The sequence below is a fragment of the Amblyraja radiata genome, unplaced genomic scaffold, assembly GCF_010909765.2.
Source record: "Amblyraja radiata isolate CabotCenter1 unplaced genomic scaffold, sAmbRad1.1.pri scaffold_363_ctg1, whole genome shotgun sequence".
Taxonomy (NCBI): domain Eukaryota; kingdom Metazoa; phylum Chordata; class Chondrichthyes; order Rajiformes; family Rajidae; genus Amblyraja; species Amblyraja radiata.
The window spans coordinates 1-60,093 of NW_022630510.1; the positions used below are offsets into that span (position 1 = coordinate 1).

Here is a 60,093-nt window from a genome sequence, read left to right on the forward strand (position 1 = left end):
AGCAAATGGATCCTTCTCGAGTTGGCCACTGACATTAGTGGTGTCACAACAATCAGGGTTGGGGCACAAACGTCTTACAAGTAATGTCACCGACTCCTCTGAATATTTAATTACTGAACATTGATGATGCAAAGAGAAGTTGTAAGGTACATCGTGAAGGGGACTTAAGGATACAATGGAGTGTATCTAGGTTAGGTAAGTGGGCAGAGATCTGGCATATTTTATCCTCGATGCGTCAACATACCTATGGAGTAAAGTACACAGTTCCATGAAAGTTACATTGAGTAGATAGGCTGGTGAAGAAGGTCTGTGGCATGCTTCCCTTCCGAGGTTAGGGCAGGAATATCAGTAATGGTATGTTATATTGCAACTTCACTTAACACTGGTTCATCCACATCTGCAGTATTGTGTACCGTTCTAGTCACCACACTATGGGAAGAATGTGGTTGGGTTGGAGTGAGTGCAGAGGTGATTCACCAGCATCTTGCCTGGACTGGAGACATTCAGTTGTGAGAAAACATTACAGATTCTTGTTTTGTTTTCCCTGCAGCGAAGGAGATTGATTATTAACCAGATGAAACTATAGGGCTGTAATATCCACTGATATGTGAGATCATCAACATTTATTCCCCCTTCCATGTGTATTTAAAAACAAGAGAGCAGAGTTGTGTTTTGATGGTTGACACTTGAATCATGTTGCCAGAGGAGATGGTGGAATCAGGTGCCATCTCCGTGTTTGAGGCAATTAAACAGTTAAATAGGGAGGTCCTATAGGCCACAGTCCTAAAGAAGGCTGATGGGATTAATATAGATGAGGAAAAGAGATGGACATGGAGGGCAAAGTTCCCCTTTCTGGGCTGCAGCCTTCTGTCGCTCTGAATGTAGAAATGTCCTTGTTGGGAATAACAGAAGCACGTTATGTAAAATGCAAGACATGACAGAGTTCTGAGGTTTAGAAGCATCAGGCTCCTGGTCCCTGAAATACAATGGCTCATAGACTGGTACATAACCAACTAGGAAAGTGACCGGAATGTTAACTGATGAAGGATCTATGCCCTGAATCATTATCTGTTTTACCGTCCCCAGAGACTCTTGCCTTGAAACAACACAGGCTGAGGGATGACTACAGAGAGGTAGATCGGTGTTTGGGACGAGCTGCCAGATGTAGAGGCAAGTATAGTTCACATTTTAAAATCATATTTGGACAGCTAGATCATTAGCATATTGTTAAAGGGGCAATAGTACACAAATGCGACTCAATCAGCTAGTGCCTTGGTCAGCATGAACACTGGGAAGAAAGGCCTATTTCCACACTGACTAACAATGATTCCATAATATGCTGCCTGACCCACTGAACCTTCTCATCATTTTCTATTTTTAGTTCAGATTTCGGGATTTTGCATTTAGTTTTTTTAATTTTCAGAATGTTATATATTGGTCTGCGGAGAGGGAACAGGGAATATTATAGTAATCGAGTGATACAGTGTGGAAACAGGCCCTTTGGCCCAACTCACCCACACCGGCAAACAATGTCCCAGCTACACTAGACCCACTTGCCTGCGCTTGGTCCATATCCCTCCAAAGCTGTCCTATCCATGTACCTGTCTAACTGTTTTGTAAATGATGGGATAGTCCCAGCCTCAACAACCTCCTCTGGCAGCTTGCTCCATACACCCACCACCATCTGTGTGAAAAAAATGTAATTACCTCTTGGATTCCTATTAAATATCTTCCCCTTCACCTTGAACCTACGTCCTCTGGTCCTCGATTCCCCTACTCTGGGCAAAAGACTCTGTGCATCTATCCAATCTATCCCTCTCATGATTTTGTATAGCGCTATAGGATTTCCTCTCATCCTCCTGCGATCCATGGAATAGAGGCCCAGCCCACTCAACCTCTCCCTAAAGCTCACACCCTCTAGTCCGGGCAACATCCTCGTAAATCTTTTCTGAACCCTTTCAAGCTTGACAATATATTTCCAATAACATGGTGCCCAGAACTGAACACAATATTCTTATTGCAGTCTCACCAACGTCTTATACAACTGCAATATGACCTCCCAACTTCTATACTCCATACTTTGACTGATGAAGGCCAAAGTGCAAAAAGCCTTTTTGTCCACCCGATCTACCTGCCACTCGATCTTCAAGGAATCATGCACCTGTACTCCTAGAACCCTCTGCTCTACAACACCACCCATAGGCCTACCATTTAGTGTAGGTCCTGCCCTTGATCGACTTCCCAAAATGCAACACCTCACACTTCTCTGTATTAAATTTCATCCATCATTCCTGGCCAATCGATCCAGACCCTGTTGCAATCGTTCACAACCATCTTCACTATCTGCAAAACCACTAACCTTTGTATCATCAGCAAACTTGCTAATGTTGCCGTGTATGTTCTCATCCAAATCCTTGACATAGATGACAAACAACAACGGGCCCAGCACCGTATTCTGAGGCACGTCACTCGCCACAGGCAACCATTCTGAGAAGCAACCTTCCACTATTACCCTCTGCTTCCTTCCAATGAGCCAATTTGCTATCCATTCAGCTATCTCTCCTTGGATCACATGCGATCTAACCTTCTAGAGCAGCCTATCATATGGAACCTTGTCGAACGTCTTACTGACGTCCATGTACACAACATCTACTGCTCTGCCCTCATCAAACATTTTGGTCATGTCTTCAAAAATTTCAATCAGATTTGGGAGACATAACCTCCCAGGTACAAACCATGCCTACTATCCCTAATCAGCCCCTGCCCATTAAAATGCCTGTATATCCTATCCCTCAGAATACTCTCCAATAATTAAGCAACAACAGATGTTCAGCTCACCGGCCTATAGTTCCCAGCATTTTCCCTGCAGCCTTTTCTTGAAAAGAGGCACAACATTTTTCCACACTCCGGTCTTACGGCACCTGTCCTGTATTTAAGGACGACTCATAAATTTCAACCAGGGCTCCCGCAATTTCCTCTCTAGTTTCCCTCAATGTCCTTGGATATATCAGATCAGGCCCTGGAGATTTGTCTACCTTCAAACACGACAGTATCTTCGGTACTTCTTCGACAGTAACCCTGACTGCTCTAGACATTTCCAGTGCCTGCTCCAATTTCCTCCGTCCTACTGTCTTTCTCCTCGGTAAATACAGAGAATAATTTCTCTTTTAAGACCTTGCCCATTTCCTGTGGTTCCACACAGAGGTGACCACTTTTATTCCCGAGGTCTCACTCTCCCTCTAGTTACCCTTTTCCCCCTTATATATTTATAAAATATTAGACCAAGTGCAGACCCGTTGGGTCTGTTCCCCCAACGTGCGGTTGTGGGGGGGGGAGGCGGCATGCAGCGTCACAAACACTAACTATCCCCCCCCCCCCCCCCGCACTCACGCTAATTACCCCCCTTGATATTATATTGATATTATTAATTTGCTCCTTTTACCCCATAACCACCCTATCTACTGACGCATACCCCCCAACTTGCAGTCACATCTAGAGAGGGGGGGGGGCGGGGGTAGAGAGTGAGGGCAGATAGAGAAGGGGCAGAGACAGAGAAAGAAACACAGAGAGAGGGGCAAGAGGGAGAGGGGGGTGGAGAGGAGGAGAAGATGAAGGGTGGGTGAGGGGGGGAAAGGTGGGGGGGGGGAGGAGAGCGAGAGGGTGTGAAAGTGAGGGGGAGAGAGAGGGGGTGCTGAGAGGGTGAGGAGCAGGGAGGGAGGAGGGAGGGTGGCGGGAAGAGGGTAGGGGGTGTGGAGGGGAGGGGGTTTAGGGGAGGGAGGGTGGGGGAGGGGATGGAGGGGAGGAGGGGAGAGAGAGAGAGGGGGGGAGAGAGAGAGGGGGGGAGAGCGAGAGAGGGGGGGGGGAGAGAGGGGGGGAGAGGGAGGGGGGAGAGGGAGGGGGGAGAGGGAGGGGGGAGAGGGAGGGGGGAGAGGGAGGGGGGGAGAGGGAGGGGGGGGAGAGGGAGGGGGGGGGAGAGGGAGGAGGGGGAGAGGGAGGGGGGAGAGAGGGGGAGGGGGGGAGAGAGGGGGGGAGAGAGAGGGGGGAGAGAGGGGGAGGGAGGGGGGGGAGAGGGGGGGGGAGGGGGGGCGAGAGGGGGGGAGAGAGGGGGGGGGCGAGAGGGAAGAGGGTAGCGGGTGTGGAGGGGAGGGGATTTGGGGGATGGAGGGGAGAGAGAGAGAGGGGGAGGGGGGTGGAGTGAGGGGGGGAGAGAGGGGGGTGAGAGGGGGAGAGAGGGAGAGAGAGGGTGTGCTGAGAGGGGGGTGAGGTGAGGGGAGGGGGAGAGGTGGGGAGCAGGGAGGGTGGAGGGTGGAGGGAAGGGGGTAGGGGTGTGTGGAGGGGAGGGGGATTTAGGGGAGGGACGGTGGGGGAGGGGATGGAGGGGAGGTGGGGGAGAAAAAGAGGTGAGAGAGAGGAGGGGGAGAGGAGAGGGGGCGAGAGGAGAGGGGGGGAGAGGAGGGAGGGATGGGGAAGAGAGGAGGGGAGAGAGAGAGAAGAAAGGGAAAGCTAGGGGGAGAGGACGAGGGGGGAGAGGAGAGGGGGGGAGAGGGGGGGGAGAGGAGAGGAGAGGGGGGGAGAGGTGAGGAGAGGTGAGGAGAGGGGGGAGAGAGGTGAGGAGAGGAGAGGAGAGGGATGGGAGAGGAGAGGAGAGGGGGGGATGAGGAGAGGGGGGAGAGGAGGAGAGGGGGTGAGAGGAGAGGCGAGGGGGGTGAGAGGAGAGGAGAGGGGGGAGAGGAGAGGAGAGGGGGTGAGAGGAGAGGAGAGGGGGAGAGGAGAGAGGGGGGGAGAGGAGAGGAGGGGAGGAGAGGGGGGAGAGGGAGGGGGGGGAGAGGGAGGGGGGGAGGAGAGGGGGGGGAGGAGAGGGGGGGAGGAGAGGGGGGGAGGAGAGGGGGGGAGAGGAGAGGGGGGGGAGAGGAGGGGGGGAGAGGAGGGGGGCGGAGAGGAGAGGGGGGGAGGAGAGGGGGGGAGAGGAGGGGGGGGAGAGGAGGGTGGGAGAGGAGGGGGGAGAGGAGGGGGGGAGAGGAGGGGAGGGGAGAGGAGAGGGGGAGAGAGGAGAGGGGGGGAGAGGATGGAGGGGAGAGGGGGGGTGATGGGGAGAGAGGAGGGGAGAGAGAGAGAGAAAGGGAAAGAGACAGGGGGGGGGAGAGAGAAAGAGAAAGAGCGAGGGATAGGGAGCGAGAGGAACCCAAACCCCCCAAACAACCATTTGCAGGCAGTGCTTTTTTATTTCAAACTAACCATATTTTATTTTCAAACCACATTAAGGGTACTTACTCACAGGTGTGAAGAAATTTGTTCAGTGTCATTCAGAGCTCAGAGTGCCTTCCATGTTGCAGAGTGATTGAGGCACACCACTTGCAGAGACTGATTGAGGCACACCACTTCTTGGTTTTATAGTCCCTCCCCCTCCCTCCAGCAGGGGCAGCAGAGAGAATGGGGAATTGTGTAAAAACATTAATATCTCTGTCATTTTTCATCGACGGAAAAAATTCTCGGCACACATGCGGCAGAGGGGGGCTCTGAGCAAGGTGGCCAAAAATGACGGCCGCAGGTGGCGGCGTTCTCTCGGAAATCGCAGCACAGAAGGCCAAAAGCTGTCAAGAACAGAGATTTAGTAATATAGATTTTGGCATTGTCCTTAATGCTAACCACCTGGCCCCTGTTTGCATTTCTGATTTTTTTTTTTTTTTAAAGTTTACTCCTTAGTTCCCAAAACTCCTCCAGGGATCCACTTGATCCCAGCTGCCTATACCTGTCCCATGCATCCTTCTTGTTTTTGACTAACGTCTCAATTTCCCTCGTCAGCCAAGCTTCCTTACACTTGCCTGCTTTCCCCTTCACTCTAACGGGGACGTAAACATCCTGAGCTTTCTTCAGTACACTTTTAAAAACATCCCACTTGGCCGATGTTCCTTTCCCCTCTAACAACCTGCTCCAGTCAACTTGAGCGAGACCTTCTCTCATACCCTCAAAGTTGGCCTTACCCCAGTTGAGCATTTTAATACTTGGACCCTCTCCATCCCTATCCATAACTATCTTAAACCTAATCAAACTGTGGTCACTGGTCCCAACAGGCTACTTCACACACACTTCATTAACTTGCCCTTACTAGATCCAGCATTACCCTCCCACAATAGCCAATAGGTGCTGGAGTGGGCTATTCGGCCCTTCGAGCCAGCACATTCACTGGGATCATGGCTGATCATCCACAATCAGTACTCCTTTCCTGCCTTCTCCCCATATCCCTTGACTCAGCTATCTTTCACAGCTCCTTCTAACTCTCTCAAAGCATCCAGAGAATTGGCCTCCACTGCCTTCTGAGGTAGAGAATTCCACAGATTCACAACTTTCTGGCTGAAAAAGTTATTCCTCATCTCCGCTTTAAATGGCCCGCCACTTATTTTTAAACTGTGGCCCCTGATTCTGGACTCCCCCAACATCGGCAACATGTTTCCTGCCTCTAGCGTGTACAATCCCTTGATAATCTTGTAGGTTTCAATTATATCCTCTCTTATCCTTCTAAATTCCAGTGTATACAAACCCAGTCCTTCCATTCTTTCAACACATGACAGTCCCGCCATCCCGGGAATTAACCTCGTGAACCTACGCTGCACTCCCTCAATAGCAAGAATATCCTTCCTCAAATTTGGGGACCAAAACTGCACACGATACTCCAGGTGTGGTCTCACTAGGGCCCTGTACAACTGTAGAAGGACCTCTTTGCTCCTATACTCAACTCCTCTTGTTATGAAGGCCATTAGCCTTCTTCACTGCCTGCTGTACCTGCATGCTTACATTCAGTGACTGCTGAATAAGGACACTCAGATCTCGATGTACTTCCCCTTTTCCTAACTTGAGATCATTCAGATAATAATCTGCCTTCCTATTCTTGCCACCAAAGTGGATAACCTCACATATATCCACATTAAACTGCATCTGCCATGCATCCGCCCTCACCCAACCTGCATCCTCATAGCACCCTCCCCTCAGTTCACACTGCCACCCAGCTTTGTGTCATCTGCTAATTTGCTAATGTTACTTTTAATCCCTTCATCTACTAAATCATTAATGTATATTGTAAATAGCTGCGGTCCCAGCACCGAGCCTCGTAGTACCCCACTAGTCACTGCCTGCCATTCTGAAAAGGCCACTACATCCACCGTCTCTCCCTTGTCCATTTTCCAAGTTACAATCTCAAAAATGTCCAGAAGATTAGTCAAGCATGATATCCCCTTCGTAACTCCATGCTGATTCAGACCGATCCTGTTACTGCTCTCCAAAAGTGCCTCTATGTTGTGGCGGTCCCTGGGGGGTATGCCACTCCTTGGATCATCCCCCTCGCCAATTGAGGGGCAGGGGCGTTGGTCTGCCACGGGGTTTCCCGACGACGCTGTCAGGGGTTCTCTCGAGGGTGTTGTCGTGTGTACTCTGACAGTTGGAATAAAAAGCTTCTCTTGAATCCGCCTGGCGTCTGGCCTTTTCCTGACCTTGACCAGGCCACTACACTGGTGACCTCGCGTCGTTCATCACGCATTGTGATGGATAATAACGCTGTTGCGCTGAAACTCCGAACTCTGTGGACCGAAGAACCCGAAACCTGGTTCCAGCAGGCAGAGGCACAGTTTGCTGTGAGAGGTATCACACAGGATGAGACTAAGTACTATTACGTGGTTGGCTCGCTTGACCAACTAACTGCGAGGCGAGTTAAGCCTTTCCTCAGGGCCCCCCGGTAACAAATAAATATACTGGCCTTAAAGAATTTCTCAACAGGAGGTTTGGCCTGGGTGACGCTGAGCGGGCAGCTCGCATTTTCAGAATGGACGGCCTGGGCGACCTCCGGCCGTCTGCCCTCCTGGAAGACATGCTCACCCTAATGGGGGACCATGAGCCGTGCTTTCTGTTTAAATATGCCTACCTGCAGCAGCTGCCTCCCAACATTCGCCTGCAGCTCACCAGTGATCCATTTACCGACATGCAGGCGCTGGGTGAACATGCCGATGAGCTGTGGAATTCTCACCATCACAACCTGGAAACAGTGGATGTCCTTCCCGAGGCGTTTGGAGACTCAGAGCAGGTCGGGACCGTTATCCACCGCGTCTCCGCTGCTCCCGGTCGGCCCACGCGGCAAAATCCGGCGAACATTGCGCATTCCACAGCAGGCACGTCCTTCCAGCATGGCCAGCCTGCAGTTCGAACCAATGGCAGCAGAGGTCGCTGGCGCTCAAACCAGCCTAATTCGCCTGCAGTTCTTCCAGACGCCAGCAAAGTTGGTTGGTGCTATTACCATCGCCGCTGGGGAGCTGCAGCCAGGCTTTGTCGCCCACCCTGTTCGTTCTCGGGAAACTAAAGGGCCGGCCGGTGATTCCTTTGGCGGCCGGCACAATTCATCGCATTTTCGCTTGGGATCGCCACAGTGGGGGACGTTTCCTCGTCGACACTGGTGCGAAAGTGAGTGTTCTGCCTCCCTCCATTGCCGACATCCGTGCGGGCAAACAAGGCCCCCTCCTCACCGCGGCGAACCGGAGTGCTATTCGCACCTATGGGTTTCGCACCATCCCCCTCAACTCGTTTTCGTGGAGGTTCATCATTGCAGGCGTTTCCCAGCCGCTGCTGGGCGCCGACTTCCTTCGAGCCCATTCACTGCTCGTGGATGTCAAGCGGCGGCGCCTGATGCACTCTGTCACGCTGGAGCCAGTCTTCCTCTGTACTGGTAATCATGTAGCACGACCTGATGGCCCCCCGTCATCCGTGGATGTGACTTTCGCGCGCATCCTGGCAGATTTTCCCGGCATTCTCGAACCCCACTTCCGCTCCTCCACCCCCAAGCACGGGGTGGAGCACCATATCCCTACTACTGGTCCATCTGTGCACGCCCGGGCACGTCGTCTCGCCCCAGACAAGCTCTGTCCAGCTCGTGAGGAGTTTCGCCAGATGGAGGCGATGGGCATCGTGCGTCCCTCCGATAGCCCATGGGCCTCACTGCTCCACATGGTCTCTAAGAAAAACGGGGGCTGGCGCCCGTGTGGGGATTACCGTCGCTTGAATGATGCGACCGTCGACGACAGGTATCCGGTCCCGCACATTCAGGACTTCAATGCCCATCTGGCCGGAGCATCCGTATTCTCCAAGGTGGACCTCGTGCGAGGGTACAATCAAATTTCGGTCCGCTCCGACGATATCCCGAAGACGGCCATTATTACACCATTTGGTCTATTCGAATTTGTGCGGATGCCGTTTGGGTTGAAGAATGCCGCAAGGCCTTTCAGCGGCTTATGGACTGCGTGTGCCGCGGATTGGACTTTGTTTTTGTGTACCTGGACGACATTCTGGTGGCCACTCGCTCGCGACAGGAGCACTGCATCCACCTCCGTCAACTGTGTCAGCGCCTCAGCGATTTCGGTTTGGCTATCAACGCGCCCAAGTGCCATTTTGGGGTGACGGCTATCGACTTCCTCAGCCACCGCGTGACTGCACAAGGGGTGGTGCCTCTGCCGACCAGGGTGGACGCAATCCGCAGGTTCCCCCGTCCGACCACAGTTAGGGGCCTGCAGGAATTCGTGGGGATGGTCACCTTCTATCACCGCTTCCTGCCGTCAGTGGCTGCGATCATGCGACCGCTTTTCCACCTGATTGCTGGTCATCGCAGGGAGGTTGATTGGTCCGTGGAAGCAACAGCGGCATTCGAGAGGGCTAAGCAGGCACTGGCTGAGGCCACAATGCTCGTCCACCCACGAGAGGACGCCATGACCGCCTTGACGGTGGACGCTTCTGAGGTTGCGGTTGGGCAGTGTTAGAGCAGCTCGTTGAGGGTTGCTGGCGGCCACTTGCCTTCTTCAGCAGGCATCTCAGTGGTCCTCAGCGTCGTTACGGCGCCTTCGACCGTGAGCTCCTTGCCCTGTATCTCGCCGTATGTCATTTCCGCTATTTTCTGGAGGGGAGGCCATTTACTGCATTCACGGACCACAAGCCGCTAACCTTCGTCTTCGCCAAGGTCTGCCCGGCAGCAGAGGCAGTTGGCGTATGTGTCCGAGTACACCACCTCCATCCGGCTCGTTGAGGGCAAATTCAACAGGGTGGCCGATGCCTTATCAAGACCTGCAGTCCACACGGTTCTCCAAGTCAGTGAGGGGATCAATTATTCCACCCTGGCAGCCGCTCAGCTTGTCGACGAAGAGATGGCCGCCTATCGTACGGCGGTTTCGGGCCGGCAGTTGGGAGGACGTGGTCTGTGGTCCTGGGGGTACCACGCTGCTGGGCGATGTCTCCTCTGGAGTTCCGCGACCCATCGTCCCCATCGCCTGGCGGCGCAGGGTGTTTGAGGTGCTCCATGGACTTGCGCATCCCTCCGTCAGGGCGACAACGGCCCTGGTAGCCTCCCACTTTATGTGGCATGGGCTGCGGAAGGAGGTTGGACATTGGGCGCGCACTTGCATCCCGTGCCAGACCGCCAAGTAAGTAAGTAAGTAAGTAAGTTTTATTTATATAGCACGTTTTAAGTCAACTCGCATTGACACCAAAGTGCTTTACATAAATTAAATAATAATTTTCCATACAAACAATTGAAAAAGGTTAAAAAAAAAAAGAATAAAATGGACACATTATAGAGTTCAACACAAACGGCCCCCCACAGCAGAATCAAAAATTTCCACTGTGGGGAAAGGCACCAGAAAGTTAAGTCCTCTTCCTCTGTGAAACACCCGAGGTCGGGGCCCATTTGTGGCCTTGCAGCCAGTCCGATGATTTTCAGGGCCCTCTTGCCGTGAAGATGGAACTTCGGCGTCGAATGAAACATTCCTCAGCGGCTTGGAAAAGTCTGGAGCGGCTGCCTCCTCCCCGGAGACCGGGGCACTCGTAGCCCTCTGGACGCGCCGGTTGGAGCACCGACCCCGGCGAACTCGATCCCTGGCTCTGCAGCGCTCCAAATCCAGCGCCGCCCGCGGCCGGATGCCCGCAGCCCCAGCTCCGCGATGTTGGGATCGACGGCCACGGCGCTCCGGAGCTTACCGCACGGCGACCTGGTAAGGCATCACCTGCTCCCTGCTGGTATCCCAGCGCTGCACCGCCGCCGCCGAAGCTGTAGTCCCGGCCGGTCCCGACAGGAAACGCCGCTCCATTTTCGATGGTAGGCCGCGAGGACGGGGCGAAGCAGCAGCTTGGAGGGATGCTGCCTCTCCGACCAGGTAGGGGACTAAGAAATAAAGTTTCCCCCTTCCCCACCCCCATCCCCCACATAGAAGACCTCCACTAACATTTTTTAACAGGACAAAATAAAATATTTTTTTTAAAAAAAGGTGTAGAGACGGACGGCGGGCAGGCTGCCATACACAGATGGCGCCCACTCCCGCACATCCGCCATCTTGTGTGCAAGATGCAACCACACGTGCACGCGCCATTGCAGGAGTTCCCCATTCCTCAGAAACGTTTCGACCACATCCACGTGGATATCGTGGGGCCGCTGCCATCGTCCCAGGGCATGACGTATCTATTCGCCGTTGTGGAACGCTTCACGCGGTGGCCTGAAGCCATTCCGCTACAGAATTCTGCAACAACCACCTGTGCTCGAGCATTGTTGGCGCACACTGGATCGCCCGGTTCGGTGTTCCACTGCACATAACTTCCGACCGGGGTCCTCAGTTCACGTCAGAGCTGTGGTCGGCCATGGCACGCCTCCTGGGTGTTCGTCTGCACCACACAACGGCGTACCACCCGCAGTCGAACGGCCTAGTGGAGCGGTTTCACCGACAGCTTAAGGGTGCCCTGAGGGCGCGGCTCACTGACCCAGACTGGGTAGATGCTCTACCGTGGGTTTTGCTGGGGATACGCACCGCACCCAAGGAGGACTTGGCCTCCTCCTCCTCCGCCGTGTTGGTGTATGGGTCTCCGTTAACGGTGCCTGGGGAGTTCATCCCGCCGGCACGTGGCCAGGTGGAGCAACCTTCGGGACGCTCTGCAACGTCTTCGGCAGACGGTGGGCAAGCTGGCGCCGGTGCCCACGTCTCGTCATGGGTCCTTCCGTCCGCACGTTCCCTCTGCTCTGGAGGACTGCCAGTTTGTTTTTCTGTGCAGGGATGCACATCGGACACCTCTACAGCGGCCGTACGAAGGTCCCTTCCAGGTCTTGGAACATGGCTCGTCGACTTTCTTCCTGGACATGGGGGGTCGGCGTGAGACTGTTTCAGTTGCGCGGTTGAAGCCAGCACATATTGATATTGATCGGCCGGCGCCGGTAGCGCGGCCCCGTAAGCGAGGGCGGCCTATGTCTAGGGTACCTCCTCCTCTGGCTACTTCGTCCCCCGCACTTGTTGATCAGTCGCCTGTTCCGGGGCCGAGCATTGTGTGTACCCGGGCTGGCCGCGGTGTACGCCCTCCTGTCCGTTTCGTACCTCGGATACTTGGGGGCAGGTCCTGTGGCGGTCCCTGGGGGGTAGGCCACTCCTTGGATCATCCCCCTCGCCGATTGAGGGGCAGGGGCGTTGGTCTGCCACGGGGTTTCCCGACGACGCTGTCAGGGGTTCTCTCGAGGGTGTTGTCGTGTGTACTCTGACAGTTGGAATAAAAAGCTTCTCTTGAATCCGCCTGGCGTCTGGCCTTTTCCTGACCTTGACCAGGCCACTACAATGTCATAATTTATAATTGACTCCAGCTTCTTCCCCACCATCGATGTCAGGCTAACTGGTCTATAATTCCCTGTTTTCTCTCTCCCTCCTTTTGTCAAAAGTGGGATAACATTAGCTACCCTCCAATCCACAGGAACTGATCCTGAATCTATAGAACATTTGAAAATGATCACCAATGCGTCCACGGTTTCCAGAGCCACTTACTTAAGTACCATGGGATGCAGACCATCAGGCCCTGGGGATTTATCAGCCTTCAGTCCCATCAGTCTACCCAACAGCATTTCCTGCCCAATGTGAATGTTCTTAATTTCATCCATCACCCTACGTCCTCTGGCCACCAGTACATCTGGGAGATTGTTTGTGCCTTCCTTAGTGAAGACATAGCCAAAGTACTATGTTCAACTCGTCTGCCAATACCTTGTTCTCCAGTATAAATTCACCTGTTTCTGTCTTCAAGGGACCCACAGTTGTCTTAACTAATGTTTTCCTCCTCACATACCGAAAGAAGCTTTTACTATCCTCCTATATATTCCTGGCGAGCTTACCTTCGTACTTCATCTTTTCTCCCCGTATTGCCTTTTTAGTTATCTTCTGTTGCTCTTTAAACATTATCCTATACTCTTGCTTCCCGCTCATCTTTGCTACATTGTACTTCTTCTCTTTTATATTTATACTGTCCTTGACTTACTTTGTCAGCCACGGTCACCTCTTATTCCCCTCAGATTCTTTCTTCCTCTCTGGAATGCACTGATCCTTCTGAATTGTTCCCAGAAATACCTGCCATTGTTGTTCCACTGTCATCCCTGCTAGGGTCTCTTTCCAGTCTACTTTGGCCAGCTTGTCCCTCTTGCCTCCATGGCTCCCTTTGCTCAACTGTAATACTGACACTTCCGATTTTCCGTTCTCCCTCTCAAATTGTAGATTAAAACTTATCATATTACGGTCACTGTCTCCTAATGGCTCATTTACCTTGTGTTCCCCAATCAAATCCGGTTCATTACACAACACTAAATCCAGAATTGCCTTCTCCCAGGTAGGCTCTAGTACAAGCTGCTCTAAGAATCCGTCTCGGAGGTACTCCACAAAATCCCTTTCTTGGAGTTCAGTATGAACCCGATTTTCCCTGTCTACCTGCATGTTAAAATCACCCATGACTTTGGGTGAACTGGGGATGGGGACTGGACATTGCTTTTGTGTGTGTGTAAGTTAATATGTTAGTCTGTGTCCAAGATGGCTGGCGGAAGGGAGAGTGGACGCTGGCGTGCTTTAGCTGCCGCTGCTCTCTCTTCACATTGTGTTTTTTGATGTTTTTGTCTTTGGAGCGATTTCTGTCTTTAACTTGTGTATTGGTGATGTCCTTATTATTTATTTTACTCCGTCTATATCTTTTTTTCTCTACTGTTAATTTCTCTAAGGTGTCCTTGAGACTTTGAAAGGCACCCGAAAATAAAATGTATTATTATTATTATAACCACCGTAGCATTACCTTTGCTCCATGCCAATTTTAACACTTGATTCAACTTGCACCCTATATCCAGCTTACTGTTTGGGGGCCTGTAGATAACTCCCATCAGGGACATTTTACCCTTACAATTCCTCAGTTATATCCATACTGATTCTACATCTCCTGATTCTATGTCACCCCTCGCAAGCGACTGAATTTCATTCCTCACCAACAGAGTTCCCCACCCCCTCTGCCCACCTGTATGTCTTTTCGATAGGATGTATACCCCTGAATATTCAGTTCCCTGCTCTGTACCTCCTGCAGCTATGCCTCTGTAATTCCCACTTGCCAATTTCTAATTGAGCCTCAAAACTCGTCTTTCTTATACTTCACGCATTCATATTCAACAATTTAACTTTGGTATTCACCTCCCCTCTCACACCGGTCACTATTAGCCCTGACAATACTCTCTTAACCCTTCTCAAACTTTCCTTCCCATTAATTTGGGAGTCTTTTGTGACTTTTCCTGTACTCACTTCCCCTTGAACTCCATCCTTATACTCCAAATTTGTCTATAAATCTAAATTAAAGGATTCTTGCTCCCTCTACCAGCCCCCCAGCCACACATTCAGATCCCCTATCTCCCTGTTCCTGCCCTCACCAGCATGAGGTACAGGAAACAATCCAGTGATAACCACCCTAGAAGTCCTGCTTTTCAACCTTCTTCCTAACTCACTAAACTCATGTTGCAGAGCCTCCTTCCTCTTCCAGGCATCGTTTGTGCCCACATGCACAACTAAATCCGGCTGCTCACCTTCCCTCTCGAGGATGTTCTGAAGTCGGTCTGTGACATCTTGGACCCTTGCACCAGGGAAGCAACAGACCATCCTCTAGTCTCGCCTGCCACCACAGAATCTCCAGTCCACACCTCGAACAATGGGATCACCCACCACTATGGCTCTGCCCAACATCGCTCTCGCCAGTCAAGTCTCACCGCTGGGATTGGAGCCATCGACCTGTCCGCCGCTCGGTCTGGAAACGTCGTTTGCCCTAACATCTCCCAAGAGGGGCATCTCATTTTCCCGGATGGCCCCGAGGTCATCCAGCTGCTTCTGCAGTTCCCCAACACATTCAATTCAGGAGCTGCACCTGGACACAATTTCTGCAGGTGTAGTTTCCAGAAGCTCCAGCGGTGTCATTGCCTTCCCACATCCTGCAGGAAACACACTGCACCAACATGCCGGCCATTTCTTCAGTAGACAAAAATCACAAACTTCAATCGTGTAGCCTCCTTATCTCGCCTCCTCGCCAAAGACTCACACTTCACCTCCCAAGGAACGTCACCATGGCCGCTCCGCCCAGCTTGAACCTTGTGCCTTTGCCCCTCTTTTTAAACCTTCTTTCCCTTTGACTCACTTACTTCCAGCCAATATTAGCACTCGCTGCTTCTCTCCTCTCTCCGGCGGTCGGAGCTCAGTCAATCGGAGAAAAGACTGCAGTGTGATTGCCAGACAATTTCAGTGCAAACAAGAACAGAGGCAAATGTTCTCATAATATCGTTTCCATCAATTTATATCGACACATGTCCCCATAAATCGTATGCGGTGCGGATTTACTGATCCGCTACCGAAACTGAAGGAATTCAGCTCTGCCCGAGGCTGGATATTAGTCACTGTTTTCGGAGAGAAACCTTGAGTCGATGTTAGTGTTGCTGCATAAATTGTTCTGTAGGTGAGAGGGAAACGGAGTTGGTTTCGAGGAGGATTTCTTACTGTAGGCCGCTGCCAATGTTCTGAGGAATATCTGCCTAAATGTAACTTCCCGCATCAGCCAACCGCTGTTTCATGTTTAGTTGCTGGATTGAAGCCGGAAGTGGCGGCGCTGTTAACAGCTGCGGCTCGCCTGCAGTCCGTCTGTCTTTACTTTTTTCTGTTGTTTTTTTTGTCTTGTTTTGGTTAAGTTTTACTTTGTTGTGTTGTGTTAGAGGGGGGGGGGGGGGTGGGGAGGGTGAAACATGTTCTCTGTCTCTTCCTTCGGGGGAATGCGACTTTTTCGTGTCGTATCCCCCCCTTCTCTGCCTCCGTCTGCGCTGAGGCCTAATGGCGGAGCTGCCGGCCTCCAACCTGCGACCGACCCCGAGGCTCCGGAGGCAGAGCCAGCCAGGACTCACCAACGAGAGGCTGGCTGTCTTCGGGGCTAAGGCAGCGGTGGCCCGACTTGCTGGTGCGGCGTTCTGGCTTTCGGTGGCGGCCTGGAGCTGATGCAGTGGGGCTCGGAGCCAAGACATCCAAGAGCAAGAAACCGACGGCCAAGAAAACCCCGACCAAGACATTACCGGCAAAAAAATCTACCCCCAAGAAACCAGCGATCAAGAAAGTTGGGGCCAAGAAACCAGTGGTCAAGAAAGTTTCCACTAAGAAAGTTGGGGTCAAGAAAGCAGCGGCAAAGAAAGCATCGCCCAAGAAGGCTGCGCCGAAAACCCCCCAAAAGGCAGCAAATAAGCCGGTAAAACGCCAGGTGAAGGCGAAATCCAAGAAGGCAGCGAGCAAAAAGTGAAATAAAAAGCACTGTCTGTAAAGACCAGAACCCAACGGCTCTTTTAAGAGCCACCCACGTCTATCAGGAAAGAGCTGATCTAAACTCAAGCGATCCCGGGACCAGGCTCAGTGCGAGGCAGAAATCATTGCAATTAACCCGGGACTCATCCTCCTAACTCACTGTCCCTCTCTTCCCACCCCCCTCTCTCTGTATATGATTAGGGTTGCGGTCACCGACACTGAGCACGCCAAGCGTAACTGCCGTGGATGTGAAGATACGCTCTGAAGATAGTCACAAAAAGCTAAACTCAGCAGGTCAGGCGGCATCTCTGGACAGATGGAATGGGTGACGTTTCGGGTCGAGACCCTTCTTCAGACGCTCTTGTAAGGCTCTTAGAGCCAACCACAGAGAGAGCAGTGACGGAATGAAAGTGGATACAGATTGCGATGTGCTTTAATAAAACCTTTCGTTCAACCACTGAACACAAAAGTGTTTAGCTTGTTCATTAGAGATGCAAAGAATATCGACAGCCGACAGTAAATGATCATACACAGGGCGATGTCAGCTTCCCTTTTACCGATGTACCTCGTGATTAATGCAACAACAGGAGGGTCGACTCCAAACCGTTCCCCGGGTAACAGTCGTTTATTTCCAGTCACGGGCAGAGACAAATTCCCTCTGCACCGGGATCCGGTCTGTAAATCTGCGCCGCATATTCGGTCAATTATTTAAGGGAGAAGTTGAAGTGAATTTGATATCATGTAGGTATGTTGCAAAGCCTACCTGAAGCGTCTTTGAAAATCTGCCGTTGCGGGTGTGCGCGATTTTGGCGCCGTTTAGAGGGGGCGGGTTTAAAACGCGATTTTCTCTAGGCTGTTCAAATCGAAGATGTTCAGCCTAGTTAATTATTAACGAAAAATCGCTGGAAGACCCCGTCGCAAAAGCTATTATTAGGTTTAAAGGCCTCGTATAATAGTTATAGTAGTTTAAAAATCAATCTCTAAACCCGCGACAGCCAGCAACCGCAGGGTCTCATAAAGCAAATAGCAGAAGTTAGGTTGTATATTTTTACATTAAAAAGGGCTTCTAAAGATCCCTTTATACAAAATTTAATATTGCGAGTAGCTCATTTTGGGCAAATTATATCGCGCAGTATTTTTCTGGGCATTTGGGGGCACAAATCTACCGCAATGTGAACTTTCTAAACCAGCGCGTTCGACAGGGACCCACTGGAAAGCTGATTTAAATGGGCATTTATTTACAGCAATTAAACACTAAATTCCTTCCATTTGGTCTATAAATTAATGTAAATGAGATTTAAAAATCATGTTTTATTGTGAATTATTTGTGAATATTATTTGGACATTTAGGCTATTTAAAAATGTTAATAATTTATTAAGAAATGGATAGATGTTTAGATCTAGTATTGAAGTCTGAAATTAGCTACAATTAGGTAACTAACTAATTATATGCTTTAATTTCAGGTCATCCAAGTAAGATTATTTTATATTTGTTTCAGAATGCTTCAATCTATGATAACTGAAAATTTCATTCAGTTCTCTTAATTTTTAAGAAAGTTATGGGCTTTTGACTGTTCACGATCACAACTTTTTTGTTATGTCCATAGAAAATCAATAGGGAACAAGATGCTCATTTCCGAGTATGAAAATGGCCATAACTTTTTAAATACTTGAGATATGAAAGTGAATTAGGTGTCAAATTAAACTTATTTTTATGCTTTATCTGATGGGATAAATTACAGACTTGATTTTTAAAATCTCAAAATTTTGTAACATTGCTATATCATGTTGACAGAATCTGAATGAATTCAGAATTATAAGACAAAAGACTGGTCTCGTTTACCGGCTGCTACGAAATTGGCGGGCAATTTGAAAATGTATCCTCAACCAATAACACTCATAGAATGTGTGCTCTCTGGTTGGCTGAGCTTCCCTCACCCCACCCGCAGGTCACAAATCTCTGTATCGCCTCCCCTCCTCCCTCCCCTCTCTCGCCTCAGAACTTCTGAAACAGCCGCCTGGTGCTGACAGACATGCAGCCACTCGCAGGGATGGGACACCGCCACCCGCTGGTGCCGACCTGTAGGGGGTATGGCTGCCTAGCCTGCAGCTGTCTGTTTTTCATCTCTTTTTTCTTATTTTTAGTTAGTTTAGTATTTTGTTTTTAGGAGTTCCAGCTTTTTTATGGGTGGGGGAGGGGGAAACTAATTTCAGGTTCCCTACCTGGTCGGAGATGCAGTTTTTCACCGGGCTGCACTTGCGACCCGTCCTCGCGGCCTACCAGCGGGCCTGGAGCGGCTTTTCCTGAGGGGACCGCCCAGAGCATCGGCATCGGTGGCGGCGGAGTGCGGGTCTGAGGACGGCGGCGGCGGCACCGGCGGCGGCGGAGCTGCGGGTCTGAGGACGGCGGTGCAGCGCTGGAGCGCCATTGCGGGGCGGGCGGTGCCTTGCCTGGGTCGCCGCGCTGGAGCGCCATTGCGGGGCGGGCGGTGCCTTGCCTGGGTCGCCGCGCTGGAACTCCGGTGAGCTGGGTCCGGTGTGGAGCTGCGGGTCGTAGCCTGGGATCTCTCGACGAGATTGCCAGTTGAGCTCCATTCGGCGCGGCCTTGTCGGCTCCGGAAGCCACGGTCTCGAGTAAGGAGGCGGCCGTTCCAGGGTTCCCAAGCCGCTGAGAGGACTCTCCCGACGCCGGAACAACATCACCCGGCGAGAACGGCCTGGTACATCGGGCCTCCGTAGAGGCAACTGTGGAGGCCTCAATAGGCCCGACTATGGGTGAACTGGGGTTGGGGACTGGAATTTGTGCCTTCCCTCATAATGGGAACCATTGTGGGGGGATGTTTTTATGTTAAAGCTATCTATTATTGTCATGTTTGTATTCTTTTTTTATGTGCTGCAGTGCTGCATAAATTTGAACTTTGAACTTTGCTCCATCCATTCTGTAGATGGTTTATGCATGCAACCTATAATGTAGCTACCTCAACACCACTAACCACGCCCAGCCATATCAGTATAACTGTGATATCCTCCCCTTGTTCCCCCCTGTTTGTTCCAGTACGCCTGAAGACTAGATGCAGTCAGTACTGGGACGTGTGTAACATGTAACATGTGTGTAACATGTAACAAGCGCCTTGAGTATTTAAGCGCCTTGAGTATTAGAAAGGCGCTATATATATCCCATCCATTATTATTATTATTATTATGTGCCTTAATTAAAAACTCAGTAAAAGTTACAGTGTGTCAGACGCCACACCTTTACATGGTGTCAGCAAGTTAAATGCGCGCCTCCTGTTTATCGGGTTTTATTTGTCCCTAGTCCAACTAGTGTTTAATTCCCTATTCATCATGGCATTCTCATGCCGAAAGCCCTCTCCCCTTGTCTTTGACGCTGACATTGCGGAACGCTGGGCTATTTTCGTGATGGACTACAACCACTTCATCAACATCGTGCACCGAAATTACCCTGATGCGGTCAAAGCCTCACTCCTGCTGAACCTTGCCGGTCCCGATGCTCTGAAATGAGCCCAGGCTTTCAACTATAATCCAGCGGTCCTGGATGACCAGGTCGTCGAGCCGGCGGTATCTGCAAATTACCCGGTATGTCTCTTACGCAAATTTGCGGAGATTTGTGACTTGCCCTCCAACCGGATATTGGAGCGGGCTAGATTTTTCACACGGAAACAGCAACCTGATGAGCCTGTTGAATGTTTTATCGCCGACCTGCGCTACCCTGCTCAGCGGTGCCGTTTCGAGACCATGCGTGATCAGCTCACCAGAGATATCCTTGTCACCGGCATGCTAGATCAGAAGCTACGTGCAGATCTGCTGCAAAGACCAGACCTCACCCTGACTCAGGCAATGCATGCATGCCGCATAGCTGAAGTAGTTGCCCCGCCACATGGGCAGAGGGGATCTGACAATCGGGCTATTAATTAAGAGGCTGTGGGCCGGCCGTTCACCAACGCTACAAAAGCGGGTCCCAGAGCCGGCTCCGTTCGGTCCCAGTATTTCACACCAAAGATCTTAGAGCGGAGCAAGATGGGTTACTCTCACGCAAACGCGTAGAACGCTCATGGGCGGATTCATGGGTGAGTATAGGAACCATTTTAGCAACCAGCCCCCGCCATCTTGCTTCCGGCCAAAAATCGGATCGTTGTTTCTGCCTCCGCTCCCGTATCTTCGCTTTGGTCTTTGACTTGGGTGGGGAGAGGGTGCGCGGTCCGGGGCAGCGGGGAGAAGGTGTGTGAGGCCCGGGGCAGCGGGGAGAAGGAGTGTGCGGCCCGGGGCAGCGGGGAGAGGGAGTGTGCGGCCCGGGGCAGCGGGGAGAGGGAGTGTGCGGCCCGGGGCAGCGGGGAGAGGGGGTGCGCGGCCCGGGGCAGCGGGGAGAGGGAGTGAGCGGCCCGGGGCAGCGGGGAGAGGGAGTGTGCGGCCCGGGGAGAGGGGGTGTGCGGCCCGGGGCAGCGGGGAGAGGGAGTGAGCGGCCCGGGGAGAGGGGGTGTGCGGCCCGGGGCAGCGGGGAGAGGGAGTGTGCAGCCCGGGGAGAGGGGGTGTGCGGCCCGGGGCAGCGGGGAGAGGGAGTGAGCGGCCCGGGGCAGCGGGGAGAGGGAGTGTGCGGCCCGGGGAGAGGGGGTGTGCGGCCCGGGACAGCGGGGAGAGGGGCATAGGAGTGGGGGGAGACATTGTAGTGTGCGGGGAGGCGAGGGAGTGCCGGGGGGGGGGGGGGGGGGGGGGGAGGGGGTGTTGAGGGGTGGGGATAGGGCCTAGTGTGTGTGAAGTTGCGGGGAGGTTTACAATGTTTCTTATTTAATGTCCCTTGTCTAGTCTGAAATAAAGTTCATCATTGGATATCAAGATCAGAAGAAATATAATTGTGTGTGTTATATGATTATATACATTTATATCACATTCATGTATGTGTGTTTATAAACATTTTATTCTTTAACAAGAATTAACAGAATTATGAACTAACAGAATTATGAATCTAACCCTATATCACACACAAACACTATTCCCCCGCAATGTTAATTACCCTGCGAGTCGGGTCGGGTAGGTTCCGGTTACTACAAAATAAACTCAAACACTGCTTGTGAGCCATTTAAAAAGAAATTATTTAAAAAACATCAAAAAAGACAATTACCAGAGTCAAATTTTATTCTTGACAAGAAGTATGAACTGACAGAATTATGAATCTAACCCTATATCACAGACACAAACTGTTGCCCCACAATACTGATTACACTGCGAGTCGGGTCGGGTCAGGTAGGCCCCGGTTACTAAAATGGGCGGGGGAAATGCCCAGGATCCCCTCCGTAGCGTACTACAAGTCAGCCCATTGTATTTCGCAGGAGTGGCCTATCTTGCTCCGCTCTAAGATCTTTGTTTCACACGGTGCTCCCACTGTTGAAGGAGAATGGCCCGGACTAAGCAGACAGCGCGTAAATCGACCGGTGGGAAAGCTCCTCGCAAACAGCTGGCGACCAAAGCGGCGCGGAAGAGCGCTTCAGCCACGGGCAGAGTGAAGAAGCCTCATCGCTACAGGCCCGGCACCGTGGCTCTGAGGGAGATCCGGCGCTACCAGAAATCCATCGAGTTGCTCATCCGCAAACTGCCCTTCCAGCGCCTGGTGCGGGAGATCGCTCAGGACTTCAAGACAGACCTGCGCTTCCAGAGCTCGGCCGTCATGGCCCTGCAGGAGGCCAGCGAGGCTTACCTGGTGGGGCTCTTTGAGGACACCAACCTGTGCGCAATCCACGCCAAGCGAGTCACCATCATGCCCAAAGACATCCAGCTGGCCCGCCGCTTCCGCGGGGAGCGCGCCTAAACTCCACCTCTCCACCAACAACAAACGGCTCTTTTAAGAGCCACTAATCCGGCAGAAGAAAGAGCTGTGGCTTTCTAATGTCCTTTTACATCAATGTTCTCTTCTTTCTGCGGGCTTTTATCTGAATTGATGCCGCAGAGACTGCTGTTGAGTGGAGTCTGACTTCAGTCATTCAAGTGTAACTGGTTTCGTTGTAAATGCCAACACGGCTCATAATGGTGTGTACACGACCAGCCCCTGTTCGCTCTGCGCCCCCTTTTCTCACGCGCTCCGGGTTCAAGGACAACAAACGCCTTTATTACGCACTTTCCACGCGCGCACCTCAGTCGCTTATCAGTCCTTCCACAGACACTGTGTTACACCATCTCCATCAAAGATCCTATAGCGGAACAAGCTGGGTTACTCTCACGCAAACGCGTAGTACGGTCATGGGCAGATTCATGGGTGATTATAGGACCCATTTTAGCAACCAGCCTCTGCCATCTTGCTTCCGGCCAAAGATCGGATCTTTGCTTCCGCCTCCGCTCCCGTATCTTCGCTTTGATCTTTGACTTGGGCGGGGAGAGGGAGTGTGCGGCCCGGGGAGAGGGGCATAAGGGGGCAGACATTGTAGTGTGGGGGGAGGCGAGGGAGTGCCGGTGGGGGTGTGAAGTTGCGGGGAGGTTTACAATGTTTCTTATTTAATGTCCCTTGTCTAGTCTGAAATAAAGTTCATCATTGGATATAAAAATCAGAAGAAATATAATTGTGTGTGTTATATGATTATATACATTTATATCACATTCATGTATGTGTGTTCATAAACATTTTATTCTTTAACAAGAATTAACAGAAGTATGAACTAACATAATTATGAATCTAACCCTATATCACGCACAAAAACTGTTCCCCCGCAATGTTAATTAACCTGCGAGTCGCGTCGGGTAGGTTCCGGTTACTACAAAATCAACTCAAACACTGCTTGTGAGCCATTTAAAAAGAAACGATTTAAAAAACATTAAAAAAGACAATTACCAGAGTCAAATTTTATTCTTGACAAGAATTAACAGAAGTATGAACTGACAGAATTATGAATCTAACCCTATATCACACACACAAACTGTTGCCCCGCAACGTAGATTACACCGCGAGTCGGGTCGGGTCGGGTCAGGTAGGCTACTAAAATGGGCGGGAAAAAATGCCCAGGATCCCTTCCGTAGCGTACTACACGTCAGCCCATTGCATTTCGCAGGAATAAGCTATCTTGCTCCGCTAGAAGACCTTTGATCTCCACAGTGATGAGGCCGGTTGGAGGGACAAAGCCGGCGACCACATACTCCTACTCCAAGTAACGACCCACACAGCGCTGACGCTGCTAACGGAAATCCTAACGGATCTGCTCACGCATGGTCACATTGAAAGTGTTGTGTTGATATTTGGACACCGCACTGGTTCGATGTTTCATTTGCAGGCGATAGTTCTCATTCTGTTTAACTTGATCAAATTAGCCGTCCAAACCACGGTATAATCTAGATGCGAGTACATTCCTGCCCACCTCATTGAAACCGAAACTTCACCCTCGCCTTTCTCGTTAGTTTGTTTCAATCTTCATACACTTCTCGCAGTGATCCATCCCTTGAGATTGAATTAACGTAAACAAGATGTTTGTGTGTTTGTTGCTGCTGCTGTTTTAGTTGTGAAGTGACTGACTTTTAGTGACTGCAGTCTGTTGTTTTGACCGTCTGAGTCCGGTTTTTTAATCGAAAAACATTGCTGCGACGGCTCCGAGTCATTAGACAATTGATCGTCAATAGTCTAATGTCCTTTATGCAAAGAGCGATCTCTAACATGTTCTATGAATAGCGTTTGCACCCATGTTAGGAGTTTAAAATGGTAAGAATGCGCTCTTAAGAATCTCTCACGTAATTAATTCACATTGGGTGTGTCTTGTTGGTGGGTTAGGATAGAATAATTGGGATGCGGGTTCCAGTATCGCACACGGATGTGTAAATATTTATTTTTTTTTGCCTGAAAATACATTTTCTTTTTGGGCGGGCTTTTCAAACCTGTTATTTTGGGGCCAGGCGGTTATTTTCCGCGCATCTCCGGTTGTTGTCTGCTCATTGGAGAAAGAGGCAGCTGTACGATTGGCCTATAAGAAATCACCAATGAGATGAAGCACCGCGCCACCAATGGGAAGCGCTCCACCGCATTCATCTAGAAGCTACAAGAAGGGCGAGTGCGGGAGGATTTCCTCATTCTTTGTGCGTAGAAGTTGGTGGAAATGACTGGACGAGGGAAAACCGGCGGCAAAGCCAAGGCTAAGCCTAAGTCACGCTCGTCCCGGACCGGACTGCAGTTCCCGGTGGGTCGTGTTCATCGGCTCCTGAGAAAGGGCAACTATGGTGAGCGGGTGGGTGCCGGAGCCCCTGTCTATCTGGCTGCTGTGCTCGAGTATGTGACGGCTGAAATCCTCGAGCTGGCCGGCAACGCGGCCCGGGACAACAAGAAGAGCCGCATCATCCCCAGACACCTACAACTGGCTGTCCGCAACGACGAGGAGCTCAACAAGCTGCTGGGAGGGGTGACCATCGCTTAAGGCGGGGTGCTGCCCAATATCCAGGCCGTGCTGTTGCCCATGAAAACCAGCGCAGCCTCTGGCACCAAGAGCAAGTAGGTGTAAACTTTATTTCTAGGTCCCTACCTGGTCGGTGTGGCAGCCTTTTCTCCGGGCTTCCCGTCCACCCGTCCTCGTGGCCTACCAGCGGGCTTGGAGCGCCGTTTCCTGGCGGGGACCGCCCGGCACCTCGGCCTCGGCGGCGGCACAGCGTTGAAGCGCTGGAGCGGAGCGGAGTGGAGCGGGCGACGCCTTGCCTGGATCGCCGAGCTGGAGCGGCGCGCTGGACCGCCGAGAGCAACATCTCCGGGCTGCGGGTCTGCGAAGCGGAGAGGCGGCAGTGCGGCGAGGTGGCAGTGCGGAGAGGCGGCGTCGACTTTTTCATCGGGAGCCTGGGAGCTCCAAACCGGCGCGGCCTTGTCGGCTTCGGCAGCCGCGGGCTCCAACCAGGAAGCGGCCGTTCCAGGTGGCCCAGCCGCCGAAAGGACTCTCCCGACGCCGGGGCAAGACCACACGGTGAGAACGGTGAGAGACATCGGGCCTCCGTAGAGGCAATTGCGGTGGCCTCAATAGGCCTGACTTTGGGGTGAACATGGGGTGGGGACTGGACATTGTGCCTTCCCCCACAGTGGTATCCATTGTGGGGGGATAATTTTTTTGTCTAATTTGTAGTCCTGTAGGTCTGTGTCCAAGATGGCTGCCGTGAAGAGAGAGTGGACGCTGGCGCGCTTTGGCTGCCGCTGCTCCCTCTTCACACTGTGTTTTTGATTTTCTGTTTTTGGATTGAAATCTGTTTTTAATTTGTGTCTCTGTGATGTCTTTATTACTTGTTATATTCCGATTATATGTTATTCCGATTACTATGTAAGGTGTCCTTGAGATGTCTGAAAGGCGCCCATTAAATAAAATTTATTATTATTATTATCATTATCTGCGAAACCTCAATCTAACGACCCAAAGGCTCTTTTCAGAGCCACCAAGGGCGGCGGACTGTGCATTTATGTGAACAACTCATGGTGTATGGACGTTGTTTGGATTGGTAGTCACTGCTCTGCTGACCTGGAATACCTGATGATAAAGTGCAGGCCCTTCTATCTGCCCAGGGAATTTACATCGATTGTTATCACGGCAGTCTATGTACCCCCGGACGCTAATGCCAGGATAGCAAAGGAAGAGCTGCAAGCTGCTATCAGCAAATAACTAACTGCACACCCAGAGGGGCTTTTATTGTTGCGGGTGACTTTAACCACTCCAACCTTAAAACTGTACTCCCCAGGTTCCATCAGCATGTCTCCTGTCCAACCAGAGGAGACAACATTCTGGATGCGGCCTACAACAACTTAAAGCCGCGGTCTCCGGTGAGGAAGAGCCGATCCTGGACTGACTCTGGACTCTGGTCCTGTCCACGGGGGGGGGGGGGGGGGGGGGGAGTGGAGGAGGACTGGCCAAATTTTTGTGCCTTCCACCACAGTGATGAATGCTGTGGTGGATGTTTGTGTTGCATTTTGTGTGTTCTTTATTATTGTATCGCTGCTGACAACCCAAGGGGCGGGGCGCTACTCTGTGAGTAACTCGCGGCGCGTTGCTCCCGTATGTTTGTATGTTTCGGCAGCCGCGGGCTCCAACCAGGAAGCGGCCGTTCCAGGTGGCCCAGCCGCCGAAAGGACTCTCCCGACGCCGGGGCAAGACCACCCGGTGAGAACGGTGAGAGACATCGGGCCTCCGTAGAGGCAATTGCGGTGGCCTCAATAGGCCTGACTTTGGGGTGAACATGGGGTGGGGACTGGACATTGTGCCTTCCCCCACAGTGGTATCCATTGTGGGGGGATGATTTTTTTGTCTAATTTGTAGTCCTGTAGGTCTGTGTCCAAGATGGCTGCCGTGAAGGGAGAGTGGACGCTGGCGCGCTTTATTGCGACAGACAATAGTGTTCTGAATCTGAATTTAGTATACACTAATATCACGGAAGCCTACAAAGCCCTCCCCTCCCCCACCTGGGACAGTCTGACCACCTCTCTCTGTTCCTGCTCCCAAAATACACACCTCTCATCAGACGTGTGAAACCAACCATGAGGACAGTGAAGGTTTGGCCTGAGGGGGCTGTCTCTGCACTACAGAACTCAGGCAACCTCTGACTCCCAAGTGGACATTAACACATGCACCTCATCCGTTTTGGACTATATAAAATTCTGCACCGAAAACGTCACTACCCATAAACAAATAAAGACCTTCCCTAATCAGAAGCCGTGGATGAGCAGAGAGGTCAGACTCTTGCTGAAGGCTCGCGATGCCGCTTTTAGATCTGGCGACGCTGAGGAATACAGCTCATCCAGGGCCAACCTGAAAAGGGGAATCAGGAATGCTAAACTCAAATACAAACGGCAGATCGAGGAGCAGTTTCATAACAACTCCGACCCCAGACGCATGTGGCAAGGCATTAAGTCCATTACCGACTACCATAAAGTTAACCCCCCCCCCCCCCCCCAGACAACGCCTCCCTTCCTGACGAGCTGAACCACTTCTATGCTCGTATTGACCGGGACAACAAAATACCAGCCATCAAAACTACCCCACCCCCGAACGAACAACCCCTCAGTCTCTCCACCTCTGCTGTACAAGGCGCACTGAGCAGAGTAAATGAGCACAAAGCTGCCGGCCCCGATGGCATCCCCGGGCGTGTGCTCAGGGCATGTGCTGGACAACTATCCCTGGTCTTCACTGACATTTTCAACCTGTCACTGGCCCAGGGTGTCATCCATACTTGCCTCAAGACCTCAACCATTGTGCCAGTGCCCAAACAGTCAGCTTCAGGGAGTCTCAACGACTTCCGCCCAGTGGCACTCACCCCTGTCATCGCAAAGTGCTTTGAGCGGCTGATTTTGGCTCACCTCAAAGCCAGCCTCCCCCCCACACTGGACCCCCACCAGTTTGCCTACAGGTCTACAGAGGACGCCATATCTGCGGCCCTACACTCTGCGCTGACCGACCTGGACAATAACAACTCCTACATCAGGTTGTTGTTCATCGACTTCAGCTCCGCCTTTAACACTGTCATCCCCGCCAGCTTGATCACCAAACTCAGCGGACTTGGCATCACCACCTCCCTCTGCAATTGGACACTGGATTTCCTCACCAACAGACCACAGTCTGTTAGGATCAACAACCTCACCTCCTCCACTCTAACACTGAACACCGGCGTGCCACAGGGCCGTATGCTCAGCCCTCTCCTCTACTCCCTCTTCACCCATGACTGCATCCCTAAGTATGGCTCCAACGCCATCATATAATTTGCCGATGACACCACGGTGGTAGGACTGATCAGGGACAACAACTAATCAGCCTATAGGGAGGAGGTCCAGAACCTGGCAGCCTGGTGTGCCAATAATAACCTCGTTTCTCAACTCTAAGAAGACGAAAGAAATAATTGTTGACTTCAGGAAGAACAGAGGGGGCAGACATACCCCCATCCACATAAACGGGACTGAGGTGGAGCGCGTCTCCAACTACAAATTCCTCGGGGTACACATCTCAGAGGATCTGTCCTGGTCCCTCAATACCACCAAATTGATTACATTTACTTTCTGAGGAGGCTCAAGAAAGCTCACCTGTCCCCCCAGATCCTGTCCAACTTTCACCGCTGTACCATCGAAAGCATCCTGACCACCTGCTTCACGGTATGGTAAAGCAGCTGCACCGCAGCTGACAGGAAGGCACTGCAACGGGTGGTGTAAACCGCTCAGCACATCATCGGTGCCCCGCTCCCTGCCATGGATGGCTTCCACCGAAAACGGTGTCTGAGACGGGCCGGGAAATTCATCAAGGACCCCTCTAACGCTAACCATGGACTGTTTGCCCTCCTCCCATCAGGGAGGCGGTACAGGAGCCTCAGGTCTCGCACAAGCAGGCTGAGGAACAGCTTTTTCAACAACACCATTACACTGCTGAACTCGGAGTCCTGACGCTAGCCATCCTTAGACTCTCCCATTTGTATACAGTTATCTGCCTATGTATCAGTTTTATTTCATCCCCAATCCACACATTGTTAACCAGTATTTTTTTTTTTTTTTTTAAACTTTTATGGTATGCCAACCTGGTATTTTTATTTTTACTTCTACTATCTTGCACTATGACTATGACCAGACGCTAAACTGCATTTCGTTGAACCTATACTTATATTTGTGCAATGACAATAAAGTTGAATTGAATTGAATTGAACCTACAGTGTCTATCAAAGGGCTGAGCACCGGCTGGGTATTTCAGTTCAGAGGACCGCTTTGTATAATACTAATAATAATAATAGTAATATATTTTATTGTCATTGCAAGTCAGTGCAACGAGATTTAGTATGCAGCTCCAACCGATGAAAAAGAAAAGTAAAATAAATAAATAAGCTGTGTGTCGTGACCATCCGAGGGAGACAGTCCAGGGGGGGTGGGGGGCACTCAGCAGGGCCGGTTCAGAGCCGCTATAGCTCTTGGAATAAAGCTGTTTCTGAGTCTGGAGGTTCGGGCGTAGAAGGCCTTGTAACGTCTGCCGTAGGGAAGTAGTTCAAACAATCCGTTACAGGGGTGTGATGAGTCTTTATGGATGCTGACGACCTTCCTGAGGCACCGTGTGTGGTAGATGCCCTCCAAGGCTGGTAGCTCTGTCCCAATGATCCTCTGCGCTCTGTGGACGACGCGCTGAAGAGCTCTCCTCTCCGCCTCCGTGCAGCTGAGATACCACACAGAGATGCCATACGTTAATATGCTCTCTGTGGTGCAGCGGTAGAAGGTTGTCAGCAGCTGTTGGGGCAGACCAGTCCTTTTTAATGTCCTCAGGAAGAACAGTCGTTGCTGTGCCTTCTTGACCAGCGCAGCGGTGTTGGTGGACCATGTGAGATCCTCTGAAATGTGAGTGCCCAGAAACTTAAAGCTGGACACTCTCTCCACACTTTCCCCGTAAATGGAGATTGGGGCGTATTCTCCATTGTGGGACCTCCTGAAGTCAATAATCAGCTCCTTGGTCTTGGAGGTGTTTAGTGACAAGTTGTTACGTGCGCACCAGTCCGCCAGGTTCTGCACCTCCGCCCTGTATTTTGTTTCATCACCGTTGGTGATCAGCCCAATCACTGTTGTGTCGTCTGCAAACTTCACGATGGTGTTGGTGTCGAATGCAGGAACACAGTCGTGAGTGAAGAGGGAGTAGAGCATGGGGCTTAGTTCACAGCCCTGTGGTGTGCCGGTGCTCAGGGTGATAGTGGAGGACAGGTGCGGGCCCAGTCTCACTGCCTGCGGTCGCTCCGTCAGAAAGTTCAGGATCCAATCGCATTTCGGCGAGCTGAGGCCTAGCTGGTGGAGTTTGGTGGTGAGCTTCGTGGGGATGACCGTATTGAATGCAGAGCTATAGTCAACGAAGAGCATCCTCACGTACGTGCCCTGTCTGTCCAGGTGAGTCAGGACAGTGTGAAGAGCCAGAGAGATGGCATCCTCTGTTGATCTATTTGCCCTGTATGCAAATTGATGAGAGTCCAGTGAGGCAGGGATGCTGGATTTGATATGGGAGAGGACCAGCCTTTCGAAGCACTTCATTGGGATTGGAGTTAGGGCAACCGGGCGGTAGTCGTTCAGGTTGGTGACTTTGGACGCGCATCCACTCGCGCGTCTTGTTATAAACCACCCGGGCAAACTCTCACTCCCCGTTACGTCCTCATGAATAAAACCATCAGCTACAGCAAACAACGATCCACTACTGTCCGGGTTCCTCCACTGTCCCCCATTCTCATGTTCGCCAATTACATGTTTAGTTCAGAGATACAGCGCAGAAACAGGCCATTCGGCCTGGCGATTCCACGCTGACCAGTGATCCCCGTACACTAACACAAGCCTACACTCACTAAGGTCAATTTACACATTTTACGGAATTAATGTAGGAAGGCACAACATATGCTGGTTTACACCGAAGATAGACACAAAATGCTGGAGTAACTCAACGGGACAGGCAGCATCTCTGGATCGAAGAAACGGGTGACGTTTCAGTTGGAGACATTTCTTCACCCAGTATCATGTTCTCTCCCAACGGGTTCAATGGGGCCCAAGTGGGGAACTGGGGAATTTCAGAAAGGCCGACAGTTCCAGACTATCAAACCGCAGAGAGTTAACATTTAATCTACAGTAATCTATGTTACAACGCCAAGTACTCAATACTCTGACTGATGAAGGCCAAAGTGCCAAAGGCCTTTTTGACCACCTTATCTACCTGCGACTCGACCTTCAAGGAACCATGCATTTGTACTCCTAGATCCCTCTGGTCTACAACACTACCCAGAGGCCTACCATTTACTGTGTAGGTCCTGCCCTTGTTCGACTCCCAAAATGCAACACCTCACACTTCCCTCTGCCAACCTGGCCAATCGATCATCAGCAAACTTGCTAATCTTGCCCTGTATGTTCTCATCCAAATCTTTGATGTAGATGACAAACAGTAACGAGCCCAGCACCGAACCCAGTCCTCATGTCCGGGCGTGCGCTCTTCAACTGCTGCTCAATAGGCTGGAAGAAGCGGCACCACAACAGTGATGTGGATGAGAGACTGAGTGTAATATATCCAAGTACGCTGGTGTTACAGAGCTGGGTGGCAGTGTCAGTGGTGAGAAGATTGCAGAGAGGGTTTGGGGGACAAGGACAGGAGAGGTGAATGTGGCAAATGGAACAGAGTAGGGATAAAATGTAAGGTTGTCCACTCCGAGAGGGAAAATAGTAACGACAAAACTTTTATATTGGAACAGAGTGAGATGTTAAAAGTCCTTGTTAACAAAGTGATGAAAGTTAACATGCAGGCTCAGCAAGTAGTTCAGGAGAAAATTTGTATTTTGCCCTGTGACTAGGATTTGTGATCAGTGTAGAGATATCTCATTGGGATCATGTGGAGCCCTGGTAAGACGGCATCTTGTATGTTATGTCCAGGTCTATCATAGGAAGAATGTATGTGCAATAGAGGGAGTGCAGTGTCTGGTTTGTGGGGTTGGAAATTGAAGGGGTTTGAAGGACAGTTTATCTGAAGATATCTGAATATTTTATGTTTGTACATCCAAGATGGTTGTCAAGTCAAACTGAAATGAAAGAACAGGTGCAGATAAATGCTACATTGAAATCACGAGACAGTGATTAAAGTGGGAGGATCCCCAGCCTGCCGAGTTCTGCCCGGGGGTCAAAAGGGCACACAGCACCAGAAGCCAGTGAAGAAGATACAAGAGAGGTGCGAGCGGCAGAACTTGAACAGTAAATCAAAAGGACTGTCCAAAAAGACTGCCGCGATAGACAGAAAAGGCAAGCAGGACTGATTTTCTACAGACCCGATTGGCAGCCGGTTTTTCACCTGATAAAGACCAAAACTGATATAGACCAAAACTGATAAAGACCAAAACTGGTAAAGACTAAAACTGCTAAAAACTGCTAAAGACTAATCTGCCAAAATAAAAGAAGGAGAAAATAAAAAAGGTGGAAAAGAAGTGTTTGGTCTGAGTGAATCCAGTTCATCATTTCGGGGTAGATAAATCAAATCCCTTTCAAGCGGGGAATCTGCAAAAACATTAGAAGACTTGACAGTGAAAAACCGGTGTGACCAGGAGACTTGACAGTGAAAAACCGGGCGGGGCCAGGAGATCAGGAAACCTGGAAAAGAGACAGTTAAGTCAAGATAAATCATGGCTGATGAAGTTACTGGAAAGTCAGCTGAGCAGCTCAAGCTGAAGAGGACAACAGCAAAACGGGCATTATCTCGTCTTGTTAACAGCATCATTAAGAACCATGAAGAAATGTCTGAAGAGGAGCTCAGGAACAATTTCTGAAGAAGGGTTTCGGCCCGAAACGTCGCCTATTTCCTTCGCTCCATAGATGCTGCTGCACCCGCTGAGTTCCCCCAGCAATTTTGTGTACCTTCAACAAACTCATGCAGGAGGCCGAAAAAGTCATGGAAGCCAATGACGATGTGGAGGCTGGACTCATTGCAGAGCTGGAGGCGGAGCTGGACGCAGATGAAGAAACTGTGTTAACTGAACAGCAAAAAGCCGACCTGGCAAAGACTGCAAAGGAGTGTGAATCGAAACTAAAAGAGGTCAAAGGGCTCATCCAGGACACTCTATGGGCAAACTTTGAAAATGTTGAATTATCCACCTCACTACAGACAGCAGATGGTGCATGTGAACTTGCTGCTGCCACCGCACCATCAAATAGCAACCAAGAAGCATATGAATTCATGCTTAACCACCTGCAGAAACTGGTAGAGACTGCAAAGGAGACGTACAGTCGGTGGAAACGTTGGGTCCCTCTGGATGAGCAAGAGACCTTCCAGAAACACCTAAGAACACTAGAGCTTCTCGTCCCCAAGCTGGTTTCCAGGAAGGCTGACTTCATACAGGCAAGAATAAAGAAGGATGCTGAGGGATTAGCACAAGCGGCGAATGCTTTCAATTATCCTTCACCAGCCATCAGACTGAGACCCACGGCCCTTCCTAAGTTTACTGGAAACAAGCGTGACTTTTATAGATGGAGGAAGGATTGGGAAGCACTGCAAAAGCAAGGTGAACCCACAGGATCAAATGAGGTGAAGAAGGTTCAATTGCTGGACAGTCTGGAGGACAAAATTACAAGAGACCTCCGCCTCACAAGTTATAACACTGGTGATGATATCTTTCGTGTCCTAGAGAACCGGTTTGGAAATCAAACAGCTATTGCTATTGAGATAGTGGAGGGGCTTCAGAGAATCCTACCTGTCAGAGGACATCAGCCACGTAAAATAGTGGAATTAATTCAAGCTGTGGAAAAGGCGCTTAAGGACTTGATCGATCTCGGAGACACAGGCGCTATTAAAAATCCACTGATGACAAAATCAATTGAAACCAAGCTTCCAGAAACCCTCAATAAGGAATGGCTGGTTTATGTAGCTGACAAGAGGAATGCTGTGGCACCAGAGAAACGGTTTTACAGTCTCTTGTCATTTCTCAAAGAGCAGGAGAGCATATACGAACAGCTCGAGCAACTGAGGGACGAGGAGCCGAGTAGAAAGGAAACTCGGACTGAACCAAGACATGCCAGAACCAAGTCTACCAAGTCAGGAAATGACCACACAAGTTGTGTGGTCTGTGGTGACGTAAAGCATAAAAGAAAGCTGTACTTCTGCAAGCAGTTTCGAGGGCTAAAGCTGACAGTGAAAAGAGCTGCAGTAAAGAAGTTGGGAGCATGCAAAAAGTGTCTTGAAGTTCATGATGATGGTTCATACTGCAAACCTGCATATCTGTGTAAAAATCAAATCTGCAAGGATGAACAGACTCCTGAGCATCATTTTTATCTGTGCCCCAATTATGAGATGAGAAAAAGCAGTGTGGATCAGAGAAGGAGTAAATTTGGTCCAGAGGAAGATAAAGGCAAGAAGAAATATACAGTGGACCAAGAGGAGTTTTTCAGCAAACCTCCACCAGAGTTGGCAAAACAATGCCGAGATGTGTTCTCCACCACTGCATCAAGAGCCTTCGACACTGCAAAGCATCAGCCAAGCCTCCTAAAGGAAGGTGGACTGCAAGAGCATCCAGTGATTATGATGCTTCTGGAGGTCGTAGCAAATGCTGGACAAAAGGTTGGGACATTAATTGACATGGCTTCAGATACCAACTACATAACTCACAAGGCTGCGAGTAGACTGAACCTTAGGAGTGAAGACATCACGCTTATCGTCCATGGAGTTGGGGGGATGAAGGTCCACGTAGAGACGATGCGCTACCTTCTAAAGATCCGAGTGAAGACTCCCAAGGGCACACTCAAGTCGCACCAGTTAGTTTGTTATGGATTGGACAGCATTGCAGATGTTCACAAACATGTGACACCACAGCAGCTGCAAAAGTTCTTTCCAGACATCCCACTTGAGGAACTTGTGAGACCAAAAGAGATACATTTGCTCATAAGCCATAGAGAAGGTCAGCTAGCGCCTCAGAGGATTAGAACTGTTGGAGATCTCATTCTGTGGGATGGACCACTGGGAAAGACTGTTGGAGGTTGTCATCCTGAGCTGTTTGAGAAGCTTACCATGTCAGCCCACATGTCCAAAACACACTTCGCAAGATCAATGAGAGCAGCTGCTTTAAAGTATGAGGAGCTCACTGACGCAGTCCCTGAGGAACTTTCACCAAACGGACAGGTCGCCGTCAAAGTCCAGAAGTCTCGCACATCAACCGCCAATCGGGACTTCTTGGATTGGTGGAAGTGGGATAGCATTGGAGCAGCATGCGAGCCAAAGAGCGGGGTTTCCGCTGTGGAAACTGCCAGCCAGGCGGAAAAGAAATGACTCTTGCTGAAGAGAGAGAGCTCGAAGTAGTAAGGGAAGGCCTCAACTACGTAACAGGAGACCGTCACAGTAAAGACCCACATTGGCATTGCTAGCTATCCTTGGTTGGAAGACCCAGTTTCTCTACCAAATAATAAAAGGACAGTGGAAGCCACATTTTTCAGGACGGAGAGGCAGCTATCCAGAGAACCTGAATGGAAAAGTGCCTACACAGCTCAGGTGCACGACATGGTGGACCGAAAGGCTGCAATCAAATTGTCCGAAGACATGATTGCAAACTGGAAGGGACCAGTGTGGTATGTGAGTCACCTTATTGTTCCAAACCCCCACTCTGTTACAACCCCAGTGAGACTAGTGTGGAACAGCAGCCAAAAGTGCAATGGTGTCAGCTTAAATGATTTGCTGATGAAAGGTCCAGACGTCCTCAACCAAATTCGCACCGTACTCCTCAGATTCAGGGGCGGAATTTATGCTGCTCTGGGAGACATAAAGAAGATGTATAACTCAGTCTGGTTGGAGGACAGTGAAGTACACTTACACAGATTCCTCTGGCGAGATTCCGAGGATGAGGAGCTGGGAGTATGCTATCACAAGAGTGAACATCGGAGACAAACCTGCGGGGTGCATTGCACAGTTGGCAATGCGTGAGACTGCTAATCTTCCTTCTTTTACCCACCTCAGCAAGTACTCCAGAAAGACAGCTATGTTGACGACATCCTCACATCTCACAACAGCCTCGACCAGTTGCGAATCATCATAGCAAATGTGGAACGAATCCTAAAAGCTGGTGGGTTTGAGCTCAAGCCTTGGGTTCTGTCTGGCCAAAGAGGGAGGAAGGAGGACAGTGATGCTTTAAAGAAAAGCAAAACAAAAAGCATGATCCTACCAAACCAAATGCATGATGATGATAGCAAGGCACTTGGTCTGGGCTACATTGTTGAAGAGGACATGCTCCACGTTATGGTGGGAATCAATTTCTCCAAGAGAAATAAAAAGATGCGGCTTGGTCAAAGCCTTCTACAAGAGCAAATCAAAACTCAGACGCCAAATCCCCTAACAAGAAGAGAGCTTCTCAGCCAGGTAGCAGGGCTATATGACCCCCATCGGCATAGTGGCTCCTGTTAAGCAAAAGGGAGCGATTCTAGTACGCAGAGTTTTCCAAGAAGCAAAAGAGGGAAGCTGTTCGGTCAGAGACACATGGGACATGGCACTCTCAGATGGACTCAGGGAGGATGCAATTAAGCTCTTTGAAGAGTACGTACAACTTGGAAAAGTCAAGTTCGTCAGGGCACTGACTCCCTCTTGCTCCGCAACTGAACCCTTGGGAATCACCTTTTCTGACGGAAGTGAGCACACCTACGGGGCGGTGATGTACCTGAGATGGGATTCGGACCATGGCCCAATTGTCAGACTTGTGGAATCCAAGGCCAAGTTAACTCCCTTGGACCACAGAGGAGACGCTGTTAAAGCAGAGATGTGCGGAGCAGTGTTCGCCTCACGCTTAAAGAAGTATTTTGAGCTACACAGTCAAATTCAAGTGGAGAAGTGGTATCATCTTGTGGATAGCCAAACAATCCTTGGTGCAATACAGCAAGAAAGCTACGGATTTCAGACATTCTTCGCCAATCGGATTGGAGAGATTCAAACAAGCACCAACATTCAGGACTGGCGGTGGATTCCTGGCCCACAAAACATCGCTGATGTAATCACCAGAGGTGCCAGCCCTCAAGACCTTGATCAGTATTCGGAGTGGCAAAATGGACCGAAGTTCCTGGTGTTGCCTGTGAGTGAGTGGCCAATAAAATCAGCTAAAGAACTGGCTGCCACTGCCAGAGAGAACATCAACAAGTTACAGAAGAAAACTTTTGTTGCAGCACTATCAAGAGCCAAAGTAGAGAACCAAGAACCGGAACCAACAAGCCCAAAGAGACCACCTGCAGGGTCAGCTATTCAGAACCTTGTTGATGTCAAGCGGTTCAGCGTTCTAACTCGACTGATCAAGACAGTCGCATGGATTTGGAGAGCATCGAAGAGGTTTCTTGGCAAGAACAAAGCCCTAAACAATCCAAAGTGGGAGGCCATCTCTTTGACAGGAGACATTACAATAAGAGAACAAGTAAATGCTCTAAAAGACATTTTTTGTGCTGCGCAATTGGGCACAACTTTCCCAAGCACCATAACAGATCGACTGGTAGCCTATAAAGACCAAGTTCAAACCTAGACTTCAAAGTTTGACTTTAAAGCGTCGATCTCCCAAGTGGTTCCATTGGAAGATCGAGTGGGAGGTGTCAAGTCAAACTGAAATGAAAGAACAGGTGCAGAGAAATGCTACATTGAAATCACGAGACAGTGATTAAAGTGGGCGGATCCCCAGCCTGCCGAGTTCTGCCCGGGGGTCAAAAGGGCACACAGCACCAGAAGCCATTGAAGAAGACACAAGAGACTTGCGAGCGGCAGAACTTGAACAGTAAATCAAAAGGACTGTCCAAAAATACTGCCGCAATAGCCAGAAAAGGCAAGCAGGACTGATTTTCTACAGACCCGATTGGCAGCCGGTTTTTCACCTGATAAAGACCAAAACTGATAAAGACCAAAACTGATCAAGACCAAAACTGGTAATGACTAAAACTGCTAAAAAACTGCTAAAGACTAATCTGCCAAAATAAAAGAAGGAGAAAATAAAAAAGGTGGAAAAGAAGTGTTTGGTCTGAGTGAATCCAGTTCATCATTTCGGGGTAGATAAATCAAGTCCCTTTCAAGCGGGGAATCTGCAAAAACATTAGAAGACTTGACAATGGTTGATTTGCACATTGGCGCATAGTGTGACAAATCAGGTTGATCTGAGGAGTGAAAACATGGCATATGTTTGACGTGCAAGTTTATCCCAAAACTGTGTCAGCATGGCCGTCCGAAGGGGGGGGGGGGGGGCGGTTGGTTCGACCGCACCCCCCTTTTTTCCCCCTAAGAAAAAAGTCACCAAAAAAATAAATAATACAAATTCTAAAAAATAAATAAATAAATAAAGAATTTTTAAAATCGGGGGGAAAATCTACGTTTACACTTTGGAAACAGCCAGTTCTCTGTTCTCTTGTCCCCGGACGGGAGTGGCTGAATCTGAACCCAACGGCTGTAACCTCAACACCAGTCGTCGCTGCGGCGGAGTCCGCTCCCCTCGCCTCCCCCCGCCGCTGGGGCCCGAGCCATCTTCCCCCCACATCACCCCCGCTGGGCCCACGCCACCCCCGCTGAGCCCACGCCACCCCTGCTTGGTCCACGCCACCCTCGCTGACCCCTGCTGGGCCCACGCTACACCCGCTGGATCCACGCCACCCTCGCTGACCCCCGCTGGGCCCACTCCACCCCCGCTGGGTCCACGCCACCCCCGCTGACCCCCGCTGTGTCTACGCCATCCCCGGTGGGCCCACGCCACCCCTGCTGGGCCCCCTGCCACCCCCGCTGGATCCACGCCACCCTCGATGACCCCCGCTGGGCCCACGCCACACCACTGACACCCGCTGGGCCCCCGCAACCCCCACGGGGCCCACGCAACCTTCATTCCCCCCCACCCGCTGGGCCCGCACCACCTTCATCTTCTCCCCCCCCGCAAGAAAGAGGGGGGATGTGACAGGCGGGAGGGGGAGAGAGTGGAAGGGAGAGGAGATAAAGATGGGGAGGGGTGATGGAAAGGGGGATTATCTTGAGTGAGATTGCAAAATTAAGATAGGTTTTAGAGATATTATATTTTCTCCTCCATATGAATGATATTAAACAATATCAAATAATCTCAAACAATTGGAACTGCTTTCTTTTCCTTGATAACAATACTGAAAAATATGAATTCCATAGTTTGTGACATAAATACACATTTTAATGGGATCATTATATACAGATGTAACATTTCCATTTTGAGATCGGGAGGAGGGGAGGCTGGGGGCAAATATGCGTCAAGCCGATAGCCTAATCGTTAAAGAGTTAAAAGGTAGCCTAATCGATAAAGAGCTGAGAAGAGGAATCAGAGCTTCCAAGGAAAGGTACTCTGAGAAGTTGAGGAGCAAGTTCTCAGCTAATGACTCTTCTTCAGTTTGGAAAGGCAAGCAAGAAATCACCAGCTATAAGAGGAAAGCCCCCCGCTCTTTGGACAATCGTCAGCTGACGAACGACCTGAATGTATTTTACTGCAGGCTTGAAAATCAGAAATGTAACCCTGGTACCCGTTCCCCAACAAACATAGCCAGACCCCAGTCTGCAAAGAATGGACCCTGCACCCTCTCCTTCCCATTCACCACTTCACACCTACTTAAGGGAAGACTCCAGTATGAAAAGTGTGGACCCTTTCCCACCCCAACCAACACTTCACAACCACCCTTCTACACCACTCCAATCACCATACCACTCCAATCACCACTTCACACCCAATGACTGCACCTCCACAGACACCTCTGTCAAGCTTCTCAAGTTTGCGGATGACACAACCCTGATTGGACTGATCCAGGATGGGGATCTCTGTACTCTTTTCAGTTTGACATTTTTCCTATAACATGGTGCCCAGAACTGAACACAATATTCTAAATGCAGTCTCACCAACGTCTTATACAACTGCAACATGGCCTCCCAACTTTTATACTCAATATTTGACTGATGAAGGTCAAAGTGCCCACACCGACCGACATGTCCCATCTAAACTAGTCCCACTCACACGCGTTTGGCCCATATCCATCTAAATCTGTCCTATCCGTGTACGTGTCCAAATGTCTCTTAAAAAAATAGGATAGTCCCAGTCTTAACTACCTCCTCTGGCAGCTCGTTACATACACCCAGCACCCATTGTGTGAAAAAGCTACCTCAGATTCCTGTTAATTTCTGAAATATTGGTCATATATTTGGTGCAAAAATGCTCCAAAACAAGGCTCAGAATGGATCAGAAAGCATCTAAAACCCCTGAGCTTGCAGGGCCCTTAAGCGGGCGCTGGACCCCGGCATCGAGGGAATTCACGCTTCGCGCTCGTGATGTGTGCAGCGCACACATTATTTAACGTTACGTTTTTTGTAAACCTGTCATGCCACCCCCCTTTTTGAAAAGCTTCGTACGGGCCTGGTCAGTGACAGGATTGAGTACAGTTGTTGACAAATGCTTTAGTGCCCGACGGCTGCTGGCAGTGGGACTCACTGGGAACTTTTGTCATGGCCGTGCTGTTGATGAGAAGCGACAACTCTGATGTCAATGTGAAGAAATGTAGGACATGGTGGAAAACTCAGCAGGTCAGACAGCATCTGTGGAAAGAAAAATGGCTGACATTTTAATGCTGACATGCTTGATTGGAACAGAGGAAGAAAAAAATGTGTCTCAGCAGCAGAGAGGGCTGGGGAGGGCAGTGGGTGTAACAGAGTGAAGTTCGCTGATAGTTGCACCAGGGCTACTCAGTAGTTAATCTAGTGATGCAGGGGGCTGGGATCCACAGTGACTCTGATCAGGTGGGCTATGTAGAAAATGGGACAGTGAAATCCAGTGGGATGAGTAGACAGAGACAGGAGGGGAATCTCGCGAAGGGCCGGTGGGGTTAACTGCATTTACTTGAATGAAAGGAGTCTCACGGGTAAGATGGGTGAACTGGGATATCCTGGAGGGATCGACTCATGAAACTTTATGGTTAAAACTTGGAAATAAGAAATGGACAATCACTATGATGGGATTATACTATCTGCCTCTCAATAGTCAGCATGCATGAGCAGACCAGACATGTAGGCTGAATGAGGAAGGATGTGAAATCAATGTGTTTGTAGTCGTGGGTAATTTTAACTGTTGGGTGGGAAAAAGCAGTGATGTTGCAACAGAAAGCAACATCCAGGTCTGTGCTACTAGGACTGGCTCTGTGGCACAGTGGGGATGAATGAGACCAGTCAGGTGACAGTGATAGGATATTTGATAGTCAGGGGAAAAGAAGGAAATTCTGTGAGGATAGGAAGAGGAAGATGGGACTGAGGAATGCATAACTGAAAAGTTGGAGCAGGGAGTCAGATTATTGGATTATAGCATTTAAGAAGGAACTGCAGATGATGGAATTGGATTATAGGGATCTTTTCTGCAGCAGCAGTGACCTGCACAAGAGGGACGGGTTGGACCTGATCTGGAGGGTGACCAATATTCTGGCGGGCAGATTTGTTCACGATACTGGGGAAGATTTTAAATTGATTGGCAGTGGTGTGGGGCCCAAAGCAGTAGTGAGGCAAGTGGAAGCTGCAAGTTGATTGCAAAGTCAGCAACACCAAGTTCAGTATATTCAGATTCAGATTCAACTTTATTGTCATTGTGCAGTGTACAGTACAGAGACAACGAAATGCAGTTAGCATCTCCCTAGAAGACGTACATAAATATGAGCAATAAATAAATCTATTTACGTGCATAGTAATAGTATTTATTTTCCTGATGGGAGGAGTGTCCGGGGGGGGGGGGGGGTGATTGGCATTCACCGAGGTACAGTGTTGAGTAGTGTAACAGCCGCAGGGAATAAGCTGTTCCTGGACATGCTGGTCCGGCAACGGAGAGACCAGTAGCGCCTCCCGGATGGTAGGAGGGTAAACAGTCTGTGGTTGGTGTGAGAGCAGTTCTTGACGATGCTGAGCGCCCTTCACAGCCAGCGCTTGCTTTAGACAGACTCAATGGAGGGGAGTGAGGAACCGGTGATGCGTTGGGCAATTTTCACCACCCTCTGCAGTGCTTTCCGGTCGGAGACAGAGCAGTTGCCATACCAAACTGTGATACAGTTGGTAAGGATGCTCTCGATGGTGCAGCGGTAGAAGTTCACCAGAATCTGAGGAGACAGGTGGACCTTCTTTAGTCTCCTCAGGAAGAAGAGACGCTGGTGAGCCTTCTTGACCAGAGTTGAGGTATTGTGGGTCCAAGGGAGGTCATCGGAGGTTGACCCCCAGGAACCTGAAGCTGGAAACACGTTCCACCTCCGTCCCGTTAATTTGGATGTGGGTGTGCATGCCGCCCCTAGACTTCTCGAAGTCTACAATGAGCTCCTTGGTCTTCTTGGAGTTAAGGGCCAGGTTGTTGTCAGTGCACCATGCTGCTAGGAGCTGGACCTCCTCCCAAAAGGCCGACTCATCGTTGTTGCTGATGAGGCCAATCACCATTGTATCATCGGCATACTTGATGATGGTGTTAGTACCATGTACAGGTGTGTAGTCGTGGGTGAAAAGGGAGTAGGGGAGGGGGCTCAGCACACAGCCCTGTGGAACGCCGGTGTTCAGGGTGAGGGTTGAAGAGGTGTGCTTGTCTAACCTAACAGACTGGTTGGTTAGAAAGTCCAATATCCAGTTGCAGAGGGAGGGGTCGATGCCCAGGTCACCGAGTTTGGTGATCAGTTTAGAGGGTATAATGGTGTTGAATGTTGAGCTGTAATCGATTAACCCCATTCTTACGTAAGTGTCTCTGTTGTCGAGGTGGGAGAGGGCGGAGTGAAGTGCCGTTGAGATGGCATCCTCCGTACTCCTGTTCTTGTGGTAGGCAAACTGATAAGGATCCAATGTGGGGGGTAGGCAGACTTTGAGGTGTGTCAGGACCAGCCTCTCGAAGCACTTGGTGATGATGGGCAGGGAGCGAGCAAAGGGTGTCAGATTAAATTACATTTATTTCAGTAAAAGTGGCTGGACAGGTGAGGTCATCGAACACTGGATGTGAATAAGTATATGGGATTGGGATATTATAGCTCCTGCAGAAATATTGTTGATGGAGGGTCAGGTTGGTAGTTTAATGTTCCAGGGTACCAGTGCGACAAGCGAGATGGAGCAGGAGAAAGAGAGGAGAGGTAGTTGAGTTTTTGATGAGGGGGAACATCACGCAGTTATCTAAAATGAAAGTATTGAGGATTAATGAATGGAACATTGACATATAGGGGTGATCTTGTTGGGAATTAGAGGAGCAAAGATACAGAATGATTGGAGAAAGTTGCAAAAATAACAAGGCTGTGAAGTGGAATTTACGTTTCCGGATATAGACCTGGACAGCCATGGTGCAAAGGGCTCAAAGCTTAACCTATTCTTGTTAAAACTATAGATGGGAAGGCACTTTAGTTCTATTTGTGTTGATACAGTTATGGTAAAATGCAGACCTGTTCCTCAAGCTAAAATTATAAACTGCAGCTAGGCAAATGTTAACAGTATATGACAGAATCTTACAAAAAATGACAGGAGTATGTTGTTTGAGTATAAAGGAACGTCCAGCAAGTGAGATAGTGAGCGGTCAAGTTCTGAATATTCCTGTTGGTGTGAAGGGCAGGGCCAGCAGGAGGAGGGAGCTCTGGGTCACAATGTATGGAGGCTCTGGTCAGAAAAAAGGAAGGTGTGTTCAGGTACAGCCAGCTGCTATCAAGTGATCCCTGGGTATGTACAGGAGATGCAGACGTATTCATGGGAAGGAATAAGGAAGTTAAAAATGGGGGAATGAGATGACTTTGGCATAGAAGTTTAAGGAGAAAAATGGAACAAGTAACTGGAGAGAATGTGGTTCCGTCAAAGACCAAAGTCTATGTGTGGAGCTGCAGGAGGTTGGCAAAGATCCTTGGAGAGTATTTCTCCTCTGTTTTGAATATATATGAAAATACATGAAGGTGACGGAACTTGAAGAATTCACGGGGAAGTCTTCAATATGGTAGAGCAGGTCCTGGATGTATGAAGCAGATCATTATTTAAGGACTTTCTGAAAGAACTGCAAATGGTGGAAAAATCGAAGGTAGACAAAAATGCTGGAGAAACAGCAGGTGAGGCAGCATCTATGGATCGAAGGAATAGGCGCCATTTCGGATCGAGACCCTTCTTCAGACTGATGGGCTTATCAGCCATATTCAAGGATACTGTGCAAAGCTGGGGAAGAAATGACATGAACCCTAGCTGAGATTTATCGATCATGATTCCACACGGGCGAGGTACTGGGACACTGGATGTTGGTGTCAAGTTGGGGAAAGGAGAAGTACAACGGGATCTAGAGGTACTTGTTCATCAGTCAATGAAAGTAAGCATGCAGCTACAGCAGGCAGTGAAGAAAGTGAATGGCATTCTGGCCTTCATAACAAGAGGAGTTGAGTATAGGAGCTAACAGGTCATTCTGCAGTTGTTTAGGGCCTAGTAAGCTTTATGCGTTGGCCAGATATATTGTCAGTGCAGAGGGGCTTGGTGCAAGGACAAGTGTGCATCCAGAGTCAAGGTCTGGAATAGTACTAGGTGTGCAGTCAAAGCTGGGACAATGGGAGTGTTCAGCACTGGGAACCTAAGCAGGTAAGCAGATATGGTCAGGGTAGAATAAGGGGCCAGGTGCAAGGCTGAACTCAGGGTCAGGAACGAGAGAAGATATGCAACTGGAGTCAGTGTCAGGAGTAGTACCAAGTGTGCAGTGAGACCCAGGATGGTCAACTTGGGCCAAGTGCTTGATTACTGCCTGTGCCACGCGACAATGAGAGTAGGAATGGAGCGAGGTGGAGGATAAATGCGTGGCTGAAGGACTGGTGCAGTGGGCAGGGATTCAAGTTTCTGGATCATTGGGACTTCTTTTGGGGGAAGGTGTGACCTGTACAGAAAGGACGGCACTTGAACCCGAGGGGGACCAATATCCTGGCGGGGAGATTTGCAAAGGCTACTGGGGTGACTTTAAACTAGAATGGTTGGGGGGAGGCACACAAATAGAGAAAGCTATTAGACAGTGTGTGAGGCAGAGAAGGGAAGCACTCAGACCCAAAATCTAAAGGAGAAAGAAGAAAAATAAAATAAACAGAGAATAAGAGGCGGGGGGTTTCTTAAAAGTGCATATTTTAATGCTAGGAGCATTGTAAGAAAGGTGGATGAGCTTAGAGCCTGGATTGACACCTGGAAGTATGATGTTGTGGCGATCAGTAAAACATGGTTGCAGGAGGGCTGCGATTGGAAACCAAATATTCCAGGATTTCGTTGCATCAGGTGTGATAGAATTGGAGGGGCAAGAGGTGGAGGTGTTGCCTTGCTTGTCAGGGAAGATATTACAGCAATGCTTTGGCAGGATAGATTGGAGGGCTCGTCTAGGGAGGCTATTTGGGTGGAACTGAGAAGTGGGAAAGGTGTAGCAACACTTATAGGGGTGTATTATAGACCGCCAAATGGGGAGCGAGAATTGGAAGAGCAAATATGTAAGGAGATAGCAGATATTAGTAGCAAGCACAAGGTAGTGATTGTGGTAGATTTCAATTTTTCGCACATAGACTGGGAAACACATTCTGTAAATGGGCTGGATGATTTGGAGTTTGTAAAATGTGAGCAGTGTAGTGGACACCACACACACACCTCGAGAGCACTTGACCCAGGGTCGTCTGGAAACCCCGTGGCAGACCAACGCCCCTGTCCCTCAATCGGCGAGGGGGATGATCCAAGGAGTGGCCTACCCCCCAGGGACCGCCACAGCAGGATGTTTTTTGCAGCAATAATAGAGGTACCTACTAGAGAAGGGGCAGTGCTGGACCTCCTGTTAGGAAATGAGACGGGTTAGGTGGCAGAGGTATGCGTTGGGGAGCACCTCGGGTCCAGTGATCACAATACCATTAGTTTCAATATAATTATGGAGAGGGTCAGAACTGGACCTAGGGTTGAGATTTTTGATTGGAGAAAGGCTAACTTTGATGAGATGCGAAAGTATTTAAAAGGAGTGAATTGGGACATTTTGTTTTATGGGAAGGATGTAGAAGAGAAATGGAGGACATTTAAAGGGGAAATTTTAAGAGTACAGAATCTTTATGTCCCTGTTCGTTTGAAAGGAAATAGTAAAAATTGGAAAGAGCCATGGTTTTCAAGGGAAATTGGACACTTTGTTCGGAAAAAGAGAGAGATCTACAATCATTATAGGCAGCATGGAGTGAATGAGGTGCTTGAGGAGTATAAAGAATGTAAAAAGAATCTTAAGAAAGAAATTAGAAAAGCTAAAAGAAGATATGAGGTTGCTTTGGCAAGTAAGGTGAAAGTAAATCCAAAGGGTTTCTACAGCTATATTAATAGCAAAAGGATAACGAGGGATAAAATTGGTCCATTAGAGAGACAGAGTGGACAGCTATCTGCAGAGCCAAAAGAGATGGGGGAGATAATGAACAATTTATTTTCTTCGGTATTCACCAAGGTGAAGGATATTGAATTATGTGAGGTAAGGGAAACACGTAGAGTAGCTATGGATACTATGAGATTCAAAGAAAAAGAAGTACTGACAATTTTGAAAAATATAAAAGTGGATAAGTCTCCAGGTCCTGACAGGATATTCCCTAGGACATTGAGGGAAGTTAGTGTAGAAATAGCAGGGGCAATGACAGAAATATTTCAAATGTCATTAGAAACGGGAAAAGTGCCCGAGGATTGGCGTACTGCGCATGTTGTTCCATTGTTTAAAAATGGTTCTAGAGTAAACCTAGCAATTATAGACCTGTTAGTTTGACTTCAGTGTTGGGCAAATTAATGGAAAAGATACTTAGAGATAATATATATAAGCATCTGGATAAACAGGGTCTGATTAGGGACAGTCAACATGGATTTGTGCCTGGATGGTCATGTTTGACTAATCTTCTTGAATTTTTTGAAGAGGTTACTAGGGAAATTGATGAGGATAAAGCAGTGGATGTTGTCTATATGGACTTTAGTAAGGCCTTTGACAAGGTTCCTCATGGAAGGTTGGTTAAGAAGGTTCAATTGTTGGGTATAAATGCAGGAGTAAAAAGATGGATTCAACAATGGCTGAATGGGAGACGTCAGAGAGTAATGGTGGATGGCTGTTTGTCAGGTTGGAGGCAGGTGACTAGTGGGGTGCCTCGGGGATCTGTGTTGGGTCCACTGTTGTTTGTCATGTACATCAATGATCTGGATGAAGGTGTGGTAAATTGGATTAGTAAGTATGTAGATGATACTAAGATAGGTGGTGTTGTGGCTAATGAAGTAGATTTCCAAAGTCTACAGAGAGATTTAGGCCATTTGGAAGAATGGGCTGAAAGATGGCAGATGGAGTTTAATGCTGAAGTGTGAGGTGCTACATCTTGGCAGGACAAATCAAAATAGGACGTACATGGTAAATGGTAGCGAATTGAGGAACGCAGTTGAACAGAGGGATCTAGGAATAACTGTACATAGTTCCCTGAAGGTGGAATCTCATGTAGATAGGGTGGTAAAGAAAGCTTTTGGTATGCTAGCTTTTATAAATCAGAGCATTGAGTATAGAAGTTGGGATGTAATGTTAAAATTGTACAAGGCATTGGTGACACCAATTCTGGAGTATGGTGTACAATTTTGGTCGCCAATTATAGGAAGGATGTCAACAAAATAGAGAGTACAGAGGAGATTTACTAGAATGTTGCCTGGGTTTCAGCAACTAAGTTACAGAGAAAAGTTGAATAAGTTATGTCTTTATTCTCTGGAGCGCAGAAGGTTAAGGGGGGACTTGATAGAGGTTTTTAAAATGATGAGAGGGATAGACAGAGTTGACGTGGACAAGCTTTTCCCATTGAGAGTAGGGAAGATTCAAACAAGAGGACATGACTTCAGAATTAAGGGACAGAAGTTTAGGGGTAACATGAGGGGGAACTTCTTTACTTTACTCTCTGTGGTAGCTGTGTGGAATGAGCTTCCAGTGGAAGTGATGGAGGCAGGTTCGATTTTATAATTTAAAAATAAATTCGATAGGTATATGGATGGGAAAGGAATGGATGGTTATGGTCTGAGTGCAGGTAGATGAGACTAGGGGAAAATAATTGTTTGGCACGGACTTGTAGGGCCGAGATGGCCTGTTTCCGATCTGTAATTGTTATATGGTTATATAATCTGAATACCATACATGAATACACTAAGATCATTCATGTGCTGCACCTGTTGATCACAGCCTGGCTCTACTGTGGAATGTAATTAGGAATGTAATGTAACCTTATTCATAGCTAATCCAACAAAGCATAAATATTGCATTCAAGTGTAAGTTAAAAGGCTGACTACAGTATGCACCAGATTGCACAATTTCAAGCTGAAAAATGCAACAGCTCCATACCAATGGGTGGTGGACACCCCCTTCCCACAGTCAAACCCCAACCCCCCCCCCCCACCCCCCCCCCCCCCCCAGGTCGCTACGCTCCATCGGGCTTGGTTTCTCGCAATTTCTCACTCCCAACTCTTACCCAATGTTTGCAGCCCTGCTATGACTCAGAGTATAGAAGTGAGATTGACAAATTGTCCAGATGGCACCAGCACAATAACCTGGCTCCCAATACCTGCAAAATCAAGGAACTGGTTGTGGACTTTGGAAGAGGAAGGATGAGGACCCACAATCCTGTTTATATCAATGGGACGATCGTGGAGAGAGTAAAACACTTCAAATTCCTGGGCATGCATATTTCCGAAGATCTTTCCTGGACACAGCACACTAATGCAATTATAAAGAAAGCACATCAGTGCCTCTACTTCATAGTCCTACTCTACTCTCTAATTTTAGATAGCCCTTAGTTTCTCCCTTCTTCCGCTCCCCTTCCCAGCTCTCCCCCAATGCCTACTGTCTCCGCCTTTTCCTTTCTTTGTCCTTACCCCCCCCCCCCCCCCCCGCTCACCGACATTGGGCTGAAGAAGGGTCTCGACCCAAACGTCACATATTCCTTCTCTCCATAGATGCTGCCTCACCTGCTGAGTTTCTCCAGCTTGTTTGTCAACCTTCGATTTTTCCAACATCTGCAGTTCCTTCTTAAACATCAGTGACTCCACTTTCTGGGAAGATTACGGAGATTTGGTGTCAAAGGGGATTGTTATGTCAAAGACCAGTGAAAGTGGATTGGGAGCAACGGATAGAGGGGGAAACGATCTGGTGTGTGGGACGCATTAAACAGTGAAGGGAGTACGAGGTCGGTGTCAGCAGGTCCCTGTGAGATAAATAAGTAAATGTGCTGACCTTGGTTTAGTTCTGACTCTCTCCATCCTTCCCCCACCCTAATTCTCCGACTAGTTGCACTGTTGTTCTGATCATTTTACTGATTTTATGCCTCCATGTCACCTTAGCTAACAATGCGCTGGGCCCAGGATATTAACACTGGTGGAACATTTCTAGAATTTCATGGAGCTTTATAGCACAGAAACAGGCCACCTGGTTCACCTGGGCCATGGTGACCATGTATGCATTCTGGGTCAATTCCACGCCCACATTTGACCTTTAGCTTCTAATCCCTTCCTATCCCAATGTTGGTCAAAATATAATTTTAAACATTGTAATTGTACCTGTTTCCTCAACAGCTCATTCCAGATATGAAATACTCTCAGTTAATATGTTGCCCTGATGTCCCTTTTAAATCTCTCTCCTCTCACCTTGGGCCAATGCTTCTAGTTTTAGAATCCTTTATCCTTGGGAAAATGAACTGAGTGTTGAATATTCATGCCACTCATGATTTTTCACACTTTATTTAGGTCACCCCTCAGCCTCCTATGCCCCCAAATCAATCCTTGCCTATCCAGCCTCTCCCTATAATTCAAACACACGTCCCCAAAACATCTTGGTAAACCCCTTCTGCACCCTTTCCAGCATAATGGCATCCTGCTACAGCTGAGCAACTAGAACTACATACACTATTCCAGGTGTAGTCTCACCAATACAAAGCTGCATCATGATAACCAAAGCTTTGTATTCAATACCCTTCCAAATGAAGGCAAGTATGGCAAAGCCTTCACCACACCATCCGTATTACGATGTTCTAGAAACCATGCACCTGTAATCCGAGATCTCTGTTCTGCAACACTCTCCAATGTTCTACCATTTACTGTGCAAGTCCTACCCTGGATTTGCATATCAGTGTGCAACACCTCACATTTGTCAGAGTTAAATTATATTTGTCATTCCTTGCCCCACCAAACCAACTGATCTAGATCAACATTGTTGGTGTCATCTGCAGATTTACTCACAATGTTACCTGCATTGTCATCCAAAACATTAATGTAGGTAACAAACAACATTGAATTCTGCACCGACACCTGCAGCACAGCACTAATTACAAAATACAACCCTCCAGTTATCTTGTGGACCAGGGGTTTCCAACCTTTTTCGTCCCGTTTACCCCTCCAACTTTAATTGCACATAACAATGTTATTTCAGTTATTTATTAACAACTAATGGTGAACAACAATTATATACCAGAACCAAACACAGTTAGTCAAAGAGAAAAAATATGTACAGATCCAGAATCAACAAATTTACCCCCTGGGGGTAAATTTACCCCAGGTTGGGAACCCTTGCTGTGGACTCTTTCCAACAAGTCAATGTGATGAGGGTCCCACCCTCTCCCACCTATTCAGTGACTTCCTGACCCCACCGTCTTCTGGGTAACATTTCTCTTCTCGCCTCTTCTTCCCCCCTCCCCTCCCCCCCCCCCCACCCATCTATTAATTATGCATCTCTGATCTTTGGCTCTTTACTTCCCACTGGTAGCAGGGTGCCCATCATAAGATAAAGATAGCTATTAAAGCTGCAGTAACTCAGCGCGTCAGGCAGCATCTCTGGAGAAAGTGGATAGGTGACGTTTCGGGTCAAGGCCCTTATTCAGACGATATACATAGGAGGCGTCTGAAAGGACAGTCGGGGTCCCTGGACATGCGCTCTAATGAAATGATTCTGAAACCGATTTACCCGTCTTCATTTGCTCCCACGGTATTTGACAGTTTTGGCTTCTGGGACCTATCAGTGATGCTGAAGTGTTCGCCAACACTCCACACTATCTCCTCAATTAATCGAATCAACTATGATAAATGAAAATCTGAAGAATGCTCCCACCCGAAAACATCGTCTGTCCGTGGTGTCCGGTAGATTTGCTGTCTTACAGCACCAGATATGTGGGATCGATCCTGACTACGGATCTTTGTACGTTCTCCCCGTGACCCGTGTGGGTTTTCTGTGGGTGCTCGGGTTAACTATCACATTCAAGACGTTCAGGTTGGTAGGTTAATTGGCTTGGTACAATTGTAAATTGTCCCCAGTGTGTAGGAAAGTGCTCGTGTAGGGGGATCGCTGGTCGGCGAGTATTCGGTGGGCAGAAGGGCCTGTTTCCGCGCTGTGTCTCTAAAACTAAAGGATGACAAACGACAGCTTTCTGGGCTTTCTGCTGCATTAAACAGCAGCGGCCACTGGACCAGAGCGGCCACCGGGCCAGAGCTGCCACTGCGCCAGAGCGGCCACTGCGCCAGAGCGGCCACTGCGCCAGAGCGGCCACTGGGCCAGAGCGGCCACTGGACCAGAGCGGCCACTGGACCAGAGCGTCCACTGCGCAAGAGCGGCGCCAATTCCCAGTCCGCAGAGTGACCCGGACAGGACGAACAGGGAGTGAGAGCAACTTATGATTGGCGGGGCGAGCGATTATGATTAGAAATCCAATCAGAGCGTTTACAGGAGAAGTGTCATTAAACATCTCACCGACCGTCCAATGACGATCCGCTCCTGCTCCATCCCTCATTAGCATAGGGCGATGTCACTGCCTATTTAATCCGCGCTCCGAGCGGTTTCTGGTCACATCTGTGCAAAGATCATTTTTTGCTTTTGTGTTTGAAATCCACCGAGGAAATGCCTGATCCGCCGAAAACAGACGCCAAGAAATGGAGCAAAGAAAGCTTTGTCGAAATCCACAGGCAAAGGAGGCAAGAAGCGCAGGAGGTCGAGGAAGGAGAGTTTACTCCATCTACATCTACGAAGTAATGAAGCAGGTTCACCCGGATACCGGCATCTCCTCCAAGGCCATGGGCATCATGAACTCGTTCGTGAACGATATTTTCGAGCGTATCGCGGGCGAGGCTTCCCGACTGCCGCATTATAACAAGCGGGCGACCATCAGCTCCCGAGAGATTCAGACCGCCGTGCGCCTGCTTCTTCCCGGGGAGCTGGCCAAACACGCCGTGTCGGAAGGGACAAAGGCGGTGACCAAGTACACCAGTTCCAAATAAAGATCCACACATTGTTGAAAAAACACCGACAACCGAATGGCTCTTATAAGAGCCACCCACATTTTCACAGAAAGAGTTGTACTAATGTTTCGACATTGAATCGCAGAATTGTTTCAGGATATTTTTGTTTTGCGAATTATTTCACATTCTGTTTAGTGATTAAATGTTCCAATATACGCGGGATATTCTCGGTATCCATGTTGCGTTCCTGACCATCAAACAGAAGTAAAACTCATTTTCCTTCATGTCAGCTTGTCCCAGTCATCATAAATTGTGCCCAAGGCCAGTCGACTAGTGCTGCCGTTACAATTGTATTTGCTGTGGGTATTGGGGTTTATGAACTCCTGTCTTCATCTCTGTAACTTTTCTGAATTGCATTTCTCTCTTCAACTCGTCTACAGTCTTTTAAGGAGGAACGTTTCACACTGTCCCAAACCTTTGTGAAAATGAACCAGACTATAATCCGACACCGTTTACAAAGTGACCGATCACTAATTGATTCCAAGATTCGTTTTGTAATTGGTTACCGGCCCAAATAAATCGTAAATTAAATGCGTTGTGCTGTATTGCCCGGGGTTCAAGGTGGTCAACAATCAAGAGTATTTAATTGTCATGTGTGCCGTGAACGGAACAATGAAATTCTTACTCGCAGCAGTATAATTAACATCTTAACGCAATGTACTTAGATTAAAAATGATAATCAAAAAAGCAATTATTACATGATATAGCAAATTGTATTGACATACAGATTTATAGTTTGGCGGCTATTTCAAAGTTCGAGTTTTGGAGGGACTGGCAATTATTTTCTGCGCTTCTCTGTTGTGGGTTTTGATTGGTAGATAAAACAGTTCTCTGATTGGGTCATTCTTCACACCAATGAGATCATGTCTTTTTTCACCAATCACCAGCGGTTCTCTGGATTCCTCAAACAGGTATAAGAAAGGCGAGTCTGTGATCATTTTCTCATTCTGCGTGTACAAAACATCAGGAGATGTCTGGACGAGGAAAAACCAGCGGCAAATCTCGGGCCAAGGCCAAGTCTCGCTCGTCCCGGGCTGGACTGCAGTTCCCGGTCGGTTGTGTTCATAGGCACTTGAGGAAAGGCAACTATGCTCAGCGGGTGGGTGCAGGAGCCCCTGTCTATCTGGCTGCTGTGCTCGAGTATCTGACGGCTGAAATCCTCGAGCTGGCCTGCAACGCAGCCCGGGAAAAGAAGAAGAGCCGCATCATCCCCAGACATCTGCAGCTGGCCGTCCGCAACGACGAGGAGCTCAACAAGCTGCTGGGAGGGGTGACCATCGCTCAGGGTGGTGTGCTGCCCAATATCCAGGCCATGCAAATAAGCGAGAGAAACTCAACAAAGTGACCCAAAGGCTCTTTTCAGAGCCACTCACCATGTCTGGAAGGGCTGATGATCGATTAAGCTTAGTGCGGGACAAGTGTTCCTTGTCGTTGTCGAAAACCGACTGCACATTGAGTTGTCTACACGGTGGCGGAGCGGTAGACCAACTGCCTTACAGCGCCAGAGACCCTGGTTCGATCCTGACTACGGGCGCTTCCCTGTACACAATTTGTTCGTTCTCGCCGTTGCCTCCCACATTCAAAAGACGTCCAGGGTTGTAGGTTAATTGGTTTGATATAAATGTTTAAAATATATATGTTTTTCAAACACTTATCATTTGTAGGATAGTGTTCATATGTGAGGATCGCTAGTCGGTGCGGACTCGCTGGTCCGAAGGGTCAGTTTCCGCGTTGTACCTCAAAATTAAACATGAAACAGCGGTTGGCTGATGCGGAAAGATACATTTAGGCAGATATTCCTCAGAACATTGGCAGCGACCTACAGTAAGAGATCCTCCCCGAAACCAACTCCGTTTCCTTCTCACCTACAGAACAATTAATGTAGCAGCACTAAGATCGACTCGAGGCTTCTCTCCGAAAACAGCGACTTATATCCAGTCGCGGGCAGAGCTGAATTCCTTCAGTTTCAAATCAAGTCAAGTTTATTTGTCACATACACATACGAGATGTGCAGTGAAATGAAAAGTGGCAATGCTCGCGGATTGTGCAAAAAGACAAACAAACAACCAAACAAACTACAAACAGAATGTAACAGAATCACATATTATTTTCCATATTAAATATTGTGGGCGGAAGGAAAAAGGGAAAAAAACAGCAATTTAAAAAAAAGCAATGGAATGGTACAGAAAAGTTAGTCCATGGTGAGATAGGAATTTGCAGTCCTAATGGCCTCTGGGAAGAAACTCCTTCTCAACCTCTCCGTTCTCACAGCATGGCAACGGAGGCGTTTGCCTGACCGTAGCAGCTGGAACAGTCGTTGCAGGGGTGGAAGGGGTCTCCCATGATTTTATTGGCTCTGAAGTTGCACCTCCTGATGTATAGTTCCTGCAGGGGGGCGAGTGAAGTTCCCATAGTGCGTTCGGCCGAACGCACTACTCTCTGCAGAGCCTTCTTGTCCTGGGCAGAGCAATTCCCAAACCAGATTGCAATATTTCCGGACAAGATGTTTCTATAGCTGCTGAGTAGAAGCGCTGGAGGATCTTCGGAGACACTCTGAATTTCCTCAATTGCCTGAGGTGGTAAAGGCGCTGCCTTGCCTTACTCACGAGTGCTGCGGCATGTGATGTCCATGTCATATCCTCAGAGATGTGTTCTCCCAGGTATTTAAAGCAACTCACCCTATCCACAGTTTCCCCATTTATCCTCAATGGTGTGTACGTTCTCGGATGATGTGCCCTCCTGAAGTCCAATATCAGCTCCTTAGTTTTTTTGATGTTCAAGAGGAGGCTGTTGTCCTGACAACAGAGCGCCAGATCAGCCACCTCCTCCCGGTAGGCCTTCTCATCGTTGTCTGAGATCAGGCCCACCACCACAAGTGTCATCAGCAAACTTGATTATTGAGTTGGAGCTGAACCTAGCCACACAGTCATGTGCGTACAGGGAGTAGAGTAGGGGGCTGAGGATGCAACCCTGGGGCGATCCTGTGCTCAGGGTGAGGGACTTCGATGTATTACCTCCCATCTTGACTACCTGGGGCCTGGCGGTGAGAATGTCCAGGGCCCAGGCACAGAGGTGGGTGGTGAGCCCTAATTCCAGTAGCTTCTCGGCCAGTCTGGTGGGGACTATCGTGTTGAAGGCTGAACTGAAGTCTATGAACAGCATCCTCACGTAGCCCCCCCCCCTTCTGGCTGTCAAAATGAGGGAAAGCGGTGTGCAAATCCTGGGAGACCGCATCATCCGTGGATCTGTTCGGCCGGTTTCACTAGCGGATCAGTAAATCCGCACCGCATACGATTTATGGTGACAGTAAAGTTGATATAAATTGATGGAAACAATATTATGATAATTTGCCTCAGTTCTTGTTTGCACTGAAAATGTCCGGCAATCACACTGCAGTCTTTTCTCCGATTGACTGAGCTCCGACCGCCGGAGAGAGGAGAGAAGCAGTGAGAGCTAGTATTGGCTGGAAGTAAGTGAGTCAAAGGGAAAGAAGATTTAAAAATTGCGCCAAAGGCCCAGGTTCAAGTAATTTACCAATTAGCCGTAAATTAGTTAATTAGGTAACAGATAAAGAAGTGCAGCTGTAGCGGAGCGGCCTTGTTGAGGTGCAGTGCCTTGGGAGGTGAAGTGTGAGTCTTTGCCGCAAGAGTCTTTGAAATTTGTGATTTTTGTCTACTGAAGAAATGGCAGGCCTGTTGGTGCAGTGTGTTTCCTGCAGGATGTGGCAAGGCAGGGACACCGCTGGAGCTTCTGGAAACTACACCTGCAGAAATTGTGTCCAGGTGCAGCTCCTGAATGCAGGGCCGGATGTGCGGGGCCAATTGGGAACAATTTTGGTGGGCCCCAGGTTCCCAGCCAAGGTGTGTCAGCCCTGTTATTTAGTATATATTATGTAATTGTACACTAGGTGCTATGGATTATACACTGTGTGAATCTCTCCTGCTTCCTCCCGTTTGACTATCAGTAGCTCCGCTGGCTTCCAACATTTACCGTCGCAGCTAATTACCATTAAACTGCATTATGTGATTGGACACAATGCCCTTGGAGACAGCGGTTGATTGGACGGGAGGAAACCGAATTGTTGATTGGACGGGAAATGTAAGGCAAGCTGGTTGTGTGATTGGACGAAACCCCATTAGAGACAGCGGTTGATTGGCCACCAAATAATCGGGTACAAATTGACAAATAGGAAAATAATAAAATCGCTGGTCGGTGCGAACTCGGTGGACTATCTGTGCTGTATCTCCAAACTAAACAGTATAACATGCAGGTACATTCATTCAAATGTCAGTGATTATTTCACATGATTTCTCACTGTATCTGACCAATCTCTGTTTAAGATGTTTGGTCTGCCTTCGGCATTGACTCTGAACTAAAAACCTAAACCAGACTCAATTGTTTCATCACATTGGTCTCAGTAAACTCACACATCTCTGCATTCAAGAGGCTGCCGTGGTTGGAATCACCGGCTCTGAGACCAGAGTGGGTAAAGCGACCTGAGATCAATACATAAGATGATAGCTCTTCTCAATAAAAAAAACAGGGACGTTTTTCACTCTAACCATGATGGCTAGAGCTTCTTGCAAGGTCCCATCTACCTGCACTCAGACTATAACCCTCCATTCCTTTCCCGTCCATGTACCTATCGAATTTATTTTTAAATGATAAAATCGAACCTGCCTCCACCACTTCCACTGGAAGCTTATTCCACACAGATACGACTCTCTGAGTAAAGAAATTCCCCCTCATGTTACCCCTAAACTTCTGTCGCTTTAAGCGCCTTGAGTATTCTAGAAAGGCGCTATATAAATCCCATCCATTATTATTATTATTATTATTATTAATTCTCAAATCATGTCCTCTTGTTTGAAACTTCCCCACTCTCAATGGGAAAAGCCTATCCACATCAACTCTGTCTATGCCTCTCATCATTTTAAAGACCTCTATCAAGTCCCCTCTTAACCTTCTGCGCTCCAAAGAATAAAGACCTAACTTGTTCAACCTTTCTCTGTAACTTAGTTGCTGAAACCCAGGCAACATTCTAGTAAATCTCCTCTGCACTCTCTCTATTTTGTTGACATCGTTCCTATAATTAGGCAACCAAAATTGTACACCATACTCCAGAATTGGCCTCACCAATGCCTTGTACAATTTTAACATTACATCCCAACTTCTATACTCAATGCTCTGATTTATAAAGGCCAGCACATCAAAAGCTTTCTTTACCACCCTATCTACATGAGATTCCACCTTCAGGGAACTATGCACAGTTATTCCTAGATCCCTCTGTTCAACTGCATTCCTCAATTCACTACCATTTACCATGTACGCCCTATTTTGATTTGTCCTGTCAAGATGTAGCACCTCACAGTTATCAGCATTAAAATCCATCAGCCATCTTTCAGCCCACTCTTCCAAATGGCCTAAATCTCTCTGTAGATTTGAAAATCTACTTCATTATCCACAACACCACCTATCTTAGTATCATCTGCATACTTACTAATCCAATTTACCACACCTTCATCCAGATCATTGATATACATGACAAACAACAATGGACCCAACACAGATCCCTGAGGCACCCCACTAGTCACCGGCCTCCAACCTGACAAACAGCCATCCACCATTACTCTCTGGCATCTCCCATTCAGCCACTGTTGAATCCATCTTGCTACTCTACCATTAATACCCAACAATTGAACCTTCTTAACCAACCTTCCATGAGGAACCTTGTCAAAGACCTTACTGAAGTCCATATAGACAACATCCACTGCTTTAACCTCATCAATTTCCCGGGTAATCTCTTCAAAAAATGTAAGAAGATTAGTCAAACATGACCTTCCAGGCACAAATCCTTGTTGACTGTTCCTAATCAGACCCTGTTTATCCAGATGCTTATATATATTATCTCTAAGTATCCTTTCATTTAATTTGCCCACCACTGACGTCAAACTAACAGGTCTATAATTGCTAGATTCACTCTTAGAACCCTTTTTTAAAAATGGAACAAAATGCGCAGTACGCCAATCCTCCGGCATTATTCCCGTTTCTAATGCCATTTGAAATATTTCTGCCATAGCCCCTGCTATTTCTACACTAACTTCCCTCAATGTCCTAAGGAATATCCTGTAACGACCTTGTTCAGTGGAGCCCATGGATGTGTCACTGAAAGCAGTGAAGAATGCAAACTCCACACTGCTTGTCCCCGCGTTTAATGAAGTGACTTTTAAATTACTTAAAATAAAAGTTGATTTCTCTTTGTAACAAATGTCAACCGTGCTTCTGATGAAAGAGGCATCAACACTTCTTTCTCTAACCTTCCGTAATTCAGTTGACTTTTATTTAAAGTGGAATATGCAAACATTGTCAGCTCCATCTGGACTTCACCCAGAGTGACTGGGAAGTCCAGAACAAGGGGCCACAGTTTAAGAATAAGGGGTCGGCTATTTAGGACTGAGATGAGGAAACACCTTTTCACCCAGAGAGTTGTGAATCTGTGCAATTCTCTGCCACAGAAGGCAGTGGTGGCCAATTCACTGGATGTTTTCAAGAGAGACTTAGATTTAGCTCTTAGGGCTAACGTAATCAAGGGATATGGAGAGAAAGCAGGAACGGGGATACTGATTTTAGATGATCAACCATGATCATATAGAATGGCGGTGCTGGCTCGAAGGGCCGAATGGCCTACTCCTGCACCTATTTTCTATGTTTCTATGACTGATAGAAATGCATGCTCCATTCTTGAAGGTATCTCGTGCGGGATTTGAAATCCCCGTCAAGTCATAATGTACCAATGAAGATGCTCTGCTTTCTTTCCATAGATTATCTGCTCTAGTTTAGTTTAGTTTAGTGATATAGCACGGAAACAGGCCCTTCCGTCCACCGAGTCCGCACCGACCAGCAATCCCCACACACAAACACTATCCCACACACACCAGTGACAATTTACATGTGTACCAAGCCATTGAACCTACAACCTGTACGTCTTTGGACAGCGGGAGGAAATGGAAGATTTCGGAGAAAACCAATGCAGGTCACGGGGAGAACATATAAACTCCGAACAGACAGCAGCCGTCATCAGGAACGAACTCGGGTCCCTGGCGCTGTGAGGCAGCCACTGTACCGCTGCACCACCGTGCCGCGAAGGTTTCTCGTGCGAGATTTGAAAGCCCCGTCAAGTCATAATGAACCAACAAAGATGCTCTATTTTCTTTCCATAGATTATCTGTTTAGTTTAGTTGAGATATACAGTGTGGAAACATGCCCTTCGGCCCCCCGAGTCCGCACCGACTCCTGCACACGAACACTATCCTGCACACAGTTCTTCAGACTGAGAGTCAGGGGAGAGGGAAACTAGAGGTATGAAAAGATACAGAACAAACTCCAGAACAGAATTATCTGTTCTGCACCTTTTCTCACCTCTAGTTTTCCTAATAATATGGAAACCTTTGAACCATTGAAACGAAGATTGACACAAAATGCTGGAGTAACTCGATGAGACAGGCAGCATCTCTGGATACTAGGAATGGGTGACGTTTTGGGTTGAGGCCCTTCTTCAGACCCTTCAACCATTGAACCAGCTCATTGGAGGTCTGTGAAACAGTGCAGGGCAATGCACCATCTAGTTTTGTCCAGCACAGTGGGGAAGTAAGTTATGCTTTACTCTAAAATCTTGGCAACAAAAATTAATGACTCCCCCCAACGGAAAGGAACCGCAGATGCAACCGTCACCGCAAAACGTCAATGATTCCGGGAAGAAAGAGAGAGAGAGAGAG

General features: G+C 48.9%; 2 protein-coding genes, 1 long non-coding RNA gene and 1 pseudogene across 3 annotated transcripts; all 4 read left to right on the forward strand.

Moving 5' to 3' along the window:
* The first annotated feature begins 22,026 nt into the window (after window positions 1-22,026).
* On the forward strand, window positions 22,027-22,437 carry LOC116969876 (histone H3-like). Its single transcript, XM_033016637.1, has one exon. It carries the CDS (start codon window positions 22,027-22,029, stop codon window positions 22,435-22,437), a length of 411 nt encoding a protein of 136 aa, XP_032872528.1.
* Window positions 22,438-24,659: 2,222 nt separating this feature from the next.
* Window positions 24,660-41,739, forward strand: LOC116969875. Its single transcript, XR_004410950.1, has 3 exons — window positions 24,660-25,095; window positions 31,857-31,859; window positions 41,727-41,739. It is a non-coding gene; the product is annotated as an uncharacterized LOC116969875 (long non-coding RNA).
* An 8,286-nt stretch (window positions 41,740-50,025) lies between these two features.
* On the forward strand, window positions 50,026-52,326 carry LOC116969877 (annotated as a pseudogene).
* Window positions 52,327-53,288: 962 nt separating this feature from the next.
* Window positions 53,289-53,663, forward strand: LOC116969878 (late histone H2A.2.2-like). Its single transcript, XM_033016638.1, has one exon. It carries the CDS (start codon window positions 53,289-53,291, stop codon window positions 53,661-53,663), a length of 375 nt encoding a protein of 124 aa, XP_032872529.1.
* The last annotated feature ends 6,430 nt before the right edge of the window (window positions 53,664-60,093 follow it).

Coding starts and splice junctions, on each gene's coding strand:
- LOC116969876 (XM_033016637.1), top strand. CDS start 22,027: ATGGCCCGGACTAAGCAGACAGCGCGTAAATCGACCGGTGGGAAAGCT.
- LOC116969878 (XM_033016638.1), top strand. CDS start 53,289: ATGTCTGGACGAGGAAAAACCAGCGGCAAATCTCGGGCCAAGGCCAAG.